Source organism: Medicago sativa, chromosome 4, assembly GCF_051527215.1.
Source record: "Medicago sativa cultivar Bolivia chromosome 4, Bolivia_mono, whole genome shotgun sequence".
Taxonomy (NCBI): domain Eukaryota; kingdom Viridiplantae; phylum Streptophyta; class Magnoliopsida; order Fabales; family Fabaceae; genus Medicago; species Medicago sativa.
In genome coordinates, this window is record NC_140752.1 from 52,405,809 (window position 1) to 52,477,897 (window position 72,089).

A 72,089-nucleotide genomic window follows, 5' to 3' on the forward strand; every position below is an offset into this window, starting at 1 on the left:
TGGAGGGAATTCCTGCAATATATCATTAGGAATAGCCCAGTGATCGTTCTGGACAAAATCACACAACTTTTGAGGATAATTTTGAATTTGAGAATTGGTCAGATGCAGAATTTGAATTATAGGCTCCCCACACCACTGATCCTTCCAAAAATTGATACTTTTACCATCACCAATGACCCAGCTGGTGTTCTCTTTCACAATATTAAATTCATTCTTGATTCCACTCCAAATAGAGGAGTAGATATGATGTTGAATGCAAGCATTACCTCTAATGACCCTGCTTCTTAAGACCTCAGCCCATTGTTCCTCTGAATTTAGAAGCTCCCAACACAACTTCAAGTTAGTTGCATGATTAAGGCAAATAAGTGACCTTATTCCCAATCCACCCTCCTCAGTATCCACACAAACTTTCTTCCAAGCTACAGTCACTAACTTCCTTTTGTTTATGTCCCCACTCCAAATAAAATTTTTGATCCATTTTTCAATTTCCCTGAGCAAACTTGTTGGCCAAGAAAACACAGACATAGTGTGAATAAACATACTTTGTATTACTGACTTTACCAATTGCACTCTACCAGCAATAGATAAGAGAGATGCCTTCTAAGAAGCAAGTTTTATCTTCACTCTATCAGCAATAGGCTGGAAATAAATTTTCTTTGGTCTTCCTTTGAAAATGGGAGCACCTAAATAAGTGAAGGGAAGAGATCCAAGAGAGAAACCAAGCAATTGCACCATATGATTAAGTCTAGAAGTAGACACACCACCAGCATGAATTGATGACTTGCTAATATTCACAATCTGGCCAAAACAATTAGCATATCTAGTGAAGATTTCTTTGAGGGATTCTAGACTTGAGAGCTTACCTTTACAATACACCATGAGATCATCAGCATAAATGCAATGAGAGGGAATCAACTTTGATCTAGAAGCAGCTATCTGTTCAATTTTCCCTTCTTCCACTAACTTCTTGATACTCCTACTTAGAACTTCTTCAGCTATGCAAAATAAAAGAGGAGATAGTGGATCTCCTTGTCTAACACCCCTACTGCAATTAAAATATCCATGTTGAGCTCCATTAATAGATATTGAAATTTTGGCTGAATGAAGAATTGTTGATATCTAGTTTGTGAATGTGGTGTGAAATCCAAACTGTTTCCGCTCTTTTTATTGCGCTAACATTTGAAAATTATTAACGGTGTTTTTCTTATGAAATTTTGATTAAAATTAAAAAAAAATATATAAATGTTTGTTGCTTTCAAGTTATAAAAAATCAAACTAGCCATGATTATATATATCAATGACACCGACAATAATACAATATAACAAAAAAATATAATCTAAATTCTTTTTTTAATGACACCAACAACAATTTTATTATAGAAAAAGTTGTTTAAGGGTATAATTGGAATGATGAAAAAGTAAGTATAAATATACTCATCTAGTTTGTTACACTTTTTAAATGATAAAGGAATATATATATATATATATATATATATATATATATATATTCATATCGTGTTTGTTACATTTGTTTTAATATTTAAATTTGTTCTTATCTATTTGTTACATGTGATTATTTGAATTGAAAATTGAGGGTATTATTGGAAAGAAAAATTCAACTCAAAAGTGTCGAAAGGGTGGTTTTCTTTATGTATATAGTATAGATATATTTACCCCCTCCGTCAAATTTTTCTGTTAGTCAACATGATGTTTTCCAAATACCCCCCTAAAGTTTTGCACTTATGTGCAAAATGCCCCCCGAACTTAAAAATTTATATTTTTTTTTCTTATCCTTAACTCAAAAGATATTAAAGACAAACAATTAACAATTAACTTTAATACTTTACATTGCTCTTTCATTCTTAAAGGGGTATGTTATTTTATTTTGTTTCTGTTATGCCATTTGATTGTTCAATTCTCCATAATTTATGACTTATTAAAACAGAGACACGCCAATTCACAACAAAGTAAGCTAGAAACACGCATTCCTCATGAATAATTAATTCTAGCAGTTTCTTAAGATAAGTTTGAATAAAATTATTCTATCTTAAAAATTGAACTAAACATGCATTTTGCTAAAGTAATATGAAGTTATTAATTTTGCATTATTTTTAGAGGATATATTATTATTGTAACCTTAAATATTAAAGATAATCGTTAATTGTTTGTCTTTAATATCTTTTAAGTCAAGGATAAGAAAAAAACAAAAAAATTTAAGTTTAGGGGGCATTTTGCACATAAGTGCAAAACTTCAGGGGGCTATTTGCAAAACGTCATGTTAGAAAAATTTGACGGAGGGGGTAAATTGATTAACGTTGTACAATTTCAGGGGGGGTAATTGTCGTTTTGTTAATTTCAGGGGGGTAATTGACGAAACTTACAATTTCAGAGGGGTAATTGCCTATTTACTCAACAAAAATCTATATCAACATTAACAGGCTTCGAAAATTTTGACCATTTGATAACAGAAATCACTTTCCAATAATTAATTATTGGGAAATGTTAACCAATGCCCCCGAGGCACTGGTTAAGGAATTATAAATGGAAATATTTTCTCGAAAATTGTGTATTTTACTTTTTGAAACTTGAAAAAGTGTTGTCTTTAATGTCGACTTTGTTTTTTCTTTCCACTTATAGCTGCTTAACTAGTGCCGCGGGGGTACTGGTTAACATGACCCTTAATTATTTTATTTTATAGTTATATGAAAATATTATGTGTCATCTCTGCTCTCAATGTTGAGTCTCGAACCGAGTTTCTCGAGGCTGATGAGCGATACTCTAAACCAAGTGACCTCTCGGGAGACATAAAAAAAAAAGATGATCATATATCATAAAACACTCCTAAATAAAGTTGAATTACACAATGAAAATTTAGAAATTTTATCAAAAATATTGTAATTAATACATTAATCATAGCATGTTTTTTTATGTTTGAATACTTCAAATATCTATACATATAATTTTAATCAATATTTCTCAGAAACTTCAAAAATGTGTTATAATTGAAGTCGTTTTCTTAAAATTTCCACAATATTTCATGATTAATCCAATCCAGTGCAAATACGAGAGAGAATACATTATCATTTTTAAAATAAATTCTACACAAAAATTATCGTATATATGAATGTATTTTTCTTTTTTTACCCATTCCATATTTTGTTGATAATTAAACTCAATCTTCGCTTCACTTATACTCCCTCCGGTCACATTTATAAGCAAATATTCATTTTCAAGTTCATTGAATAACTTATGTATCTGAAACTATAATATAGTTCAAATACATCAGTTATTTAATGAATCAGAAAAGGGAATAGTTGCTTATCAATATGACAAGAGGGAGTACGCTCACAAAGTCATTGAAGCAGTTTCTTGATGTTGATGTTCACCAGTTTCTTGATACTTTAACAAATGCCGCCAGCAATCGCCGGGGTTTACGTCGGCTTATCCAATTTGCCAACAATTTCAATGGCCACATATATTGCACAAAAACTGAAATCTACAAAGTAGATTCATACGCCTAAAAAATAAATGCTAGATAAGAGTCAAAAATTGCCTCCCTTAAAGGGATCTTATCCTATATCTATTGGAAAATTTATTCTGTGACATTTTACAACTTGAAAAGCGTACGGTGGCAATGACCTTGTAGTTTTTTCTATCAACGTCAGCTTCACTGCTTAATGAGGTTACGTATGACATATGGAAGAATTCCTCCATGGTTGAAGTATGCAAGTTCCACCTGAATATCAGGCACAAAACAGGTTATAGCAAAGCATGTTTAAGGTTAGATTGGATCATAACCTGCAAACGCTACAGTAACTCTAGTAAAAGTGAGCGGCAAAAGACACAAATTGGTAATAAGCTTAAATTACCTCGGTGTCAAAGCGTGCTATGCAGGTGAAAGATTTTCCACTATCAGTTGTGACTTTGACATCTTGGCCAGGCTTGATCTCACTGATTTTACTTGGAAGGTCTATTGTAAAACGTTCATGACCAGTCAATCCCAATGTGTCTGCATCCTCCCCAGGTTTGTAGCAAAGAGGGATAATACCCATTCCCACCAAGTTACTGCGATGAATTCTCTCGAAACTTTTAGCTATCACAGCTTTGACCCCCTATTGAAATGTAAATGTATCATCATCCACCAGAAAATTGACATTTAGATTTTAAGAAAATCAAATAGAAAACTCAACTCAATCACAACTCAAAATATATAAACTACTTATAAAGGAACTCACCAATAACATTGGACCCTTGGCAGCCCAATCCCTAGAACTTCCACTGCCATACTCAGCTCCAGCCAGCACAATGGTGTCTTGCCCAGAAGTCTTGTATCTCTGACAAAAGAGAACAAATCCAGGGGATTAGAAACTTAAGACATCTAAATTTAAATAATGATTACATACAACATTCTTTGCTGCAATGGCATCTACTAATTATTTTTTGGGGGAGAGTAAAAAGGAGTTAATTTTTATAAAAGGGAGTATCACGGTAAATTAACAACACATAATGTCCTTGTCACTTGTCAGACTATCGAGCTTCGCAGCACTTAAAGTATCTATTGTCAAATCTGAATAAGCAAAACTCGATGTTGATTCGTGTACAGAAGAAGCAAACGAATTCATTGAAGGAAGCGTTTACAAATTATCATTTAATCAAAAACACACTGCTGTTAGCTTGAAAATCATTATAGAAAAGACATCAGCACCATAAAATATGATATAGAATAAACTATGATTTGCCACTCTAAAAGTTCAAAACAGTGAACAAATAACATGACATACTTAGTAGGGCTTAACTTACCATTGCTGCATCGAACACACAAAGCTTCTCACCAGTTGGAATGTGAACTGTCTTAGGGCCAACTTCCCCGTTTAAGAGCTTGTTAACAAGGCGAATGTTGGCAAAAGTTCCCCTCGCCATCACCTCATCATTTCCCCGACGACTTCCATAAGAATTGAAGTCCTTGCGTTCAACCCCACGCTCTAGTAGGTATTTAGCAGCAGGACTGTCCTTGTTAATACTTCCAGCTGGAGAAATATGATCGGTGGTTATACTGTCACCAAAGTTTAGCAGGCAATAGGCATCTTTCACACCATGAGATCCAGGAGGATCCATGGTCATGTTCTTGAAGTATGGAGGTTCATGAATATATGTTGAGTTGGTGTCCCAAGAGTAGAGAGTATCAGCTGGAACTTGCAGTTTGTTCCACATAGGGTTACCCTTTGTGATAGACTCATATGTACTTCGGAACATGTCAGGTAACACGCTAGATTGAACAGTCTACAAGCAAAGCCACCCAAAGTTATTTTTGCCATATGGCATATGCATTGGCAAGTATTTAGACCAAAATTACATGTAATGGCCAATTTTGGTCTCACTCACCTCTGCAATTTCTTCAGTAGATGGCCAGATATCCCTGAGGTAGACATTCTTGCCATCCTTCCCCGTTCCAATTGGCTCCTTCTCAAAGTCAATGTCAACCTGGAAATTTTACCAAAAGGGACTTGATGAAATTACAAAATTGTAGATCTTGATATCTTTCAAAATTAAATTTCATAAACCTTGTCACCAAACAAATATAATATGCACCCTACCAACTAAAGAAGGTTCTAAATAAATCTAAACCTTGTCATCAAACAAATATAATATGCACCCTACCAACTAAAGAAGGTTCTAAATAAATCTTATACTCGATAGTCGGTAGAACATTCACAATAATTTTAGTCTATGAGAAGACATTCTCTGTCAGGAAAAAAATATTCAAAACTAAATTCATTATACAAAAAAAAGACCAAAATATTAGTGTTTATTGTTTCATATGCAAATGTGCGCAATTATGTTGCCCGAATCCAAAACCAGGCTCCCAAACGTCACTAGTATATACAAAGATTACTAGAATCGGATTAAGGAATTATTTGATATGTAAAAATTGAGAAGGGAAATGATCCATTTGGGTCCCCACTTTGAGTCCAAATAAACTAAAGTATGTACAGAGCTGGGTATTCAATTTAACCTAGTTTGCATAAATGATGCACCAGAATTAAACAAGTTTGATTGGGTTGGCCCACAAGTTGATTGGATTGAGTACGAAAATATTATACATGAAAAAAAAAAATTAACAAGTACACTAGAGTTATTATGATCAATCAAATAGCAAAATCTTAAAAGTAAAAACTCTACAGAACAACCAAACATAAAAAAAATGTCAAAGTCCTTTTTACTTGTCACATTTGTAGAAAAAGTTTATTTCTATTTACTTCTCATTTTCAAAATATTGTTTTATTAATAATACCATTATGTATTTATTGCAAAAAGAGAAATAAGTGGAATGAGATAATAAATAGTTAAGGGTAGCATAGGAAAATGACATATAATTCATCAAAAGTAATTGCTTTTTTTGGTAAATGTAGATAACCTTAAAACGACAACTAAAAAATAATGGAGGGAATAATCAAGTCAGTTTCATTCGCTGCTTAGGTGGACAAACCAGTATAGGTCTGCGTGTAAATGGATCACTTTATACAGCACAAACCCGTGTGAGTCGAATCTCATAACCCACAGCGAGCAGCACATATACCCAGCTCTCACTCATGGCTTTAAGGCTGCTGATTCATGCAAGTTGAAAACAAATGAAGATTACGTAACTAGACCAATAACAATGTCTTTTATTAGCCTACAATAATTTTATGATTTTCTGTTTACTTCCAACAAATGAGTGATACAACTATTGCCTTTTACAGACCCGGATGAAAGAGAGATAATATTGCGAAAGAAGCAAAAAAATGGAGAAACTCATCAGAAATATGAATTAGACACGCATACCGTGCCAGCAAGAGCATAAGCAACAACCAGAGGAGGTGAGGCAAGATAGTTAGCTCTTGTCAAGGGATGAACCCGGCCCTCAAAATTACGGTTCCCAGACAACACAGCAGCTGCTACAATGTCTGGATCCGAAAACAAACAAAAAATCAACAAGGTAAACACATAAAGTAGAATATGTCTAATAGGATATTGTAATGAGTCTTAGAGTTAGAAGGGGCATTATGGGAAATAGGAATATGGACCCTTATAAATATGAGAAAAGCCAAGGAAATAAGCATGGAATATGTGTGATGTCAACATTCTTCTCCTAACCTCTTCTCTCATTTTACTATCCTTATTTTCTTGCAATTTTATTTCCTACAATTGTACTCTGTCATTGTGTGTTCACAGTGAAACATTATCTATCAATTTTAGTACCATTACATTGGTGCTTTCATTGTCACCATGGCAAAGCATGATGAATGGGTTTCAGCAGGAGCAAATCGATGGATGCAAATGGAAGCTGAGCATAATGCTCGATGGGCACAACTTGCTTATTTGGACGGACCAGGTTATACTATCATGGATCGAATAGAAGCCAAAATGGATTTGCAACGCCAATACTTCTCCAGAAGGGCTTCCCATGGTGTTGAGAACTCAATTCCACAACCTCCGACACAACCATGTACATCTCACCCCATATCTTCCACCGCTGAATCGAACCAACAAAACGATTTGCGTATGGCTGACTGTGCACGAGAAATCCAAGAGTCATGTGAAAGAATTCTCAAGCTGTTGCAAGAGGCATGAAGCTCAAGTTGTTGACTGAAAGAGTTACTAATGTCATGGCTAGTAGAAGGGAAATAAGAGGCATGGTTCTTCCCTTCCAAACTATATTCCCAACTCTTGATGTGTTCATAAAATACTGTTTTTTCTCTGGTATAATTGGTCAACCTCTTGTGCAAATTGATCAATTGAAAGATTTTTATATCATTGAAGGTGCAGAAAGTGTGGAAAGGTTGGTCCTAATATTAATTATGCTTGGATATAATGCAATTCTTAACTACAAAGTAGAGCCATACTCTCATTTGACACTGAAAAGGTATGCTTCAGAAGGCATTCACATTAACCATCTTGAGCTTGATTACATTGTGGCAAATCCTCCACCGCCACCGGAACCACCTGACGAAGTTGTCATCCGGACATCACTACTTGTGCAGCATCTGCATGAACAAAGCTGTTTATCTTTGCTTCTCTTACTCACAGTGACAAGCAACCTCACCGCGGCACCACCACCTCCGGAGCCTCCCGACCTCTCTAATATGGCTACGCACTTTTCAATGGAATTGCTATCATATGGATGTGTTTCTAAATGTTATGTTGTTGTGGTTATGCAATTTATGTATGACGTTCTTGATCTCCTAAGATGGATTTGTGACTCTGGAATTGAAAATTATGTTTGGTATATGGTCATTATTGTGCAAAAAATGGTGCATTATGGCACTATGACAACTCAATGTTACAGGTTGTCCCATGCACATTGGATTGACCATAAAGAAAAGCAAAATGTGTTGGTTTCAAGGAGCATTGTAAAAGGAAACCAATGGGAGCCCGGTGAACAACAATTGGAGCCTCATATGACAGTTCAATACCCTCCGTTCAAACAATGGGATCCGGGTGGATGTTCTCTTATTCGTGGGCAAGGTTTATGTGACTTTAGAGGTTACTTGAAAGTCACTACTACAACTATCTACAACTACTATTCAACATTATTATTTTGGCTTCAACCTTGAGGACAAGGTTGATTTTAAAGGGGATGGTAATGTAATGAGTCTTAGAGTTAGAAGGGGCATTATGGGAAATAGGAATATGGACCCTTATAAATATGAGAAAAGCCAAGGAAATAAGCATGGAATATGTGTGATGTCAACATTCTTCTCCTAACCTCTTCTCTCATTTTACTATCCTTATTTTCTTGCAATTTTATTTCCTACAATTGTACTCTGTCATTGTGTTCACAGTGAAACATTATCTATCAATTTTAGTACCATTATATATATATATATATATATATATATGTTAAAAAAATAAGAAATCTGAGTGTTGCATAGAAATCAGCTTCAGTTCAAATAAATAGCATTTTGTTCTGAAATATTACCATTTTCTGAGATGGCAGAAGCAACAGATTCATTCAGATCCCCTGAATTGCCAATACATGTTGTACAGCCAAATCCAACAATATGAAAACCTTGTTCATTTAGATACTTTTGCAGTCCACTGGCATAAAGTAGAAACAAATACAAATTTAGATTGAATTTTCCTTAAATGTGCAGACTGGAAAGGATCATACAGTGATATAAATTACAGTTGTGGAATTCTTGTAAGAAGTACACAATACCTCTGGAGTAGATATTTAGTAACAACTCCAGAGCCTGGAGCAAGACTTGTTTTAACCCAAGGCTTGACCTGGCAAAATAGTGAAAAAAAAAACAACAATGATAAGAATTTTAAAAAGAAAAGGATCACATATAAGAGAAACAATGTGTCCCTTTTATTAGTGGAAGCAAAAACAAACACCAAAAAGGAGAGACACAGCATTGTTATACTAACCTGCAAACCAAGCTCATGAGCCTTTTTCGCTACAAGACCAGCCCCAAGCATAACACTTGGGTTTGATGTATTCGTACAGCTTGTGATTGCAGCAATCACTACACTGCCATGCTTGAGCTCTGCTGGTTGCCCATTAAAATCAAATTTCACAACTTTTTCCTGTGCCTCTTTTGGTATAGCAAATCCCTGTATTTAAATATAACATACATTACTATATTAGCATCGTATACTCATCTGCGGACTACGGCTGTGGTAAGGCAATAGTCCATGAAACAAGGATGACTCCACTTCTGCATACCCAAAATGAAAAAGAAAGCATAATAAAATTAAACAGAGCCTTTGACATCTTTGCTGCCATTAAGGTACCAAGACAGAGTCTTGAAAAAATATTAATGAGTAATGTCTAGAATAAAGGAAAGCCTTGAATTTCTCAAAGAACAGAAGATGTCGTGTCACACAAAAGTAATCAAAAGTAGCTTGACACTCATTGAAGATGAAAGTCACCAACAATTTGATAAATATAAGTTACAAGTGAATGACAGAAATAACGTTGATAACTATATCAGTAATATAGCAATGTCACTTCAGGCGTTGAGTAAGTTGATGAAACAAGCAGACAGAAGTAACATAATTATAAAAATGAACCTCATATGTTCTTAAGAATTTTGTGAATGACACTGAATCTGCAAGTCAAAGGTCTATACTTCAAGTAATTAAAATGAACAATTAAAAAATATATTGATGTCTGATGGTATGAAGCTGCAAAAACAAACTGATTCAAGCCGATGTGTCAGATGCAATAATTCCAACTATGAAAATCAGTAAACAGCCCAGTGAACAATTATTTGTTGGATTGCTACCTCAGACAAATACTGGAACTGAGACTATAACAAAAACAACCAAATGGGCAGTAAATACTTAGCAATTTTGTTTAAAACTGACAATCAACAGCTAATTCAAGTTACAGAGTACAAAATCATTTTTTCTTCATACAACACCAAAACATGAGAAAAGTTTTTTGAATGTCACAGTATTACTAACCTTAAACCCAACTTTGTTATCAAGACACGAATGCCAGTCAGCCTTCATTTCTTTCAAAGGCACACGGTCGTGGGGTCTGGAAATAATAGCATTCAGTATGCATTATTAGATTGATAACAAGATGGAAATCGATATAAGAAAACAACATTAACAGACAGAGCGGCATGTAAGAGAATAGGAACCTTACCTCTTTGGTCCTGAGATACATGGTTCTACGTCGGACAGGTTTAGTTCAAGATATGATGAATAAGCCCTATCTTGTTGCGGCTGATATGAAAAATAAATTAGCATTCTATAAACTTAACACATATACATATGTAATTTTTTAAAAGAGGGTGTCTAGGGAAACTGCAATATACCAACATTACCTCATTATAGTCAACAAACAGATTGTTTGCCCTGAGATAAGACTCTATCATCGCCACCTGTATTCAGACAGAATAAAGGTCAAATAGTTCTATTCTATAGGTATCCCATAGAAATTAATAAATGAGTTGATAGTACTTACAGTCTCATCACTTCTCCCAGTTAGCTTGAGATATTGTAATGTAACGTGATCCACAGGGAAGAAGCCCATGGTGGCACCATATTCAGGAGACATATTAGCAATAGTAGCTCTGTCAGCTAAAGATAATTTACTCATACCATCACCTATTGAATGAAACCATGAAAACTGTTAGTAAGGACAATCATCCGGTGTTGAAAAATGAAGAAAACAAATATTTAGCAGTAGGCCTTTGAGAGTCGAGGGTGTTTAATTACCATAAAATTCAACAAATTTCCCTACAACACCGTGCTTTCTAAGAATCTGTGTCACAGTTAGAACTAAGTCAGTTGCCGTAACACCATTCTGCAGATTTCCAGATAGCTTGAACCCAACAACTCCAGGCAAAACCATGCTCATAGGCTGCAAGCATAGCACACGGCATTAGAATCATCACACTGTATTTTAACTGCAGCACATGCTCATTCAAAGATAAAGAAAATAAATACTTAAAGAGTTAAATATGATTGACAATCATTAATCATCGGTGTTTTGGATAGAATCAACATTCTTTACATAACATGTATATATCAAAATAAGAACTAGGAAGGCAGTGTACCTGACCGAGCATTGCTGCCTCAGCTTCGATACCTCCAACACCCCAGCCAGCAACACCAAGCCCATCTATCATAGTTGTATGTGAATCAGTCCCAACCACACTGTCAGGATAGAGTAAGCCCTCATTGTTAAAAACTACCCGTCCAAGATATTCAAGATTGACCTGGAACACGAGGTATCACATCATAAGTCCCTAATATTTATGTTGGAATTATAAAATAAATACCTTATTAATATGTACAGTTATTGATGTAGCTAGAAGTTCAATAGTTAATTATCTGCCTAGTAAATCACATTCATGTACTTAGGAACTAGAAAGCTGATTAATATTCTTGTAACTCCCCTATTGTATTTACTCTCTAGAGTGTATATAAACCAGATCAGCTGAGTGGAATTTCACTCAAGCATTCCATAACTATTAGTCCTTTAACAATTTACAATAACAAAAGACATTTAAATACCGTACACTTATTTTGCATGTTTGTTTCCAAACTTACCTGATGTACTATACCAGAACCAGGAGGAACAACGAGCATGTTACGGAATGCAGTTGATCCCCATTTAAGAAAAGCAAATCTCTCCTTGTTTCTCTGGAATTCAAGTTCCATATTAGCCTGCACTGCATTTTCTGACCTTGCCACGTCAACTTGAACTGAATGGTCAACGACGAGATCAACAGGAACCTGCCAACAATCACTGTTCAAAAACCACTTCTAACAAACATAAAATACAAGGAAAATACATCTAAGATTACATTTTTCCAAATCCAAGAACCTTAAAACTCTGCAGAATAGAGTTGCTTATCAAACTAACTTTTTGTAATCATTCCAACTTTGACAGACCAATTTTAATTCAACAAGTCAAAAAAATTGCCAATATCCACCAAAAGCTAAACACATTAGCAAACAGTTTTCAGATAAAATACTATTTGCAGCTACCGAGTTAAATGGCAAAAATGGTTTACATCTCGATATGTCAAGTACAGGACAATAGCTAACCTCTCACTAAGTAATACATGAAATTCAAAAACATTTGTGTACTGCACATAACAAATGATGATGCCATAATACAAAAGTAAATCTGAAAATTTTGAAATCTCTTCGGTCAGTCATCAATGATTCATTCTTACAGAAAAGAAGGGCATGCAAGTGATAAGAAAGACATACCAGAGGATTGATTTTATTTGAATCACTTCCAAGCTTATTCATAGCATCTCGCATGCAAGCCAAGTCCACGACAGCTGGGACTCCAGTAAAATCCTGAGGAGATGAAAAAAGTTCAAAATTCAAATGAAGGTAACATATTACACTTAATTAATATAAATACTTCATTGTATCTAGATTTCAGGAGTTGACAATTTACCTGCAAGAGAACACGGGCCGGCTTGAAAGGAATCTCAACTTGCTTTGTAGAAGTGTTTTCCCAGTCAATAATCTTCTCAACATCTTCTTTAGTGACTTGGAAATTATCGCAGTTGCGAATGGCGGATTCAAGGAGAATTCTAATCGAGTATGGCAACTTGTCTGTTATGCATACATAAAGTTGATATCAGCGGTCATTTAATACATCAACGAAAGTAATCTTCAGTAATGGACAATATTAACATGAAATTACAAATTTCACATATTTTAACCAATACTCCTATTCCTTAACATTTAATAAAAAAAAAAAAAAAGGGAATCCCGGTTTTTGACACAATTTCAGGACTTTAACCCATGACCTTTCAGTCAAATTGCAACAACTTTACCGTTGCGCCAAGGCTCCCCCTTATTCCTTTACATTTAATAAATCAATACAAAATAACATGGTTTAAGCCATGAAATATAACATGCCAAGGTCAGTGGCGGAGCTTAATGAGGACTGGCGTGGGTCACAGCCCACCCAAGGAAAAAATTAATATATATAGTATACAAGATAACATATTTTAACAAATATCATTTCGCCACGGTGGCAAGCCATGTTTTAAACGATAATCGGGTATCGAGTTCGACTCTTAAAGTGATTTCTTTTTTAACTCCTTTACACTTTCTTGTGCAAGATTTAAATTAAAGTCTCAAAATGTAAAATCAAGGATTCCAACCGCGTTTTTCTTCCTACAAAATAAAAATGCTAACCACCTGACAATTTCAATTCCATTAAGCATTGTATGTAAGTAGTTTGTAATATTCATATTGAAATCAATGTGTGTTCGAAGTCTAACACGCGATTACATTCAATTTAAATTTCTCAAATTATTATCAGTGTCAATGCGTCAGTGGATTCACCGATGCTAAGGCAAGTACGGAAATTATTACCAATTCTTGGATCATTCAGAGAAGGAAGACTGTAAAATTTTCCAAATTCGCCACCACCTGGCTTAGGAAGACTTGTCAAGTTTCCCTTGAAAGGATTCTCACTCGCTGCAATGCAATAATAACAAATCATCACAATTCACAACACAAAATTCAAATCTAAATATCACAAACATAAAAAATCAGAACTACAAAAATAAACAAATTTCATTTCAAATAAAAAAACAATGACGATCATTGAAGTTAGTTACGTAGTAACGTACCCATGGTGGCAATTTTGCGGTGGAAGCGTTCGACGACGGGAGCAACGGCGGTGATCTGAGGACGGAGAGAGAGATGAGAGGAAGAATGGAAGCGGCGGTTGAAGCGAGGAAGGGAAGAAGAGAAGAAGGATCTAGAAGTGCGGGAAGATATAGGAGAAGAAAAGAAGGTTCTAGAAATGGGAGAAGAAAAGAGTTTGTTAGGTTTGGTTGTTCTGAGAAGAGAAGAAGGTGTATTTATATACATGGTGGTTGATTATGCATTCGTGAGAAAGATAAGGGGATAGTTATGATCGTTTTGTGGAATTTTGTGCAAGTAGAGAGTATGAAAATGAAGGAGGAGAGGGGAATGTATGGGGGGTGTGATATATCCTATGATGACAAGTGTGGAAATTGAATTTGAACTTGGGGCGTGTGCCTTATTCATGCCTTTTTATTTTGAAAGGTATTCATTCCTTTTTTTTGAAAAATGTTCTTTTTTTTATTCACCAGATATTTTCTTCGCAATGTGATAGATTAGTATTCTTTCGAATCTAGTTTTAAAGGTGAATTCTTACGCTACTTGACCCAACAAAAATTAACAATGTCAGATCTTGAATGAGAGTTTTGTCAATCGTAGAGTTTATATCGGATTCAAGAGATTAATCTTTGTAGTTGTGCATAGAGGATATCTAATTCATAGAAAAATACATTATCTGAGGTCAAGCTAAGGTGTGTTCTTGAGATTAATCTTTGTAATTGCATTGTTTAGAGAAGCATCAACAAGCTTGTCTCCAAGTTTCTTTAGCCCTCCAATGGGTTCCTCTCCTTTCTACCCTCGGTCTATCTCTATAATGTTTCAGAATTTACAATGGATTACTCTATTGAAATGAACTACATCTCTATTTAGAAGTTTTGAAATTTAAGTTCGCTAGATGCAGTCAAGTTCGCCTAGCGAGTCGAGGTTTCTTCAAAGGAGAGAAAAATCTGATGTCTTCAGATATTTTTCTTGAATCGCCTTAGTTTGCTTTGCATACCAAATCTCACCTAGGAAATCGTCTTTGGCTTTTCCTTCTTGAACTATTTGTTATGGCTCGTTTTCACCATGTCAAGCTTGCCTAGCGAATCGTGCTTTTCTCCAAATGCCTTTGTGATGCTCTGGCGCGTGTGCTTCCCTTCATTTACTCCGTATTGGTGTAGACATGTTCAAAATCTATAGAAATGTATGGAAAATAAACGTAATAGCTTTCTGGCACAGTTTACAAATACAAAAGTCCTCAAAAAGATAAATGTTGTGGAAAACAACAGTAATTTGGCACTTATTAACTCTCCCCGACTTAGAACTTTGTTTATCCTCAAACAAAAGTCCTCAAAAAGATATTTAATTGAATGCGAGAAATGATTCGCAAGGATTCCCAGTGAATCAATTAGTCTTAAAAGAATAGTGTATAATCTGTGAAACCCCGATACTTCAAAATGGATGACGTATCGTATCCCTTGCGCATCCTGCACCGATACCTGTCTGATACTTCTCGATACGTATCAGGAGAGTATCCGAAGATTAAATTTTATTTTTTTAAAAAAATAATTATCTGATACTTCCCTATACGTATCACGAAAGTATCTGATAATTATACTGCATCGATACCTGCCCCAATACTTCCCAATTAATGTTAACTAAAATAACTTAACTCTTGAGTATAATGCTTCTTTTTTGGATCGATATAGTATAACACTAACAATGTTCCTTTTGGATACAGTATAACACTTATGGTGCTCTTTTTGGGATATATCGTGTATGTAATTGACTAATCATCACTCTCTTAATCGTCAATATTATTTATATTTATGTTGATGTGCTACGAGCCTATGACTGGTTTCTTTTGTTTGTTAATATATTTGCATATTAAAAAAATGGTTATAATTATATTGTACATTTAATTATATAATTTTTTTATTAACGTATCTCAGCCGTATCGTATCTTGATTTTTGAAATTTTCCCGTATCGGCGTAACGTGCAGTATCGTATCTCGTATCCGGGCTTCAGAGTGTATAATGCATGATTCAAAAGTGAATTATGTGCGTCAGTCTCAAAGAAATTTGGGTTGCCTTCTAACAAGAGCTTGTTTAACGTTGTTAGCTCGACACCTTTACTTTATCAAGATGGCATAAAGGAGGACTTCCATTTGCGTCCTCTGAAGGTTTTGATCTTTAATGTGGGAGTGTTGTCGTTCACGTCCATTTTCATCCGAGCTTTTTTTTTTTTTTTTTTGGTTACAATTTCATCCGAGCTTTTTGAATAACTGTACTTTATTAATGTTTTTTTAATAATTGCACTTATCATTTAGTGAGAAAAATTGCATACTTAAATAGACTAAATACTTTTATCCCAATTTAAACTCGTAACCTAATATTTGTGAGCATATTTGTGATGGTATTTAACACTTCACTCGTAACCTAAAAAAAATACAAATGTTTAAAAAACAATTAATTTCATAAAAAAATAGTAGATTTATTAAGTTTCTGATATTCAAATAACTTAGAACAACAATTGAAAATAAACAAAGTATAACTTACTAAGATATGTCTAAAAAGAAACTGATTTGATTTTGACTGGAAATAACTTAGCAAGATTTTTTATTTTATTTTTGCAAACAAGTTACAAATATAAAAAATCAAAATAAGTATTTTAAAAAGAAAGAAATAATAATGGAAATATCTAATAGATTATTTTAAAAAAATCGATATTCAATTTAAAATCAACTAAAATGATATTTGATGATCAATCTCACCGTCTACTAATAGGATCCACAAAAATTAAAATTGAGTTCAAATCTAAAACTTTGAGATGAATATACTCTAAGATTTTTAAATCTACATATACATAAATCTATGTGGATTCAAACTTGCTTAACTTATTTATAAGTTTATTCTAAATAACTTATGCAAGTAAATAAATTTTTATTTATTATTCATAAACTTTTACAAAAAAGCAATTTACAAAAATACAATTTTCATCAATAAAAATATATAATTAACATAAAAACTTATTTATTTGTATAACGTATTTTTCATAAGCTTAAAAACAAGGGAATCTAAATCAAACATCTAATAGATTTTTGCAAATTTTAGCCCCAAAATCTTCCTAGACTCAAGTTTATATAAAGTGAGAGTAGTGAAGAAAAACCCAAAACCCCGCACACCAAAAACACACAGACACATAACGTGCGTGATTCTGAAGCGAAGCGAGAGCAAGTTCAGCAATGGCGGAACCGAAAGTTAAATACGATCGCCAACTCAGGTACTAATATTCATTCAATATTCGATTATCATTTCATTCAACTCCATAATTTTGCTGTTGCGGCGTAAGTTTCATTCAATGTTAGGGTTTTCATCAAGTTGATTTCATTCAAGAGTTCTTCAACTGGAACTGCTCTTATTTGAAAAATAGAATGGTGTTATTGGTCATAGTTGTTTTTTTAGTGAAATTTCCTAATTCATAGAAACTTAAGGGAAAGGGGCCAAAAATTCGGAGTTCGGCTGGGAGGTAAGTAAAGTCTAGCCAAAAATTGTGATTCCACCCGGGAGTTGAACTCAGGTTCTCCTAAACAATTTGTCTTTGGTGGAGCTAATTAACCACTTGAGCCCAATTGATTGGTTAGCTGTAAGTAGGGTCTTAGATAAAAAGGTTTGCGACTGCGATGGGGGGCGCGGCAAATGTTGTCAAGTTTGGATTGCTGAAAATTGTGATTTGTTAAAATTCCGTTATAATAAAGTGTTATAGATTCTTTATAGGCACTTGTTGACTATACATTGTACTAAATTGCGTTGCGGAGTAATAGTGGTTTGTTCAAATTCCGCTATGTTGTAGCCACTATTTGAAAACATTGGCCACGGGTCACGGCGTTAGGGTCTTTTATGTTCCTGAAAGTGCAACGTGACCACTGTTGAGGCTGAATTGGCTGCATTTGACCGCAGTTGAGATAGCTATTGGTCATGCTCTGCTTCGATTGCTTTGAAACTGAGTGTGTGCGTGTATGCGTGCGTGTTTGATTACATCTATTCTGATATATAAGACTAAATTGTTATCTGTTTATCGGTTTCTTACTGTTTTATTTGGGTAATTTTTATGACGTCTCTGATCTGATTTGTATGGCAAAATGTTTACTCTTGAAAATGCAGAATATGGGGTGACCAAGGACAGGCAGCCCTTGAGAAATCAAATATTTGCTTACTCAACTGTGGTCCTACTGGTTCCGAGACACTTAAGAATCTTGTTCTTGGTGGGATTGGAAGCATCACTGTTGTTGATGGATCTAAAGTTGAAGTTGGTGACCTTGGAAACAATTTTTTGGGTACATTATCTTCTCGTGTTCTGGTTTTGTTTCGTTTGGTTTGGCCTCTGTTTTGGTCTTCAATTTGTCTCTGTTTTTTGTAGTTGATGAAGCAAGCCTTGGTGAGTCAAAGGCAAAAACTGTGTGCTCATTTCTCCAGGAGCTGAATGATGCAGTTAAAGCAAAATATATAGAAGAGTATCCGGATAAATTGATTGAGACAAACCCATCATTCTTTTCTCAGTTTACTTTGGTTGTTGCAACACAGGTGTGCTACTATAATTCTTGCAACTTCTATTAGACGATTGTTTTTCATTTCGCTTAGAGAGAGACTTGTTGTAGAAGTAGCTATGCGCCTCCATTCAAAACTATACGTTTTTTTTTTTTTTTTAATCTATCTTCTCAAATGAAAGAAACCAATCAAGTGGTTGTATATCTTAGTTAAATTTTTGAAGTTTCATTTCGCTTAGAGAGAGACTTGTTGTAGAAGTAGCTATGCGCCTCCATTCAAAACTATACTTTTTTTTTTTATCTATCTTCTCAAATGAAAGAAACCAATCAATTGGTTGTATATCTTAGTTCAATTTTTGAAGTTAAAGTGTTAAACCTTATAAAGAGCACATTGCTTTATGTGTTCTTTTGAACAGCTATCTCATTTAACTTACTCTTTGATAAACTTTCAGCTTGTGGAAAGTTCAATGGTAAAGCTTGACAAGATCTGCAGGGAGGCAAATGTTATATTGATCTTTGCCCGCTCCTATGGCCTTGCCGGGTTTGTTCGAATCAGTTTGAAGGTACTTTGGTATATTACTGACGGTACATTAATATGATATTTGACCCATAAAAAAGAGAAAATAAAATAAACGAATGTGGTTATTTGTAAAATCATATTGAAAAGAGAAGGGAAATAAAGGTTGTAATTGCAATAGTATGGATTAGAAAGCTGAAAATATATTACTTGAAAGAACTTACAAGTTATTAAATATTGGATCATATGCTTTGGGTGATTAGTCCTTTTTTTGGGTCTGATAGGAACATACTGTGATTGAGTCAAAGCCTGAGCATTTTCTGGATGATCTTCGGTTAAACAATCCTTGGCCTGAACTGAAGAGGTATTAGACTAGTTTTGTATTTTATACGATCCTGTTCTGTTTCATTGATTTTACTTGTTAACCAATATAATTGTTTAAAAGCAAAGACCACAGACATGGTCCTTCCACTCTATGTTCTCATTGCATGCATACCCACAGGTTTGCAGAGGGGTTTGATTTGAATGTGCAAGACCCTGTTGCTCATAAGCATATACCCTATGTTGTCATTCTTGTCAAGATGGCTGATGAGTGGGCCAAAAGCCATGGTGGTAGGCTTCCATCGACTAGAGAAGAAAAAAAGGAGTTCAAGGTTTGTTGTTGTAAGCCTTTTCATCTGCTTCTGTTCTATTCAAGTTATGCAATTAGCTTTGGATGTGAACAATGTAGGACCTTCTTAAGGCTGGAATGGTTGCACCAGATGAAGATAATTATAAAGAAGCTATGGAATCCTCATTCAAAGTATTTGCCCCCCGAGGAATTAGTAAGTGTGTAATTGTAACAAATGCATCCACCAATTTTCATTTTAGAAGTCACTTTATCCTTTTACTTTATTAAATAATAACAAGGAGCATAAGAATGAATTGACTTTTGTGAACTTGTAGTTTTAAACTTTATTGGACCTTTGGAGATGGTTGGTAGGAGACAAATAAAATTAAAGAAAACTGTTGAATCTTTTAAATGTCAAGTATATAAAGGTTCTGAGAGTCTATTGTTGAGCTTTGCAACTAAATTACTTCAACGTTTTCATTGACAATTTTGTTAGTTTGTGTCTGATAATTGTCAAGGTTAAGGGTGAGATCGTTATGATTATTTACTTTACTGTGTATTAAAAATTGTTTGTTTTTTAATCTAGAACTTTTAGGCATTGTGTAAACTTTTACGGCCCTACCCCTATCAAAATTGAGGCTTTCTCTAATCTCTGATGTTGTTTACTTTCTTAGGTTCAGAGTTGCAACTGATACTAAATGATAGTTCTGTGGAAGTAGACTCTAGTTCGTCAGATTTTTGGGTGTTAGTGGCAGCTCTAAAGGTTGGTGCTTTTTGTGTTGTATGTTCGAACTTGATTCAAATACATTTTCATGCACTTTTGTGCTGAGAAAATTTCTCATTGTTGATTATATTCATAATTAGGATTATACTCTATTTATTATCATTGATGTAGTTTCCTATTTTTCCTTATTTTGAAAGATTCTCTCTTGTTATTCTGAACTATTTAACTTGGTATTAGAGCCTATCCAAGATCCATTTGGCCATCCCCAATCAGGCTACTCAGGTCACACTTAAGATGTTCAGTCCTAGGCGTAGGGGTGTTGAGAGTCTCAATTGGATGAGATATGGACTTAAAATGTGTTAGTAAGCTATAGCCACCCATCACCTTACATGCTAGTTTTGTAAGGATGAGTTAGACTTGATTCAAAAACCTAAGACTTATGTCATTTGATATATAATGTTTCCTTAATTGAAAAAACGTCGTCTTATTTGAAATACTAGAGGAGTGAATAGCAATAGAAAGTAGTTAAGAGTTTGTCGTTATTTGGTACTTTTGAACTACATTGTTCAGTTTTGGGCTGGAAAATTATATTAATATCAATGTTCTTGGTTGTTTACTTTAGTTATTTGTTGGTACATTTCACATCTACAGGATTTTGTTGCAAATGAAGGTGGTGGGGAGGCACCTCTTGAAGGGTCTATACCAGATATGACTTCTTCCACTGAGTTAGTAATTGAATCTATACATACTTGTTATAATAAGTTGTTCTACTTTGTAAAATAAATATTATCAATTTATTTATTCTAGGTTTATCTACCATCCTGCAGGCAATATGTGAATTTGCAGAATATCTATCAGGCTAAGGCTGAGGCTGACTTTCTTGCAATTGAACGAATGGCGAGAAACACTTTGAAGAAAATTGGTAGAGATCCAAATAGCATTCCAAGGGCAACAATTAAAAGCTTCTGTAAAAATGCAAGAAAACTCAAAGTAAGCATGTGAATGTTGAGTCAAATTCAATTTATATGCAAATAATCAATAATCAGCTCCTGTTTTGAGTAATGTTTTGCTTTTTTTTTTTTGTTATTTTTTGAACAAATCTTAATGTTTCATAAGGTCCTTGATTGTGTAAATACTACATTCAACCTGTATAAGCTTTCTATAAAGTGCAATTCAGATTAAGACAATGCTTCTGACAAATTCTCCAAAGGACTGCTTATTTAATTCCATCTATATGCTTGCAGTAATCTTATTTTGTTTGTTTAAAATTAAGATCTATGTTGAGCTGGTTAAAAAAATAATTGAAATCGTAAGGTTCTATGTAAAACACCAAGCTTTGCATTACAAAAATGGATATTGAACCTAACTGACAATGTTGAAAGTTAAAACACATGCTGTGGTATAATAATGCAATTAAATGCATGGCACTACAGTCTGTAGGGTGTGTGGAGCACAGTGAACGTTGTTCTTGAAACAAATGATTTTCTTAATATCAAATTTTCTTTTGAAAACAAGTTTTCTGAAATGCAAATTATATAGTGATGGAGGGAAGTTAGATGTAGAATTGTGGGGGAGGGGATCTGTTTATATTCAAAAAGATTACACAACTTCTGAATTTTGGAGACAAGAAAAACGGATTGGAAACTGCTGAGCTCTCTTTCATAGAAGTGAACTTCTGTTATTATGGTTGTTATCCTTATTGTTGTTGGATTTGGTGGAATTTTATTATTATCGTCATGGTTAATGGGCTTTATATATGTTTATAGATGTAGATTTATTTATATATAATGATCATTCAAAAGTATTACACCACTTTTGAATGTTGGTGATAAAAAAATTGATTGAAAACTACCGAGCTCTCTTTCATAGTAGTCAACTTAAGTTATTATCATTGTTGTTATCTTTCTTCTTGCTGTTGTTATTGTTTTTTTTGGTAGAATTTGATTATGGTTAATGGGTTTTATATCATGTACATCAAGTATATTTCAAGTAGACGATTGGAAGTGCCTATCCCCCACACTCCTAAACTACCCCTTGTCTAAAATTAGCTATTACAGTATTAGAGATTTTTGCCAAGTCTACTGGGCTGATACTAACCTTTATTTTGTAGGTTTGCAGATATCGTCCGATTGAAGACGAGTTTAACTCTCCAAACCTAGCTGAGTTACAAAAGTACCTAACTGATGAGGATCACAGGTTATGCCCGTTTATAGTTAACTCTCCAAACCTACCTGAGTTACAAAAGTACCTTACTCTCCATGCCTATTCTTTTGGTTTTTTCTAGTTATTTTATTTATTTTTTTGTTTTGAGATATAATCTACATCCATGGATTTATCTTTCTGAAATGCTGGTTTCCTATTTATATACATGACAGCATTGCTGTGGGAATTTATATTTTGCTTCGTGCTGTTGATCGGTTTGCTGCTAATTACAACCGTTTTCCTGGACAGTTTGACAGGTAAGGCCTCACTGTTGATGGTAGAATTTTTCCCTTGTTTATATTGGGACTTGGAGTAGTGCTAGCAATAGATTATTTATAACACACTCCTCCTATTGGTTGAAATTTGTGTTGATGGTTGAAATTTGTTTCATTATGTAAATAGTGACAACTAGGAATTAGTGATATAGTTAAACAAATCAAGGATTTGGCTTGATTGTATGTAATTACTAGTTGATTCATTTTGTGATTATAAATACGAATTAAATGTGGTCTCATAAGACACGACGTTTCAGCATATCAGTATTCAAAATTTAAATGGGACCCATTAAATTATGTGGGTTCTACATAAATTCGGTGGGACCCATATAAATTTCCACCATTAGGAGCGTGTTAAACAATGTGAGATAATGCGTTGCTAGCATTTTTCAGTGACTTCTTATTGAGGGTCATTTTTTATATATTTTGCAGTGCAATGGATGAGGATATAGCACGATTAAAGAGCACATCAATCAGCCTACTTAATGAATTGGGATGCAACAGTGCCACTTTGGCTGATGACCTTATCAATGAGATGTGTCGATTTGGTGCTTCAGAACTTCATGCTGTTGCTGCTTTGGTCGGAGGAATTGCATCACAAGAAGTGATCAAGGTTTGCAATTCTAGCCCATCTGGAATAGTTTTTTTGCTAGTTCTTATTCTCTTGGGTTTGCATACTTAAGATGAAAATTTTATTGGCTCCTTTGGTTTGGTTAAGTCACTTCTGAGCTTTTACAAGCTCAGGGCATGAATGAAATGTTAACATAAAAAAAAAAAAAATTAACAGCAAATAACACAAAAAGAAGTCATTAAGCGGTGAAATTTGTTGTTCTTTCTCGGCTTTAGCAATCATCCCTGTGTCTTGCTTGGCCTGGAGAGTGCTGCAGAGATTTCTAATAATTTCTATTTTGTTGCTTTATGAGTGAAACATAAACCATATCATATGAGAGCATTGGCCTTTTGTTGAGCATACAATTACAGACCTAGATCAAAACCTAAACATACTAGATTAAACCTTATTCTGACACCCCGCTCAAGGCCTAATTCCCTGGACCTTGACCCATTATTATAACATTACCAACTCGCATTTATATGTAAACCCAATTTGTGTTTCATAAGAGCGTTAAAACTGAGCTCAACAGTATCATTTGAGTAATGACATTGCAATATTCAGAAGAAGTAATTATTTTTATAGAAACTCCGCATAAAAATTGTGTGGTGTGTATACAGCCATAATTAATATTAGATTATCAGCAACAGAAATTCTTTTTGTGGAATTCAGGAGTATAAGTTTGTTAAATAATTCAAGGAGCAGCAATTTATTATTTATATAGATTAATGCGAGGGAGGGAGTCGTGCCATGAAACTATACTCGAACAAGTTTAATGCTCTCTAAATGGTATGGTGTATGTGAAGGTGAATATTCTATGGAATCATTTTAAAGAGAAAATGGAGTGTGGAAGAAGGTAGATATTAGATAATTAAGAAGGCTTTAAGCGGGATGCTATATTACACTGTAATTTATAGTTGAGGAAAGAGTATACAATAATAGCATGATTGTCGAACGTTTTCCTTAATAATTAAATTTCCATGAACATGCACTGAACAATAGATGATGGAGAATAACCCTAATGTAGTAACGTGGCCTAAGAAGGCTTTTGTATGATCATCGAGTTGTGCAATTTCAGCAAGCATTTAGCAGTAATACATTGCAGAATTGTCTCAAATGAATATGTATAATGGGTTTTCATCTTTGAGTTGGGGAATCACATTGTTTTTTATACTTGCAGCTCATAACCAGGCAATTTGTACCAATAACGGGGACCTACATATTCAACGGCATTGACCACAAGTCACAGCTATTGTTATTGTAACAGGTTTTAGTATGGTAGAATTTTTAACTGAATTGTTTGACTACGTAACATATTGGGTACAGATTTTATCCTTACATTGTAATTTGTAATGGTGCTGATGTAGAGTTTCTATTGGAAAATATTAGAGTGGACTAATGCCTATGCATCCATGCATTTTATAATGCACACTTCTGTGGCATTTTTGCTCGTTGACGTGTACGGAAATTTTGTAATTACCGTATGGATCTCGGACAAATACAAATAGAGAAAAGAGATGTTGAGTGCGTCCACCTTATTAAATGATATTGTTCATATTACTCCTTTCGTGTTCAATTATAAGACCCCTTTAAAAAATTGTTTGTCCCTCTTCTACAAATTGATACTCCCTCCGTCCCAAATTACAAGTTGTTTTAGGAAGAAAAAAAATTCTCTCAAATTATAAGTTGTTTTACAATATCAATGAAATATTAAGTGATATTTTTTCCTATTGTATCATCAACTGTTTATTACTCTCTTTCAATTTTTTAATCTATCTTTCTAATATCATTACTGAATGATAATTTTATAAAATGATTTATAATTTTTCGTTCTCATGCAATTTATATGAAAATGTCAAAATGTGTATAATTTGAGACGGAGGCAATATTTCTTAATAATACTAATTTTCCAAAAACGTGTATTATTTTTTATTTCTTATTAACATAATAGTTAGCATTTTCAATTTTTTATTAATACTACTTCATCCGTTTCAAAATAAGTAATATTTGATAAAATAATTTGTCCGAATGCGTTGTTTTTAGTTTTCAATACAATATTACTTTCTATTTTTAATTGTATTATTATCCAATTAATACTATGTACCCTACTTAATTCATTATTATGTCACGTTGCATTTTTGATAATTAGAATATATCAATGGATGAAAACTACTATTCTCTTTTCATTTATTATTAATTTAATTTACGTGAAATTATCAACTTATTATTTCAATAATTTTTCTCAAAACTTGTAATTTTGTTGGATGTTCCTGTAATAAAGGATTGAGGGAGTTTCTTGTACAAGTGAGACACTATAATTTGATTCATTAAAAATCGAAGCAACTAACATCAATGCCTTTGCAAATAACATGAGGGCTAATAATAGTGCTACTTCTTTTTTATTATTTTTTTAAATAAAATACAGAACCGAACTTGGGAACATATATAATATGTATGTATCTGCTTGGTTAAGTGTTTCAGCTCTCCAAACGCAAGTTGACGTAAGTTTCCAATTTCTTGTAATGTTTGGGCAAAACCAAACGTGAATATGAAATTGTACTTCTAAAGCCAAAACCCGAGTTCACTAGAAGCCACAACTTAACCAAGGATTTAAGGAATGAATTAACCATTATTTTCAGAAATGTGATATTATCTTGCATCAAATTCCATTCTAATTTGCTGGAATTCCTGCTCTAGAGAGCTGAGTTTTTCAAAACTATCCTTAAGATTCAAATTCCCGTCTCACTAAGTGTTCTAAAGCTGTGGTTGTCATGTTTGTAAAACGGCGGCATATGCATTTCTACTGTAATTTCACAAGAATGTAATCATTTTTATGGTTGAATAATTGAAGCATAGGCAGAAATGTTGTTACTAGCATTTTTTTTTTGTTTTTTTTATCAAGAACAAGATGTTGAAAAATATTAGAATAATAAAATTAACAAATTTTTTGATGGAATTATCAAAATAAAGGCGGGCAGAATAAAAGTAACTTTTTCTTTAAATAAAAAGTACAAGGTGCAGTATCACATAGAAAATTTGATAGCATTTAAGGACTAAAATATGCATGTTACTCGTTCAACCAGCAGAGTTACTCCATACTATCATATGCATGTTACTCCTTCAACCAGCAGAGTTACTCCATACTATCAGCAGTCTCTCTTTTTTGATGATTGTATACGCTGAACTCACCAAAGTCCCTTCTTCCGCTGGTAAAATAGCGTCCAAAATCAAATCCTCGAAGAAAGGAGTAATAATAATTCAGTTGATATGCATAGTACTAGTAGTATTATTAATTATTATTATTATTATTATTATTATTATTATTATTATTATTATTATTATTATTATTATTATTATTATTATTATTATTAATGCACTATACATAACAATCTAATTGCAGCTAGAAACCGGCCATCAATTACTTTAGAAACCGGCTAGTGAATGACGGATTTGACTCGTCTAAAGTATGAAGTTAGTAAAATGAGAAAATTATGGGTTGATGTTTTAATCGTCCATGATTAATTATACATGTGCATATAATATCAACAACTGATATGTTTATCGAATGTTAATATTTCTCACTTTACTCTCTGAAGTAAATTGATCACTTACGAGGAAGCCTTATCCCTGATAACTTACTGATATTTTTTATGAATAAATTTGTAGTTTGATGTCTTTTGCAATAACTTGAAAGTGACTTTAGTCTTTCAAGTCTCTTCATTCTTCAAAACATGTATTGCATATTATATTTGTTACCTACATAGCTGATTAAAATATGCCTTATAAAAAAGATAAATTGGTGATATTAAATAAAAGGGTCATGTTAGTGAGTGTCCTAAGGACATTCTTTACGGACTCTATAATAGGAAATTTTATCTTCAAAGTACAAGTCAACTATTGCCGAAGTAATGATTACATAATTTTTTAGTGTACAAAAGTTACCTCTTGACTCTCTAAATGCTCTAAGGGCATTTGTTAGCATTTTCCTTGAATGAATACTTATTAAGCAATGCTAGTGATGCAAGGATGACCATTTTTAGTTGAGAGAGAACGGTAAGCATTAAGCAAGTAGAAAATAAATAATTATAGCATACCTGTGTTTTACATCCCATCCCCCGGGAAGAAAACGCGGTTTTAAAGCATCCACAAATACTTGTCTCCATCTTTGACAAAACTCTCTAATGCCATCTTCACCATACTCCTTCAGTAAATGATCTACAACTTGTTTCCCATGTGGACCATGTCCCAAAAGTGATAGTTTCGAATGATGTTTTGCTTGTGTTGTATCTTCATCTTTGATGGATTCTTCGTCACTAACAACATTTGGTTGCATTCTGTTAAGACTCTCATCGGCATCTACAAAAGAATAACTTGTTTCATCATCAACATGATCTGTAGTTTTAACAAAGATGGTATTTCCATTTGAAGTAGCTTTATCAACTGCAAGATCAGAAGGCAGAGAGGGCTTTCCCGAATCATCTTGTCTGTCATTTCCACTTCTTGTTTCTTCATTTGCGTATGAACCGTCAAGAGTATTATCAACCTTCAATGTGTCCCCATTACTCATTCTAGGTGCATAATCAGTATCATTCCCCTCATATGGCACTTCAGAAGCACTTCCCGTCGAATGTTTAGATGATACTCCTCTCTTCTTCTCAAATTTTCTTCTCTCCTGAGGAGTCATGCCAACTTGCAAAGCTTTTTCTAGATCTTCCTTAGATATCTCCCTTCCTCCATAATATGTCTTTATAATCTAAAAAAAAAAGTGAACTTGATAAATAATAGATCCAGTAGCAGTAGATAACAATAAGCAACAAAAAACTGAATCAGAGGTCCTTTAACTTAAAGTTTCAAATAGGTGCTATATCTTTTTTTCGTGTCAAATTAGTCATTTATCTTTAAAAATGTTTACACTGTTGAATCAAGATTGGGTTTTAGTCCTTTTTTACGAATTAGTGTACACAATCAATGAACGATATGCTATAAAAGAATGTTTCACGACTCAGCACCACAACTAGACTCTTGTTGAGAATAACAAGGTCACAATCTTAGATAAAAACTAAAAAGTATCACATTAATTTTTATTGATTAATATTTATTCAAACTATTAAGTTGACTATCATCAGAAGGGACTCTACAATAACTGTGTCAGAGCAATCAATAACATACGAAAATATGATCAAACCTCAGTCAGTTCTTCACGCCGATCATGAGGCATTCTTGGCCCGTGACGTAGAAGAGCCACAGCAGCTGATCGTAATTGTAACGGAGATACACCTCCCTCATCATTCGGTTTTTCAGTCTCTTGCCCCGGATGAATTACCCTACGAACATAGAGAGGAATCCCAAATTCAGAAGCTACTTTTCTCTTATACTTCTCCGCAGCAGCATGGGCAGCTTCGTGACAATCCACACAAAGTAGGACAATATCATGAGAGCGGTGGCTTTTCAAATGCTCGGGGAAATGTATTCTGTAACATGATGGGATTATTCGATATCGTAAATAGTGATTTCCTTCACCACATCCAACACATATATTTTTTTTACTTTGGATATAAAAATCATTGCCCTCATCCTCTGGCCGGCCTTTGGGTTCAAAAAGAAGCATTATAGCTGGGGGTTCCTCATCGACAACTTTTGCAAGATCTCGGCTAAGGTACCTGGAGAAATGAACATTTATCATGTAAAAGCAGCCCCTTTTGATGTTTTTATAAATGGAATAAGAACAAGTGAAAATGAACCAACCATTCAAGCTTCTTCCGATCACAATAACAAAGCAGCCTCCCGTCATTAGCAAATATCCGGCAATTGTGATAAACAGGAGATTTGCAAGAGAATTTTTTAACAAACAAATTTCGAGAAGCCTTTTTAGAATGTTGTCTAGGATTTTTCAGGCTTGAGCGTTTATAAGATAAAACAGTAGGTCTCGGGTTACTGTTAACCAACAAAGCATAATTAAAAATGTTGAGTTTACAACTTCCATTTTGACCTAGACACTTTTGAAGAATCACAGAATAAATATCACCGTGGTTAACCAACTTGTTTGCAAGCAGATGACAGATATCAGCGAGGTGGCTGCAAACAACAGGAGATGGAGAAGGGATAGAAGAGCTCAGACCCGTTTCAGCATTGACATCAGTCTGAACTATGGTGTTGTATATTTCAGAGTTACTTGCTGGAAGTCGACTTGCCAAAGCAACAATTGCTTGGTCTGACAGCACATATTTTAAGCTCTCATCATGAATACGAGCCTGAAAGGATGAGCATGCAAAAGAATAATCAGCTCACGAATTAAAAAATATAATTTTCTTGACATCAAATAGAATATGATCAGCACCACATCAAAATTTGTACATCAGGCAACAAAAACTTGATTCATGACTTCAGTTCATTATCTAAATAGAGAGTAGAGACAGTTTGACTTAGTTTTGCATATTCTTTTGGTGATAAATTATGTAAGAACAAAATTTAAGCATAAATATTTCTATTGCTATAAACTTGATGGATTATCATCATTAGTTACTGAACAAATGTCAAGTACTTAAAAATTGGAATGAATCTAAATGTATCAAAGCAATCTTCAATATACTTGACTAATGTTATTAAAAAAATATATAATCACTATACTTAGTTAACTTTCTTCCTTTATTTAAGACCATAATTACTCTGAGGTTTTATTTCCCAAAGGTTTATTTTGTGTAAAACAAGCAAATATGTTACATTAATTTCAAGATACGTGTTAAGATCTCCCAATTGACTGTGAACATGTAGCATAAAAAATTCCTATTCCATATCATAATTTGCAAAATAACATGTTAAAGTGGTCTACAACTCAAGGACGTGGAAAACGACAGTTTCAGTAACAAAACTGTTCTTTAGTGGTTGCTAAACTTAAGAGTCTTCATAAATAACTTACCATCAAATCTCTCCATGTGCACAGCTGCCTCACGATAGACAGAAACTGTAATCATAGAATTGCGTTAGAAAAGTGTCCAATTAGATCACTCACTACTAGAACTCCAAATCGACATTGAAGCAACAAACCTGAGTTTCATTGGAAATTGAAGGAGAGGCTCGATTGCTCTGATGACGTGAATATAATGATAATGCAGCAGATTCTCCCGGCGAAGCTTCAATCTCCTTTGTGAAAAGTTGCAAACAAATCATGTTTGAACGCCGACTAGCCTCGAGAACAAAATGGAATTTGTCATCGGAACAAGAGTTTTCTGACACAATAATAAATTCAGAATTTTGACCCAGCATATTAACAAAGAATGATCTCAGTGAGATTGTTTAAAAAGCTCATTATTTCAGTTAGTTCAATAAAGTTATCCTGTCAAAATGACAAAATGCTTGGGATGCACATAAATTATAGTATGCAGATCTTGCACATTCAAGTATGAAACAGCTGCCGAGTTTTGGGCACGGGAAATATCAAATGAGGAGAAAGAGAGTTTGACAAGGTAGATATTAAAAGTGTTGGTCTACTAAAATGCTTAACATTTATTACAGAAATTTTTGTTTCTATTGGCCATCTTTAATCACAACATCAGTTAAGAAGGAATACCATTGTCCAGTTGTTTGAGTTCATTGAGCAGACAATTTGCAATATACAACAGATAGTGTGCATCTGTTCGTGCATAATGTACCATTTCTGCTGAGAGAGGACGCTGTCTCCAATCTTCACGCTACAATCAAGCATATAAACGACATAGTAAATCTATTTATTATTCGAAAAGAGATCATTCGTTAATTATGTAAAGAAAAACAATTGCATGTTCTATTATTAATGCACCACATATTTAAAAGAGTGCAATATTATTATTATTACTATTATTATTATTATAATTATAATTATTATTATTATTATTTAAACGTCTAGCATATTATCATTCCCTGTTTAGTTCAATAAACAGTGTAACTTGATCATTCAATTGTAATCTTTTTTTCTTCATACATCTATCGTCCCCCCTCATTAGTTCAATAAACTCAAGTCAACCTGCTTGGGACCGAAATCCTTTATTACAAGTTAAAATTGCAATCTCATGAACATAAGAGAAATATGATTATAGTTTATCGAACAAAACATATGAAACAATAATTAAAAGAAAACTTACAAAAAGTTTGTCAAAGAGAGTTAGTAAATTCTCACATTCTTACGAAAACGTGTGATGCTAGAGGTTAATATTTTATTTTTGAAGTACTAATTCAGTTTAGGTTGAACTTTGTTGTGTATTACATGAGTATGAAAAACATGGGCATTGCATTTTACTTAATATATCCATGATAAGTAGTAAATGAGTAAGATCTACTACTACAACATTGTTGATGACAACCAATGAATTCACTCAATGCAGGAAATCAAGTATAATTGGGCCAAACCTGTAACAATTTATTTGTATTCACACCACAATAAGTTTCTAGCAAATAAGCAAGTGATTTTTGTGGTTTTGATAGCACCTCACACGCCTGCAGAACATAAACACGCAGATAAATAAGAAGTTGCTAGTCAATGGTAAATGTAAAACTTCTACACTCATTATCATGCATGAGGAGAAATTTTGTATGGTACAATGTAAATGAGGTGACATGATAGCATACCTTTGAAGTATCAAATAGATTAACAACGTATATGTGGAAGTCCCTCTGTAGCCAGAGAACATCATTGTCGGCCCCATGGAACACCTATCAACAAATTTTTCATTAAAAAAACCTGAAGCATAAAGTTGGACAGCAAAAACAAATAGACAAAGTAAAATATATATGATAAATATGTTGTGCTTTAATTCAATTAATATGTGGTGCAGTCTAGATATCCAAAAACTCAAAAGAATCAGAATAATTATAACTCCATTAAAAGAAATTAGGTTTAAAAAAGACAATTTCGAAATCGGAACCATCACCCCCTCCCCATTCCCCTTGGAAAAAACATGACAATGATAAGTTACATACTTTACATATTGAAGGGTCAGCAAAAACTGGGCGAAGAATTTCCATAGAATCATGGAGAGCAACTGTATCGATCAAATAATCTTCTTGTTGTGTAGAAATCTGTTTGACAACATAAAAACACATGTATCATCAACAAAACTATCAAAAATAAGTTATTGGCATAATACAATCAAAGAAATATAAGAGATAACATGAAATTACCTGAACTAACCCTGTAAAGCCTAGAAAAGAACGCGAACTATGTTGTTCTGTGTCCACACCAAAGAATTTTTCCTTGCTCAATACATCGACCAGTTCCTTTAACTGCATCTCAGTATCAACCCAAACATACGAATCATTCATTTCTAATTTCTCAGCACCAAGTTCAATTTCAGGTTGATGGTTTTGTAACAACGCCGTAATCTCTGCTTGAAATGGATGCAAACTAGAGCCATTTCCTGTAGAAAAAAACAATTACTCAGCTTGATCTTCACAATTTAAAATCTTAACTGAAGACAATGCAGCAGATCACAAAGAATCCAAAAGAAACATAAACAACAAATTCATTAAGAAACGTAGCATCCATTGAAATAGGAGAGAGAAAAACTGAAAAGCTTATTGTATTGATGATGGTAGAAATGAGATACTAATGAAAAGATAGTACAAACGAGTTATAACTTTCCGTGTTCTGTACTAATTTTCAACTAAATCTCCTCACTGCAAATTTAAAAATCAATTGGTTTGGCTGAATCAAAATTTCAGAAAAACACCACAAAATCTACTATGTTCGTAGAGTTGTATATAGTTTTAACTGGATTAAATTAAACTACTTCAACAATATACTAACTAAATTCATATACCAACTAACAAACAAGTAATCATAACTAACTATATTCTCAACATCTAGTTCTAGTTTTAACTTTCCATGTTCTAATGTTAATTTTCAACTAAATCTCATCACTTCAAATTTAAAACTCAATTGGTTTATCTAAATCAAAATTCCAAACTAAAGCTCCGGCATACGCAGGTCCATGAAGGGGTCCCACCATTTGATGAATTGTACAACTAACATTAAAGAGTATTACCGTTACAAACCCGACAAAGGGTTGAACTAAGTTATAAAGAGTTCGAGGTCCTGAGTTCAAACAACAAATGAGTAAATATTAATTTTACAACTAACTACTAACATTTGTCGTTCAACAAAATGTATTACCGTTATTCTCGGAGGCGTTGGAGCTCAAATGCTTGAAAGGCGCGTAGGAGTTATCAGCTAAAACACGCTTGAACGCCGACTGCGGTTTGGGTTCGGAATGTGAGTAGCACGAACTCGAAAGGGACTCGCGCCGCTTCCTCCGCCGCATACGGCGTACAGTGAAGAAGATTATTGCAGCAGTAGTTAAAGTGGCGATCGTGAATGCCACGCGCGTTTTGTGTTTGTTGTTCATTTTGTTCTCTATGCTGTTTTCAGTGCGGAGTGAACGGTGGAGGCGGTGGTTGCTTGCGGCGGAGTTGTAATTAACAAGGTGATTGTTGGGATTGCGCGACAAATTCAATTGCAGACTTTGTTGAAAATAATTGGGCCTGTCCCAAATTCAAATCGTTAGGGAAATGGCTATTACTTTTCCAATTTTACCCATAGTTCGGATTTCGTTTTCCGGATTGCATTGTTAGAATTTTGCAGATGTTTGTGGATTTTATAATCCGGAATAATGTTTTACCAAAACTTTTGCAATTTTAAGCTTTACAATTCGTAAAATAAAATGCAAATAAAATAAAAAACAGAAATAAAAAGACACAAACATAAAAACAACTCATTTTATTAATATATGAACAATACATTACAATAATTTTCAATCTTTTTAAGCTTATTACATAAGATCCTAAATCTAATTCTAATCTCCTAACAGCCTAATTCTAATCTTCTAATCTCCTAACAGCCTAATTCTAATCTCCTAAGAGCTTAACCACTGCTATGTGATAGGACATAGTAGTAGTTTCCCTATTGGAGGAAAATCGGAGGAGGAGGGAAGAGGAGGGTGGGAAGAAGAAAACAATGCCCCTGAGGGAGGTAGGGGTGCTCCAACTTACGCCCAGACAGGCGAAGCTAAGAACCACACTGACCCACATGACCCTCAGATGAACCGCATTTAGTTGCAGTGCGGTTCCATTCTCATTGACCGTTCATACAAACCCTGAAAGTTTTCAACGAGGCCCTTATCTATAAAAGGTCAATGATGGAAAACCATGGTTGTAGAAGGAAGAAGAGGAGGAGAGGGTGGGAGAGGATGGTGTGATAAATGGTGGGGTTTGGAAGGCTATTTATAGGGAGGGGTGGGTCAAAAACGGTTGGGAGGCCATAAATGCAGTCAAACAACATGGTAAAACACGTTTTTTTTACTTGACCACCGACAAAGACGTGTGGTGCAGACCACCGGCCATGACACTGATGCATTCCGAAAAATACAATCCGAAATACACCTTTGGTTTTCGGAATATATATTCCGGAATAATACGATAATGGTGAACGAGGGAAAAGTTGGCACTTCTTGTAGGGTTAAGGAAGTTCCGGATTGTATAATCCGGAATGCTTCAACATTGGATTCTGTTGAAAGAGAGCCATTAATGTGTGTACTTGCAAAAGTACAGTAAGGAATTCTAGGGTTAAGAATCGTATGCGAGGGTTTAGACTGATGATTAGATGCCTTGAAAATGCTCTCAAGAGCAGTATTTATAGCCTGATATGGGTTTGGGTTTCGGTTGCTTGGTTTCCAAGCAACAGGGGTATTCTCGTATTTTAGGCGGCTTCTAGAGACTTCTAGAAGCTGAGAAGGGCGGTTCCCTAAGGCTTAGTGCGCCGAGGTTCCAGGAGCCTCTTTCGAGGGCGCCTGGGCCTTTTTGAGGCCTTAAGGCCCTTCTGGCGGTTTTGGAGCCTTTATGGAGGGCCTCTGAGCCTTTAGGAATATTATGACGGTCCACATCCCCCTAAGCACGAGTCTTGGGATAAGGCAAAGTGATGATAATGTGGGACTGGACTTTCTGGAAGTCATTTACGTCTCATAGAAAGTTTTTATGGTTCACAGCCCCCCAAGCACGAGTCTTGGGACAAGGCGAAGTGTTTGAAGTATGTGATGGCGTCTTTAGCACATATGGGCCAGGAGGAGCGTTTGCCCTACAGGGCTAGTGCTTCCTCGCCATACTTTCCGAGGGCGTGCGTGTAATTGGAGTGCGAAGTATTCTCCCAGGGTCGTGATGAGATATTCTAACACATCCTGAGGGTGGGTATATCATGCTTCACCCATCCGTGTAGCCCCCCAAGCACGAGTCTTGGGACAAAGGCGAAGTGGTTTGTACTGCGCTATCAATTTGTGGACGCTGGAGGCTGGATTCACAACGCCCGGGGGCGCAATATAATTTTACATGCGCGGCGCGTTTAATTCACCTGTGATCGTTTCGTAATCCTTGTTTCGCTGATGGCCGCCACGTGTCATGATCTTATGACGCGTTCCACTCAATCGTCCGCGACACGTTTCCCGAGGCGACCTTCTCTCCTCTTTATAAAAAGGTATGTTTGGCTTCCCGACATTTCCTAGTTTCTTTCCATTTCTCTTCACCTTCGTTTCGCTACTCCAACTGCTTGAAGCTTCGAAGATTCTCGTGCTAAGCTCTTTTACAGGTACTTTTCGTCTTTTCATCCCCTCTTCTCACATTGTATTCATTTTTATTTTAGCGCGGTCATAGGTTTTAAGGGGATGGTCTTGATTAGGAATTGTGACGAGGAAGGTAAATTGATTCATCCCACTGATCCAAACGAGAGGGATCAGCTGAGGAGGGAATGTTTGCGACATGCCACTGGGCCGGGTGGGATTATTGACTGGGATAAGTACTATTTAGGGTTACACGGAGAGGAGTTGTTTAGTGACTTGTCCAGTGATTCTAGCATTGATTCGGGTAGGGATAGTGATTGTGTGATTCTGTCTGCTGCTCCAGGAACCCAGTGTAAGCGGGACGATTTCCAGGATAGCCGTCCACCTAGAGAACTCTCATTGGGATCTGAAGAAGAGGGTTTCTCTGTTAGCCCAGTAGAAATGGATTCTTTTGCGGAAGAAGTGCGTATGGAGGATTCGTTATACGTTGATGTTTCAGCTCTAGATCTTTTTAGGAGTAAGTTCGATATTTCTGCTACTGAGAGTGAGGAAGATGTGGTGTTGTTGTCTTGTGATCCTGACGAGCGAGTCTGTGATCAGGAGATGGCAGGTGAGGGCGACGAGTCGTATTTCGTGTACACCACCGTGCTTGAAGAATTCGGCGTGAAAATTCCATTCACGCCGTTTGAAATGGATGTGTTGAAATATTTAAATGTGGCTCCGACCCAAATTTGTCCTAATAGCTGGGCGTTTATTAGAGGGTTTGAGATTCTGTGTAAGGCGTTAGGTTTGGAGCCTTCAGTTGGCGTGTTCTTTTGTTTTTATGGGACGAAAGACGTCAACAAAGGGACGTGGATCGCCATTTCTTCCCATTCAGGGAAACGACTCTTTCCTCAATATGCCTGCAATTTTAAGAAGGAGTGGCGCGACACTTTTGTTAGAATTCAGGGAGCGCCTGGATGCTCTACTTCATCAGTCCTTTTGGACGGGAAACCCAAGTTTCCTCTTCGGTGGACGAACAATCCTTTGGCAGTGGGAGGATATGACTTGGACACCATGTCCTCCTACGAACGAATCTTGGTTCAATTGTTTCAAAAGGTTCCTCTGACCAATATTCATGAACTGTTGAATAGGGAAGGTGAGGAGAACCGCTTGAAGGCTTATTTGCGTGAGTGTCTTCTTTTGGTTTTGTTTGTCGCATTCTTTTCCTGGTTTTCACTTTCCTTTTATTAACCTTTGTTTTTCCTTTGCAGAAGAGATGTTGTCTTTAACTGGAGCGGAGATGAAGAAGTACCTGGCAGAGTTGGAGGCGAGTAAGAACCCTGAAGGGTACGTGTCAAGTGATCCGACGGGGGTGTCTTTGAGGAAGCTGAAAAGGAAAGAGGCTGCTATGAAGGGTGACGTTGGGGTTACCGAAACTGATGAGCCGGAGGGGGTGGTTGATGGGAACACCATTGTTCGAATTGACTCGCCATCTTCGAAGAAGGCAAGGACTAGCAAGGGCGGCAGATCAGGAGGGAGTCGCCCATCGGCGCGCATTGAAGTTGGAGGTACTTCTTTGAACGATGAAGCCATGGAGTCATTCTGGCACTCAGAGTTTGATTTCCGACGGTATGCTCTCTTTCCTTATAGTTCTCTGGAGCATGACTTCTTTTATTATATTCTAACGAGTTTGTTTGTTTGTTTGTCTCGAAGGTACATGGCAGAGAAGGTGCCCTTTGCCAAGGTTGACGTCGAAGCGGCGGTGAAGGCAAAAGTCAGTGACTTAGTCGCTGACGCTGGTACAGCCGCCCTTCGTACTTTTCTATTGAGTCATGCGTTGGAATTGAAGTACGTGGCGGTGGAGAAGAAACATCATGATGCCGCGGAGGATGTGGAGAAGTGGAAACACAAGGCCGTTGGTCTGGAGGGGCGTTTATCAGAGGCACTACAAGATAAGAAGGTCGCAGAAAAAGCTCTGGAGGAAATGAAGAAAGCAAAGGAGGCTGCTGAGAATGAGAGGGATGAAAAAGATGCATCTCTGAAGAAATCCAACTTGGCTGTTGACGAGGGAAGGCGCTCCCTAGCTGTTTATTTTCAGAATGGGTTCAAGCTTGCTACGGATCAGGTTCTGCTCTTCAATCCTGAAGCCAAGTTGGAAGAACTTGATCCCTTTAAGATTATCGTGGATGGGAAATTAGTGGATGATGAATGACTCCTTTTCATGTTGTAACTAATTATGGCGACTCTGCGCAGCGCCTTTTTGAACAATGCTTCTGATGTTGTGATTTATGATCTGCTACTAAATTTATCTTTTTAAGTTCCTAAATTGCAGTGTTTATTTTATTTTAACTGTGCTACGTTTTTGTTGTTTGGAGCGGCGACTTCAGTTGTTTTTATTCTGTTTTGCGGCCTTATTTTGAACACACCCGAAACTCTTGATGTTATTTTTTTTTATGATTTGTGACGACTCTAACTGACGCCCCCTGATGGTGTCCCTAAAAGGGATTGGGTCGTTTGTTACTATTAGACATAATGTTGCGAGTTTAACAATCGCCCCTTGCCAGAGTTTCTATCAAGGTTGGCATCGCTGGGGGTTCGTAATTCGTTTAGCAAGGCCGCACATCTTTCGCGCCTGTTTTCGCCTTACTTTCGTTTATGGCGTACCTGAGATTCTTTATAATGCGGTCGTACATTTGTTTGAGTCTTTATAATGGCGTACCTGAGCCTATTAGGGTGGTCGTATTACGTTTATTTCTTCGGCGGCTTATTTAGTCGAACCCTTTTAGGGTGGCCGCATATTGTTGCTGGCGACTTATTTAGTCGAACCCTCTAAAGGGTGGTCGCATAATTTTTTATGTCTTCGGCGGCTTATTTAGTCGAACCCCTTTAGGGTGGCCGCATATTGTTGCTGGCGACTTATTTAGTCGAACCCTCTACAGGGTGGTCGCATAATTTTTCATGTCTTCGACGACTTATTTAGTCGAACCCTTTTAGGGTGGCCACATATTGTTGCTAGCGACTTATTTAGTCGAACCCTCTACAGGGTGGTCGCATAATTTTACATGTCTTCGGCGGCTTATTTAGTCGAACCCTTTTAGGGTGGCCGCATATTGTTGCTAGCGACTTATTTAGTCGAACCCTCTACAGGGTGGTCGCATAATTTCTTGCTTTTGGTTTGCGTCGTCCTCTTTCTATTGATTTTGGTCTGTTCAAAATGACAATAACAAGTAATATGTGCAAAGGTAATCATATTTGAAAAGGAGAAAGCGCCTCGTTAAAAACCCCTGCCCTTGCAGGGGAAAAGAGTGCTACCCCAACCTTATGTTTATTCAATAGTTCAAAAAGATAACAATATTCATAGTGGTGGCCTTACGCCATCCTTATTCAGAAACAAATTATAAATGAGACATCAACTATAATAATGGCGTAGATTAGCTATATTCCATGTGCAGGGGATAGCCTCTCCACTTAACTCTTCCAACTTGTAGGCACCATGTGAACACTTCTCTCGGACTCTGTAGGGCCCCTCCCAATTGGGAAATAGCTTGCCTATCCTTGTTGGGGCGATGACTTGTTTCAGGACCAGATCGCCCTCCTTCATTTCTCTAGACGCCACTTTAGAGTTGTAGCGGCGAGCTGCTCTTTGTTTGGCGACGAACTCTCGGATGTGGGCTTGTTCCCTGACCTCCTCGATGACATCCATGCTGACTGTCAGACCTATTTCATTTGCTTTTCAGAGAGACAATTTCGTAAATTTGAGGAATAATTTCGTGAATTCATGTGTCGTGAGTGCGTAAGAAGCAAAGTTTCGTTTTCCTGCATGCAAAATGTGTCAGATGAACTAGTAATGATATGATACCTTCTTCTGAGAACTTGTCTCGTCGCCACGTGGGGGTGTCTATTTCCACCGGAAGCATGGCGTCCGCGCCGTAGACCATTGTAAAGGGCGTTTCCCTGGTTGTGGAATGTTGAGTAGTGTGATACGACTATAGTACCTCATGTAGCTGTTCCGCCCAAAGACTCTTGGCCGCCTCTAGCTTTCTCTTGATCCCGTTGAGAATGACTTTGTTGGCTGACTCAGCTTGCCCATTGGCTTGCGGATGAATTACTGAAGCGAACTTTGTTTGGATCCCTAGATGTTTGCAGAAATCTACCACAGTGGAGCTTGCGAATTGAGTTCCATTGTCCGATACTATGCATCTGGGGAGCCCAAAATGGCAAATGATCTTTTTCCAGTAGAACTTTTTGACCCTGTCGGCCGTTATTTTGGCGACTGCTTCCGCCTCGATCCATTTAGTAAAGTAGTCGACGCCCACGATGAGAAACTTCAGCTGTCTTGGGGCGAGGGGAAAAGGTCCGACAATGTCAACCGCCCATTTATGAAAGGGCCATGGAGAGTATACAAAAGTTAACTCCTGAGCTGGGGCGTGCTTCTTGTCGGAGAATCTTTGGCACTTGTCGCATTTTTTCACGAAGTCTGAACTATCTTGTAGCATGGTGGGCCAGTAGTAGCCTGCACGGAGGAGCTTTGCCGCCAACGCCCGCCCTCCAATGTGGCTGCCACATACGCCTTCATGTACTTCAAGCAGCACCAACTGGGTCTCGTCTTCTCCTAGGCAGCGTAACAACGGGTTTGTCCGTCCTCGTTTGTAAAGTTTTCCCGATATGATGACGAATTTGGAAGCTCTCTTTCGCACTGTCTGTTCTTCTTCACCGCTTTTGAGCGTGAACGACCCAGTTAACTATCTGAGAAGTGGATCCATCCATCCCTCCTTTCCTTCGGCGATGTGATGCACAATTTCAGTATTGGTGTTGGGCGTCGTGATTACTTCTTGGATGACGGTTCTGTTGTTGGCTGGTCGTTTGGTGCTGGCGAGTTTGGCCAGTAAGTCTGCCCTGGAGTTTTGCTCTCGTGGCACGTAGACCGCTTCGAAGAAAACAAATCTTTTGGTGAGGTCTTGTACTTTCGCCAGATATTTGATGAGTTGGGGGTCTTTAGTCTGGTATTCGCCCGTAATCTGACTCGTCACTAGTTGAGAATCACTCTTTGCTCTCAGGTTTTCCGCTCCCATTTCTTGTGCTAAAGTTATGCCAGCAATTAGTGCTTCATATTCCGCCTGATTGTTGCTCGCCTTAAACTCGAATCTGAGAGATTGTTCTATGAGGATATCATCTGGTCCCTCCAGGATGATGCCAGCCCCGCTGCCTTTTAAATTGGAGGAGCCATCAACGGATAAAAGCCACACACAAGGGGGGTGTTCCTGTACTGGCGATGTGAGTTTTACGACGAAATCCGCTAAAACTTGAGACTTGATACTACCTCTTGGTACGAACTGAACATCGTACTCCGACAGTTCGATAGACCTGGCGACCATCCTTCCCGCTAGATCTGGCTTTCCAAGGACTTGCTTGATAGGATAATCTGACTTCACGACAATCATATGACTTTGGAAGTAGGGGCGGAGCTTCCTTGCTGTTGTTACTACTGCCAGGGCTAGGCGCTCTATCTTTTGGTACCGTAATTCTACACCTTTGAAAACTCTACTGACAAAGTAAATTGGATTTTCTCCTGTTTTCGAGTCTTCTACCAGAACTGTGCTCATGGCGTTTTCAGAGATCGTCAAATACAAGAATAGGATGGCGTGCGGGCTTGGTCGTTGAAGGATAGGTGGGCTAGATAAGAACTTTTTGATCTGTAGGAAGGCGTCTTCACATTCTGGCGTCCATTCGAATTTCTCTTTCTTCTTGATGGATGCGAAAAAGGAGAAGGCTTTGTCGCCGGTGCAAGATAGGAAACGGGACAGCGCCGCTAGTCGCCCTGTTAGCTGCTGGACCTCTTTGATGCTGGAGGGACTCCTCATGTCAATAACCGCCTGACATTTGTCGGGATTTGCTTCTATACCCCGTCTTGTTAAGAGGAATCCTAAAAACTTCCCCGCCTGTACTCCGAAGGAACACTTAGCTGGGTTCAACCGAATTCTGTACTTTCTTACTTGACCCAAAATTTCCTCCAGGTCGTCAGTATGGTTGTGTCCTTCCTTTGTCTTTGCCACCAGGTCGTCAATGTATACTTTCAGATTTCTTCCTATTTGTTGGGAGAAAGTCATGTCCATAGATCTTTGAAAAGTGGCACCGGAGTTCTTGAGGCCAAAAGACATGACTTCGTAGTGGTAGTTCTTTGTATTGGTCATAAACGCAGTCTTGGGAGCATCCAGGGGATCCATTCTTATTTGATTGTAACCGGAGTAGGCGTCCATGAAACTCAGAGTCTCGTAACCTGAGGCGTTGTCAATTAGATGGTCTATATTCGGGAGCGGGTAAGGATCTTTTGGACACGCCATGTTTAAGTCAGTATAATCCACGCACATTCTCCACTTGTCATTTGCCTTCTTCACGAGAACAGTATTAGCTAACCATGTGGGGTACTTGATTTCACTAATGAAGCGGGCGTCGACTAACTTCTTTACCTCTTCGTCTACAGCCTTTCTTCTTTCCTCGCCCATCTTCCGCTTTCGCTACACGACTGGTTTTACCCCAGGCTTGATGGATAGGTGGTGGCAAGCAATATCCGGATCCATCCCCGGCATTTCGGACGGGTGCCAAGCGAAGAGATCTAGATTCCTTCTGAGTAGGTTAATGAGGGCGGTATCTTCTTCTTGACTTAGAGACGTGCCAATCTTCGTTGTCTGGTGGGCTTCAGGACCGATGGAGATCTCTTTTAGATCCTCTGTGGGCTCTATTCGTTCCTGTTGGAAATCTTCTCTGGGGTCGAGGTCTATCATGTTGACTTCGTGTGTGACCTCGTTGGTGGATTTCTTCTGAGTCTTCTGTAGGCGCAAGCTATTGTGGTAGCATTCTCTAGCAAGTTTTTGATCGCCTCTGATAGTACCCACCTTTCCATTATCCAAAGGGTACTTCATGACCAAGAATTTTGTTGACAGGAAACCGCCTAAGAGGTTGAAAGCGGGACGCCCTATGATGATGTTGTAGGAACTTGGCGAGTTGACTACGAGATATCGTACGCGAACAGTTTTAACATGAGACCCATGACCAAATGTCGTCCTAAGAGTAATGTAACCCCTGACGTGGACCTGTTCGCCTGTGAATCCCGCCAGTGTTCCTCTAAAAGGTTGCAGTTGCTCTGGATCCAATCCCATCCGATCAAATGTGTCGTAGTAAAGGATATCAGCGGAGCTCCCCGGGTCTATTAACACTCTCTTCTCATCCCATTTGAAGATTTGTAACGTGACGACCATGGGATCGTCGTCGTGTGGTACGACGTCTTTGTAGTCTCTAGCAGTAAAGGATATCTCGGGCTCGTGCTCTGGAACTTGCTTTTCATACTCTTGGCATAACATGACCTGCCTTACATACTTCTTGCGAGATGAGCTCGACTCTCCTCCTCCCGAGAAACCGCCAGAAATTGTGTTCAGTGTGTGTCTCTTTTCTTCTGGCGCCCCCTCCTTTGTTTTCCGCCTTGTGTCTGTCTTCATCCCGCCGCTCTTGGGTGTATCCCCTCAGCTTGCCACTCTATATTAACCTTTCAATTTCCCGGCGCAAATGTATGCACGAGTCAGTGTCATGACCCTTTATCCTGTGGTACTTGCACCATTTGTCTTTGTTAGCTCCCATGGTGGCGAATCATGGTGGAGGCGGTTCTGGAATCAACTTGGTCTCATAGATTTCCTTCATGATGAGTTCCGGTCTTGTGTTCAGGGGAGTGAAGTTCTCCAGGCGTGATCTGTAGGTATAAGGCGCATAGTTTCGCCTGTCTGCTCTCTGGTAGGGAGCGCGGTCCCTGTTCGAAGGTGGTTGATAAGGTCGCCGCTCCGAATTATTAGACGCCCTCTCTTTGCCGTCCCTTGCCTTCTTTTCTGCATTGCTTTCCTCCCCTTTGATGTAACAATCTGCCCTGGCGATTATCTCTTCCATGGAATCAGCAGGTTTTTGGGCTAGTGACTCGTTGAATTGGCCCGCCCTAAGGCCATTCTGGAAGGCGCCTACAAATACTTCCTGGTTAGGATTAATTACCTTTATAGTCGTGTCGTTGAACCTTGCCAGTAGTCCCGAAGGGACTCATTGTGCCCCTGTCGAACGTTGAAAAGGCTGGTGGCAGGAACTTTGCGGTGGCGACTTGCAGAGAACTGTTGGATAAGCTTTTTTGTCATATCTGGATAACTGAGGATGGAGAAGCGTGGGAGATTCATGTACCAGCGTAGGCGGCGTCAGAGAAGGTACCGGCCAATAACTTGCACTTAAGGGAATCTGGGGCACCGACGACAGCCATGCGGGTGTCGAAGGCCGTGACATGCTCAATGGGATCGCTCTTCCCGTCGAAGACGTAGAGGTGAGGGGGCTTAAAGTTTTCGGGGACTGGTGCCCCCGAAATCTCGGCGGACAAAGGTTGGGGTTCCGGATCGTCCATCTCGCCATGGTTGGATTCATCTCTTTCTTCTTGTTGTTTCTGCTGCATGGTTTCCATTGAAGCCTGCAGAGCGTCGTTGTGTTCTTTTAGCTGAGCGAGTTGAGTTCGCATGGACTCTAATTCTTCGGTTGTTGCCATGATGAGGGGTTTTTCTCTAAACCGTATGTGAGGTGCGATTTAGGTTGGTTGAAAAGGGTTGGGGTTTCTAAATCGCAAGGGAGTTTTACGATTCAGAGGTTCAGTTTTAGGGTTCCCGAATCACGATTTGCGATCCAGAAACGTGGTCAAGGTTAGTTTTACCTTTTCCCACAGACGGCGCCAGCTGTACTTGCAAAAGTACGGTAAGGAATTCTAGGGTTAATAATCGTATGCTAGGGTTTAGACTGATGATTAGATGCCTTGAAATGCTCTCAAGAGCAGTATTTATAGCCTACTATGGGCTTGGGTTTTGGTTGCTTGGTTTCCAAGCAACAGGGGTATTCTCGTATTTTAGGCGGTTCCCTAAGGCTTAGCGCGCCGAGGTTCCAAGAGCCTCTTTCGAGGGCGCCTGGGCCTTTTAGAGGCCTTAAAGCCCTTCTGGCGGTTTTGGAGCCTTTATGGAGGGCCTCTGAGCCTTTAGGAATATTATGACGGTCCAATGTGGATTTGGACGGTTAGAACCACTAACACGTTTTCATTGACTGTAGTAATGACCTAGGACTTGTTTTAGGCTATAAATAGGCATCCATCTTCAACAAATACCTTCATTCTTCACTTCACCTCTTTTCTTACATTTTCTTCAAATGTTTTTAGTTTTTTAGGGGTGTCGGTGGTGTCATGGTCATTGTTGAACGTTCATATGAACCCTGCAATTGCATTGCAGCGTATGTGGGGTTCATATAACGGTCAACAGAGACCCTTGACATCAAAGAAAGACACAAAAAAGCAACAAACATCGGTTCCGGAATTCGTTTTTCGGATATCACTAACAATCTGGTCCGGATTATATAATCAGGACCAGGGGCATTTTTGGAAATTTTGCAAGGCGCGCGAGAAGGCAGCAGGGTGGGAAAAGTATGTTGGAGTAAGCCCTAATAGCCAATCTATGTTGATTGGGTTTGGCTTTGTATCATGATATTGATATAAGTATATATTGTGAATATATAATAATAAGGCATTTCTTTATTGATTTTGTTTTTGTTTCAAAATAATAAAGTCCCTAGAATAGTTAGCCTGTTTAATGGAACATTAAGTATAACTTAATTGTGAGACCCCGTTAAACATTAGGAAATTATTCTTAAAGTATCCGTAGTCAAGCTTTATTGAGAAGTGGGATATCATTAAAGCATAGAGACTATTATGTGAGTAGACTGATGATCACATCTCACAGATCATGGATAAAGAGTTATCAAGTCTTCACATAGATATAAATATTAGGAGTAATATTTATATTGGATTGACCCGCCATGAGAATACTACATAGTAAAAGTTATGAAAAGTGTCATAAGATATTCTCATAGTGATAGTGGTGTATTCCACCCTTCGACCTGAAACCACTATGTACCCTAGATGTTGGAGTCGAGTGCTTTGTCACCATTCAAACGTTGTCCGTAATAGGATGACTATAAAGTTGGTTGATGGGTACTCCATGAATCATGCTGAGGGACATGAGTGACCTAGATGGAATTTGCCCCTCCTACATAACAGGAGAAATGTCTACGAACCCAATATTGAACTAGACAAGGATGACACGATCTATGCTTTGTGTTCAATATAGACATAAGGGCAAAAGGGTAATATTACACATGATCATTATCACAGAAAGGTTTCGTCAGCTCACATGACATTCTCGTCACTTGGGTAGCAGTGATGTGTTGCTAGATACCGCTCACTGTTTATAGCATTAAATATGTGATTTAATATTATTGCCAACGTTACAGGAGGGTCACACACAAAGGACATATAGATGAGAGAAATAAATAAGTAAGACTTATTAGTAATTAAATAATTAAATATGACTTTATTATTTAATTTACAAAAATTAGGGAAACGCGGTCCACCGTAAGGTACGGTGTACTTAAGTGATTGTGTTGCTGACCACACGTGATTCTATAAATAGAACCCTTGTGTTGAAGCATCACTAACTTTTGGTTGAAACACTTAACCTAATTCTAAAAGTTAGAAACCCTAGTCGCCGCTCTCTAAACCTAGTCTCTCTGAATCTCCGTTGGAATTGGCTAGCACCGGTCATCGGAGAAGTTCTGTTCGTGTGGACTGAGTAGAGGCATCGCTGCTTTGCTTTGCTCGTGATCAGAAATATTTCTTCTACAAAGGTTCTGCTCTTCAAGAGGTAAACACATGAATCTTAAAGTGTTTAAGTTTCTGTTTGATTTGCGATCAATGATTTAATCAAGATCCGTTTTCAATGGGATTTCTTCCGCAAAGAGGATTAAAATTTTGAAAAACCCCTCTTAAAATCCCTTCAGTGGTATCAGAGCATTTGGTTTTAATTAAATCATTTAATTCAAATCTGTTTGATGCATAATAATGTTTATATCATGATATTCATATTTGTATGCATCTTTTTGGTCAAATATGTTTGACTGTGTTTTAAAAAAATAAACCACGTGTTGCGATTCTGCATTTTTGTTTTGATTTCCGTGTGTGAATCGACGGTTGATAATTCGATAACATAACGATGTGAATATGATTCTCATAGAAGTGTGTATTCGTTTTCATCTTCTTTTGCGATACAAGAACGTATATATGTGATATATATCTTGAATCTAGAACTAGAATAACAATCTATCTTATGTTATATCACTCATGACAAGTTTGTAAACCTTTGATAATTACTTTTAATCAAGATTTTAATGCTTTCGGATACTTAATCAGGTTGGACACGGTCGATTAAGTTATCCGATCGACTTTGTTATCGTTTAAGGAATTTGGACACGAATGTTTAAACGCTAACTTGGAAATAACGATGTCGCTTTGGACACGAAGGATATTGTAGAAATGATTGTAATAATATTGGTTATAAAGCTAGAATCTGTTAATCGATTGAGAGATTGCTGCTGTTATGCTTGCTCGTTATCTTATACCGCAAGCGAAATAGTTCGATACCCTCTCGTTTTTACTTTTGTAATCTATGGATATAGTGTTACAAACAAACAAACAAATTATATCCAAACCCTTAATGTGAACTATTGTGAAAATGCTTATAATAAACGTAACTCCCTGTGGAAACGATCCTATATATACTCACGTGTACATAGTTATATGACATGTAGGAAAAATCTTACATCAAAATGATCTGTGTATGTTGTCGTTTTCATAGACATGAATATATTTAATTTGATAACATAATGATCTTTGATTTATATATATGTGATATATGCATCCATGAGAACGTGTTTTGGAAATACTCTACTTTTTTTTGGTTAAAAAAAAAAGTTTAGGTGGGTTCGGCTCCGGTTACCACCAGGGTCAGGGCACGCCTCCGGACCCAAAGGACACTTATAGAGGTACTTACAGATCACCCACCAACACTGCCCTCACATCGGCAGAGGGAATCGAACACACAACCTTCTGCAAGGAAGTGGCCCGTTCCTTACCAACTGAGCCAAACCAACGTGTGTTGGTTGGAAATACTCTACTGATTACATTTTGTTTAGACTTAATTCAAAAGGGTTTTGTCAAAAGGCATTGTGTATTTGATTGTTTTATATTAATAATAAAGATTTAATTAAAAAAAATTTGATTGAACAAAATCATATATGTGATATATGATTCTGATACGACATCAGTATATGTGATATATCGATGGTGTCATTCTTTCAATAGGTTTTGTATAATTGATTGTGAATTTGTATTCAATTCGTGAGATTGAGCTTCGATATCCGAATATCCGATTCTGGTGAAGCATCAAAGATCCGGTTGTCCATACTGAACAAACAATTGTTAAAACTATTGATGTTTGATTGTCGTATTAGGGTACCTAACTATACAAGAGTTGTATTATTATGGTTGATCAATTGTTTTCAAGAAGATTATTGTGACTTTGAACAATTCGTGAGATTGAGCTTCGATATCCGAATCTGGTGAAGCATCAAAGATCCGGTTGTTCATGCTAAACAAACAATCCTTGAAACTATTTATGTTTAATTAATTTATTCAATTGTAGAAAGGTAGTAAATTTAAAATATGATGATTTTGAAAAAGTTTCAATATCATATACGATTTTGAATTTGGTAATAAAATATTTGCTTAATTTTAGCACCATAATTTGTTTTGGAAACAAATTGGTCACCCAAATAAAGCAGATTTAATTATAATAATTATTGAGTGTCGATATTACTATAATTAAGTAAATAAAAATTCTACCTTTTGGATTGTTTTTCAAAAGTTGTTTAAAAAGGTAATAAACGATCCAAATGTGATAGTGAATTTAGAAGATCATGATTTGAAATAGTTTCAATATTAGACATGATCTTTTGAATTTATTTAAAAGATTTGCATGATATTAATATAATTTGTTTCTAATTTAAAAGTATCATGATTTTGAAAAAGTTTCAAAATCAGATATGATCTTTTAGATTTGGTCCTAAAATTTGCATATTTTAATTTTATTTATGACCCGATTGATTTTGAAAATAGTTTCAAAAGGAATATATACATATATATGAATCAATTTTATATGACATATATCTCGGTCAAAATATTATTTCCATATCTTGATTGAGTCTAAAATCATTTAAAATAATAATAAATAGTTATTATTATTTAATATATGGTATATGGTTATGACCTTAGTTTATATTGGAGTTTGTTCATTTATTTAAATATGACATGCGTGTCATGATTTATTTTATTTAAATACGGCCTGCGTGTCGTGATTTATTTTATTTAAATACGACCTGTGTGTCGTGGTTTACTTTAATTTATTTAAGTGTTAAATATTGTAAATGCTCAAGTTGGAGAGAAGACGACGCCAAAAGATGATTCCGATGGAGAAACTTTTGAAGTTTGCTCGTGGGTCAAAGAATTGTAATAAAATAGTTTATTTAATTCTTACGCATTAGGAGGTCATAACCATACTACCTAATTTATTATTTTATGTATGTGAAGCATGAAATGTATGTTTAGTTAGCACATGTATGAGATGTATGCTTAACATGTTTTAGATGTATGTTAGCATGTATGTTTTAAATGTTTTATATACTTGCTTTCTATGAGCATGAATGTCATGGATCTTTAAAGACGCGTGTATGAGATACACATATCAATGAGATAAAATTAAATAAAAAATCCTTCAAATAGAATATGAAGTAATTTGTTTTCAAAAGTATAACACACTTCAAGACTAATATCGAAATGTGTAGGTTTCGCCTCCGCGAAGTGCACTTTCTATACTAGTAAGTTGTGGTGCGGTAATTCTATTTACCGATTGTTATTTTTGGATCTAACTTAACTAGATTATTTTAATAAGATTAAAATATATATATATTTACTTCAAATGAAATATTAAGTTTAATGCTTTCCAAAAGTTTAACACCCTTCAAGACTAATATCGAATATGTGGGTTTTGCCTCCGTGAAGCGCATGTTTTATACTAGTAAGTTGCGGTGCGGTAATCCAATTTACCCAAGTGTTATTCCTTTGGGTTTAACTTAACTAAATTAATTTTAATAAGATTAGAATAAATTTAGAAGCTATAATTGGGAAATGTCTATATGATAGACTTGAGTAAGAGTTATTCACCCAATTGATTTGAAAGTTGTATAGGATACAATTGGAAATGTTCCTACCTAAATAACTGAGTTTTGAGTACAGCCCCCGTTGACTTAAAGCAAGGTGAAATAAGGATTTCAATCCACTAGAAAATCTTCCAACGGGATTTTCCGAATCAAATGTTTGAAGGTCATTTGATTTGAGTAAAATAGCGGGAGCATATTTAATTAAAGACCTAATTAATTATGTTTTTAAATCATGATACATTTATTTTATTTATTTTCTGTATTTAGAATTTCTTCGGCATATACATTTTTATTATACTGTTAAATGTTCTTACGAAGAACAAAATCTTTAGAAAGGAGTTTCTGAATTGATACAAAATTAAGAATTGTTCTTAAGAATAAGAAAAACTGTATAATCTCGAGCAACCATTTCCTAGCAACTTTCTATATCTAAATTCGAAAAGAATGCTTGTCAGAAGCATCGGGTCGATTAAGTGGATATAAGATATCTCATAGTGGTAACGACAATGGATAATGATATGATCATTAACCTCAATGTTATAACTGCAAGATAAGATAGAGTTTCAGCCTATCAAGCAGATGGAAACAGATAAGAATAAAATTGAAACTTTGTTTCTCTACTTTGGAAGGTTAAACATGGTTGCTAAATAGGGAAGCGATTATTTCAAAAGTTGAAAAAGAAAATTGCTCAGAGTTTTGAAAGAGTCAAAATAAGAAAGAAGTAAGACTTCTTCTAAATAGGGAGTTGTTCTAATTTTTCTAGCACACGTTTAGTTTCTAAACTTCACTTGGAGACTAAACCACATCCTTAACCTTACAAACTTCAATGGCTTAGTGAAAGTGTTGAAATGTTTGTTGACAAACAAGTCGAGGTTTGTTTTTCAATTGGAAAATATGAGGATGTTGTTTTGTGTGGTGTAGTAGCAATGGAGGCTAGTCACTTGTTGTTAGGGAAACCTTGGCAATTTGATAAAAGGGCTAATCATGAAGGATATTCCAATAAATATTCTTTTGTTCATCATGACAAAAAGATTATTCTTGCATCATTGAATACTAGTGAGGTGAGAGAAGATCAAAAGAAAATGAGAGAAAAAGAGAGTTATTGGTATGGAGAGTTAATAACCGTAAAAAAATAATGTAAAAAGAGCTAGATGTTTCCATTTGAGACTTGCATATCCCTTGTATAGAAGCTTTGAGTAGAAAGAGTCGCACAATCAGTTAGCCAAATCAAAAACTTCAAGGTGTGTATATTATCCTTTCTCTATGTGCTATTCCTTTTATCCCTAATATCTCATTCCTTTCTATCTTAGATATAATGCTATGTACTTTTTGCTGTTTCCATTTCCCCGATCGGATTCTATTTTGGTCTAGTCCTTCTTATGTTTTCTTCCTATGCTTTCCTCTTTGAAACTCATTCATCACTATTTCGAATCCTAAAATTATTTCTCACATCTAGTAAATTTTGATGCTATAAGAGAGTCCGTACCTATTTTATTTTATTTCATTTTCTGTTGAGGATCTAATCTAGTATCATCACAATCACAAGAACTATTTGTGAAAAAGAGAACAAATATATTCTTGTTTAGTGAAATAAAATTGATTAGTACGGTTTTATGGTTTTAAAAATAAAGTAGTATTGAATATTAAACTTATCTCACCTTTGTTCTTTCAATTACTCCGTTCTTTTTTTTATTGTGGAGTTATTTCAGTTCCCCCTATACATACATATAGACATATTGAACTTTGATTTTTCAATCACTAACAAAGTATAATCACGTGATATGTAAAACAAAAATGTTAAGTTAATTTAGTAGTCTCTTAAGTTATAGTCATGGACTTTAAAAAGGATAATTAGACACTAAAAATACTATTATATTTAGAATAGAAAGTTTAGAATTTTTTTTTATCTACGGGCTGGATTTTTCTCATAACAACGTTTGTAGAAAAATAAATTGGTGTATTATGATACGAGTCCTTTAGAATAAAAATTTATACCGGCTAGATTTCTTTTCTCAAAGAAAAGAAAAATGAGAAAAGAAAGAAAAATATGAGCAAGAAAGATATGAGAGAAAAATATGAGCAAGAAAGAAAAGAGAGTGACGAGAGAAAAGAAGCGGAAAAATAAAAGAAAAATGAAAAGCAAGATAAAAATATTTTGAAGTCATGGCATACTACAACACTAGGACCTTCTTCTAAGTTGATTTATGTTTTGAAATGTTGGGATTCTTCTAGCATTGTTCAACTGTCTAACATTCTTTCATGCCATGAAGAGAACAAAGTCGGTGAAGAAATGTTTTATCAACAGGTGGAAGAAATTATGAGATTTGGAATGATGAATATGTCAATGAAATAAAAGTGGATGTAAAGCAAACAAATTCTTCCAATAAAAGTGAAGAGCTCCCTAAAGTTAAAGTTACATGTGATGGATTCTATATACTTGTTTTTGAACCAGGGGGTATTCAAGCAATAAATTCGAGGTCGAATTCTCTTGAAGAGGAGGAGTATGATGTGATCCTAAAATGCTCTACCTTGAAAGGAATAATGAAGTCATCGTTGAATAAAAGAACCAAATTACTTTTAGTCCAAAGTTTTTATTTTCGTATGTCAATATATATCTGTTTTGTTTTTGTCATATTTAGAGTTCTGGATGTCCGATTGAGGTGTTCTTTGAAGTGTTAGAAAGGGTAGAAAATTATCTACATTTCATATATTTACCTCAGGAGAAAAATCGGCTTGTATCATGGTCTAAAATGAGAAATTAAGAGAAATTATGCAACCTTTCAATGATGCAATCAATTTGCAACCTTTTTATAACAATTCAGCATCGTAGGCATTTATGTTAGCATTATTTTCTGAATTAATGATTTTCCTTTAAGTTTTCTTTTATAAAAATAGTGTGAACTTTGTGTATAAAAGACACATGAAAATTGAATAAAAAAAGTTGACTTTTGATAATAAAAAAATGCATTAATGTGTTGTGAGAGCTTTGTCTCTTTTTTGGTTCTGAAATGAGCCATGACTTAATCTTATCAAGAAACCATGTTTCTTGTGGCGATCCTCTAACAAGCTAAACATCTTCCTTGGATTGGGAATTTGTTTGGTCATTTTCTGCTTATTTCCATCATTCTTTAACCTTAATACCAAAATCTCCTCCATTATTCAAAAATATATTCAAATCAAAAGTATATCCCCTTTTGTCCTTCATCACTTTTCTTATAATTTGATTCCTATACCATCTCCCGATTTGGATTTGATTCTTATAGAGTAGTTCTGCTTAGATTCAAACCTTACTTTGTTCTGTGAAGGCAATATGTCAAATGTCCGTGATTTGGATCTGTTGTTTTGACCACCACAAACAAAGATGAAAATGTTGCTCAAGATTTTGGATCTTGTAAAATGTTTAGATTAAATATTATTGAATCAACCCCATAGATATCGAATTTAATCATGGAAGCATCATAAGCATGTGCCGCTTTGTTCAGCTGTATCATAAGCCACGAACCAGACATGATTTTTCTTCCATGGATGTCGAATTTCAACAACAAATCGACCCCATGGTCGCTTCCTCAAGATACAGTAATTGATTTCCTTCACTGTTTTAGTCACCATGCTTTTCATCGATTTTGAAGCTTCCGTTTTCTTCGCCGCTATTTTTCGCTGTCGTGGATCTAGCTACGTAAAGAAGAACCACTAGAAAATTCACGATTTTCTTTCTTGACATATAATTTCTGAATTTTTGTTTAGCTACCTTGGTTTCTCAGTGTTCTTGTTATCCATTGCTCATAAAAAATAATGAATATTTTATTATATTTATACTCCAAAATTTTACCGAACAATTGTTATACTTCTCTTTACTTATTATTAAATCAGCCACCTTTCCAATTAATTGTTCGGGAAAATTCTGGAGTATAAATATAATACAATATTCATTATTTTTTTTATGAGAAACGGATGACAATAACACTGAGAAACCAAGGTAGATAAAATTCAGAAATTATATGCCAAGGAAGAAAACCGTGAATTAGCCAGTGGTTCTTCTTTACACAACTAGATCTACGGTGGCGAAAAAAAAAAGCTACATAACAGATGAAAAGCATGGTGAAGACGGCGGTGAAGGAAATTTGTTACCGCGTCGTGAGGAAGCTACCAAGGGGTCAATTTGTTGCAGAAATTCGAGATCCATGGAAGAAAACTCGTGTCTGGTTAGTGGCTTATGATACCGCTGAACAAGCAGCACATGCTTATGATGCTTCCGCAGTTAAATTTGAGATCTATGGGGTCGATTCCATAAAATTTAATCCAAATTTGTACAAACAGATCTAAAATCTTGAGCAACATTTTCACCTTCGTTTGTGATGGCAGAGGTGACCACCGGAGCAGTTGAGTTTGTTGGTGGTGGTGAAATAGCAAAACTGTAGTAAAAATCAAGAAAATAAATGGGCCTAACTAGATCCGGTGGGCTTAGGAGATTTGATCTCAGCCACTGGATCTAGATCCAAAGACTAAGCAAATTAAGGAGTACAGTGAGGAACAAAGAGAGAGGCGCGTAGGAAATAGCACAGGAGCATCATTGGCCGTCAGATCTAGCCCTGAAGGTGCGTGATAACACCATAAGTCCAAACACACAAAATTAAAAGAAAATATCAGTATTATAAATACAAAAACTCATAAAAAAAAAAACATAACCCAATTCACTTCCTCTCACTAACATAGAAAATTGCTCTCACTTCTCTTTAAGACTATAACACCAGCGCCGCCCTGTTCCCCTTCTTCTCCGGCCAACAACAACTTTCCGGTGCGGCGGTGGTCAGCCCAACAGGGCGGCACAACCGCTCCGGAAAACTCAAAACCCTCGGTTTTCGAAAACAACTTCAGATCTAGACTTCCTTTTTTATGTTAAACTTGAATCCGAAGTTAGATCAAAAACTTGATAGTTTGTTCTAGATCTGAACTTCTTTTCTTCTTTTTTTTTTTAATAAAAAAAACAGGCATCAAAGAACAAGGAGGAGATGACTCTCTACCCCTTACATCTTCTCTGTTTCACGAAAAAGTTTTTATAAAGAAAGAATAAACACGGTTTGGATCTTGAAATCAAACAACAACAAAAAAGTTTGCACTACCTTTCCTTCACAGATTTGGTTCCGTTTAGCTCTTGGTGTTGAGTTTGATTTGAAATCAGCTTTGGATTTGGTGAAGGGATCCGAAAATTGTGTTATGGTGAAGAAGGGATCCGAATTTTTTTATTATTGATGATGTTCTTGAGAATTTTGTGTGTTTGATTTGAAAAAAGATGGAAAAAATGAGGAAATTGGTGTTTGTGAATAATATGCAGCCGCAGCTTTCTATGCCTAGGGATATGGGTATGTACAAAATCTGAGCCCAGTGATTGGGTCTATATATAGGGTATGAATTAGGGTTATGACTGAAAACTGGATTGGACCAAAATACCCCCAAGAGGGATCCTATGCAAAGGACAGTTGGACACTAAAGACTTGGTCTAAAAAATAAATAAGACAAAATATGATTAAATAATAATAAACGAAAATGACTTTTAAAAATAAAAGAAAAAGGATTAAAATAAAATAAAATAAAAGATGTAAAACTAAAATAAAAGGAATAGAATAATAACAATAAAATAAAACACTTAAAATTGTCCCTTCGGAACCAAAATGAGGTATTTCAAAATACCTCTCTGGCGAAAGTTCGTCTGAAATGACGAAACTTCTCAGGTTCAAAATACGAGTAAAAAAAATTGAAAAACTGTCAAAAAATGAGGTATGACACATACCCCTATTTAAGTTTCTCCGTCACGAGGATTTAGAAAGATGAAACTTTTAAATCAACGGATCGAAGAGACTTAAATATCAAGTACGCCATTTTTGACCAATTAAAAAAAACGGAGAATGTAAAGCTTATGAATATGATGATATGAATGTTTGCGACGTAAGTATGAATGCAAAGACGACGAAGATGACCCGAATGGAGATAGAACAAAAATAGAAGGATAACCAAGTTCATTAAAGAAAAGGGATCCGACACTGCTGGAGGGCTAACACAGGTTCACTGGGGGAACAAACTGATAGATATCACCTACTAATCAGTATTCAACATAGTTTAATGAAAGGTAAACAGATAGGAAATAAAAGAAAAAGGATTAAAATAAAATAAAATGCTAATAAAATAAAATAAAAGATGTAAAATTAAAATAAAATAATAACAATAAAATAAAACACTTAAAACTGTCCCTTCGGAACCAAAATGAGGTATTTTAAAAGACCTCTCTGGCGAAATTTCGTTTGAAACGACGAAACTTCTCAGGTTCAAATTACGAGTAAAATAAAAATTGAAAAACGGTTGAAAAATGGGGTATGACAGATGCCCCTATTTAAGTATCTCTGTCACGGGGATTTAGAAAGATGAAACTTTTTAAATCAACTGGTCGAAGAGACTTAAATATCAAGTACGCCATTTTTGACCAATTAAAAAAAACGGAGAATGTAAAGCTTATGAATATGATGATATGAATGTCTGCGATGCAAGTATGAATGCAAAGACGACGAAGATGACCCGACTGGGGATAGAACAAAAATAGAAGGATAACCGAGTTCATTAAAGAAAAGGGATCCGATTCTGCTGGGGGGACTAACACAAGTTCACTGGGGAACAAACTGATAGGTACCACCTACTAATCAGTATTCAAGATAGTTTAATGAAAGGTAAACAAATAGGAAATAAAATTGTCTGCTACCGGTACAAGGGTAGCGCTATCAAAGACGAATATGCAGGAAAATAAGACTGTCTACCACCGTTACATGGGTAGGGCTATCAAAGACGAATATGAAGGAAAATAAGACTGTCTGCTACCGTCACATGGGTAGGACTATCAAAGACGAATATGCAGGAAATAAATCTGTCTGCTATCGGTACAAGGGTAGGGCTATCAAAGACGAATATGCGAGAAATAAATCTGTCTGCTACCGGTACAAGGGTAGGGATATGAAAGACGAATATAAGGGAAATAAATCTGTCTGCTACCGGTACAAGGGTAGGGCTATCAAAGACGAATATGCAGAAAACAGAGACTATCTGTTGTCGTTACATGGGTAGGGCTATCAAAGACGAATATGCGGGAAAATAAGATTGACTGTTATCGATACATGGGTAGGGCTAACAACGATGAATAAGATAAAATTGAACGGTAATTGGAAATTGAAAAGTATTGGTGAAATGATTGGTGGGACCTACCACTTGGAATAAACTTGATTGGTGATATCTCTGGTTGAGACACATTGGGGATAACACTTTTGTGGTATACAATTGTAATAAGGCACGGGGTGGTCAATGCAAATCATGTATAAATGATATTTATATGCATGTTATATATGCATGAATGTTTATATGCATGAATGTATTACTTGTGCAACTGTACAACTGCATATGACAGGTGAACTCGATGAAACAAGATAGGACAAGTAAGATGAAAAAGACATTGTTTACTACCCGTAAGATAGCCGTATGAAGACAAAAGACATGTATTACCTACTACTCGTAAGATAGCCTTATGAAGGTAAGATGAAAAAAACATTGTCTGCTACCCGTAAAATAGCCGTATGAAGACAAAAGATATGTAATACCTACTACCCCTAAGATAGTCGTATGAAGGTAAGATGAAAAAGACATTGTCTACTACCCGTAAGATAGCCGTATGAAGACAAAAAACATGTATTACCTACTACCCATATGATAGTCGTATAAAGGTAAGATGAAAAAGACATTGTCTACTACCAGTAAGATAGCTGTATGAAGAAAAAAGACATGGGTTATCTACTGTCGTACAATGACAGTTGTATGAAGGTAAAATAAAAAATGACATTGTCTACTACCTGTATGGCTTATTGAAGACAAATGACCGAGATGTTGTCTACTATCTGTAAGATAGCTGTATGGAGACAAAAGACATGTTTAGCGACATATGCGACCCAACGCACTGGGGATGACGCTTGGGGAAATTGAATGTACTTGTAAGCTGTTTGTTTGTAGAAACTGACACTTGAAATGTTTTATTAGGAACGAACTGAAGAGATATAGTAAAACATGACTCCAGGTGACTAATGCAATTATGCATGACTGATGTTGTGTGCATGTTATATATGCATGAATGTGTGAAGTTATGAATGTATGAACGTATGACTTTGTATGAATGTAGGACTGTATGACCATATGACTGTATATAACAAGTGACCTTGACAAAACAAGACATGAATAAGTAAGACGGGAGGTGGACCGACATCACAATACAAACACTCGACAATCTTCATTGGGGATAATATCACTGGAGATGAATCAAATCACTATCGGCGTAAATCCCGTTGATCAAACCACTGATGGGGTAAAGCTCAATAATCAAATCTCTGACGGGGTATAATGTAACACCCCATTTTTCCAACATAAAAATTTCGTAAAATAAATCAGTTTCCCAATCATAAACGGAGTGTCACATTCTATTCTTAAAAATCATAAACTGAATAAGTAAATATTAATCCTTCAAAATCCAACAACATAATAATTAAAACTTCGCAGCGGAATTATTTCAACATCTTAAATAATCTTTGGCACAAGGGCCTCAACATAAAATCACATAATATCTTGGCTCAACAATAGCTCTTGAAAGATTCATAAAGTAATACGTAAGGAACAGAAAGCAACAACAAAATTTCTCATCCCGTTACGTATCAGAGCACCTAAGACACACACTTGTGAGGAGTCCACTCACGACCGCAACAAGTCTTGGTTACCTGCAAGTTACCCATACGAAGAGCAACATTTTTAAGCAGAAGGGGTGAGATTTCACAAACAACAATATCAAGCATATAATTCATCAATCACATTTAACAACATAAACATCATCAAAATATCATAATAATAATCATGTAACATCATAGCATCATCATAAACATCATCAACATATCATAGTAATAATCATGTAGCATTATAGCATCATCATAAACAACTTCATAATCATTCATCAACATCAACTTCATAAATCAACTTGACGACTTTGACTCGATTATGCAACTTCAATTCGACTATGCAACTCTTATCATCTTAAATCATCTCAATAATGCAAATGCATGTGGTACCAATTCTAGGGCATCAAGCCCTCAACTTAATTGAGCGTAAAAAGGCTCCAGGGCATCAAGCCCCCAACATAATTGAGCAAAAGCTCCAGGGCATCAAGCCCCCAACATATTTGAGCGTAAAAAGGCTCCAGGGCATCAAGCCCCCAACATATTTGAGCAATGGCTCCAGAGCATCAAGCCCTCAACTTTGAATGAGTATGCATGGACTCAACATCTTACATCTTAAACATCTTGAACATCATGAACATCTTATATGACTCCAATAATTTGGACGACATCTTAAAACTTTACAACTTAGACCGACATTTACAACTTTATGACATTAATGGTCAACAACAACAAAACAGCAACATATGCAGCAAATAACAGCTCTTATACATCATATAATCATTAAAGAATGAATCGCATCAACATGATCATCATAAGTAATACTTAAGGTGCATATTTAACAACATCACATTACTATTAATATTAATCATCTTAATTCAGGTCTTTTGGACAGCTTCTAACATCATAAATAACTTTCATTCCTACCCCAAGGTCGTCTCATGCCTACACGTGCGAAAGGTTCACAAGGCAACAATTCAAGGCAGCCTACCACTAGTTAGAATCATCACAACATATGTTAAATACTCTTAAACACCTTAATTGAACTCATAGTACACAAGCTTTGAAGTTTGGGGACAATCCATAAGTTTTGGTTTAACTTAGAAATAGTTATGCTGAATTTTCATAAAGTTTTACTAAGACCCACTTGGAGTATTTTCATCATAACTCAAAATCTAAAAATCATTTTTGAGCCAAACCAAGACCATTAGAAAGCTAGCACAATTATCTAAAACTTTCATGTTTACACCGAAGGCAAATTCAAAACGGAAAAGGGTGAAAAATATGAATGCTTTCTAGATTGGTCTGACAGAAAATCGGTGGTCGATTTGGACAAATCGGGGGCCGATTTTTGCAGAACTAGAACTGGGAATTCAGATCAGAAATTGGTGGCCGATTTTGACAATTCGGTGGCCGATTTTGGGCTTTTGAGCAGTTCAAAAATCAGTTTAACAATGCGTTTTTCACTTAAGAATCACTCTTAAATCCCAATTTTCATCAACCCAAATTCCAAAATTGATAGAAAAATCTACATATGATTATTCTATGAACTAAACACCAACTGGACATGAATTTGATAGACTCCTATTCAACTAACAACCTATAACGACTTCACACCCTAATTCTCAAATTCTCACAAACTCAACCTACAACATGTTAAATCTAATTATCAGAATTACAGACTTAATAATACTGAATGTTAGTCTCACCCTTACCTTAGAATGATAAAATCGCAGCCCCTCTTGTCTTCTCCTCTTCCCTTGACTTTTTCTCCCTTTTCACCAAAAGCTGATCGTACGTACAAATGTCTTTCTAAACCCAACTTCTCTTATTTATAACCCCTCATCTAATTTATCTTATTCCTCTTCTACCACTAAACTTCCTAATTTCACAAAGTAACCCCACATCTCAATATTTATTTTATTTTCGAATCTTATTTTATTAAATAATAAAATAAGTCATAACATCTCACATAAATCATATAAATCACATAAAGCTCATATAAATCACGCCAATCATATAAATATGATCTAAAACTCATTAAAATAATTAAATAACAAGGAGGGCGTTAAATATAAGCTCATTAATCAAACCGCTGATGAGGTAAAGTTCAATAATCAAAACACTGAAGGGCCCATGAATCAAACCACTAAAGGGGTAAAAACCCATTAATCAAACCGCTGAAGGGGTAAAACCCCAATATAATGTCTCAGTTGATGGTGAAGTAATCATTCCTTGGGGATAAAGCCCATCAATTAGAAGTCTGGCATAATTCACTATTTCTTGGGGATAAAACACATCATTCAGAAGTCTGGCAGAAGTCGCCATTTCTTGGGGATAAAACCCATCAATCAGAAGTCTAGCAGAAATCGCCATTTCTTGGGGATTAATCCCATCAATCAGGAGTCTGGCATAAGTCGCCATTTGTGAACCAGCATAAGGTGTATTTCCATTTGGCCTACTTGAATTGTGATACCTCTCTCTGTTTTTTTTTGAAAATTTCTAACTTTTGCCTGGACCGCCCTTTCGGGTTTTCAATCCACCGGGAATGTATTCTTTTTGTATGGCCCTAATTTTTGCCTGGACCGCCCTTTCGGCTTTTCAGTCCACCGGGACGCTCATTTTTGCCTAAGCCACCCTTTCGGGTTTTCGACTTAGCGAGATTTTTTTTTTCTTCTTTTTTTTACAGAGGTCTTCTCACAACCTTTGGTCATACTTATCTTGCAGAGTTTAACCGTTCTTGAGACGGATGTTGATATATGCTTCTCCTACTCACGAATTCAAAGAAGATGTACTTGTTGCTTATGCTTTTAAAAAGACATGAAAAAGTTTTAAAAGAATTTTTTTTTGAAAGTTTTTGCTTTAAGTATTGTACTTGCAAAAAGTACAATAATTGTATTAGGGTTTGTATTGTATTCGTCATGCCTTGAGAAGGCTCTCAAGGATAGTATTTATAGCCCTCTATGGGCCTGATTTGTGGTTACTTGGCAAACAAGTAATGAGGTTATTTAGGTAATTAGGCGACTTCTAGAAGCAGCCTAAGGCGGTGTCCTGAAGAGGACGCGCTCTGGGCCTAAAGCCCATCTGAAGAGTGTTTTAGGCTTTAATAAGGGCGCTGAGGCCTTCTGGAGGGTCTAAGAGTCATTCTGAGGGTCTCTTAGACTCTTAGGAATATTATGACGGTCCACAGCCCCCAAAGCACGAGTCTTGGGTCAAGGCGAAGTGATTTAACTTAAAAAATTGGTTTATGCTTGACATTTGCTCTGTGTTGAGAGGATTCCCTTAGGATGATCTCACAATGTCTTGGGGAGCCTTTAAGGGTATGCATGCGATGAATATTAAGAGCGTTATCCTGAGATGATTTAGCCTATCTTAAGAGCCCCCAAGGGTGTGCGTATAACCATTATAGGTAGCATTACCCTGGGGCGAAATGTGTATGATCCGTATTACTGGCGTTACTCTGGGGCGAAGTAAGATGTCCTAAGAGCCCCCAAGGGTGCGTGTATGATCTGTATAGATGATGGTGGTCCATCTAGCCCCCCAAGCATGAGTCTTGGTACAAGGCGAGATGGTTTATCGTGGCGTGAATAACAATTAAGGCGACCTCTTGTTGTATACTTTGACAATGGTTTCTAGCGCGCCACAGAGCAAGTTTTATTTTTCAATCCTGATGCGAAGGTAGACGAGCTTGACTCTTTTAAGATTATCGTTGACGGGCAATTAGTGGATGAAGAGTGATAACCTTCTTGTACTTTATTTATTTGTTTTTGTTTATTTAGTCTGACAATATGTTTGCCGTTCCTGGTGATTGTAACGAAAACTTATTCTGACTATCTTTATATATATGTCGTTTTTAGCTTTCTTCTCGATTATGGTGTTTTTATCTTTTCCTTTTGGCGAAACAAACTTGCCCTGGCCATTATTTGTTATGGCGAAAATCTTTATTCTTCTTTTTATTTCTCTTATGTTACTTGGCGTCGTTTTAAGGTTTTAAACCTTAACTTTGTTTTTGATGAAGTGATGGGATCGTTTAACGCTTCTTTATGACAATTTTTGGTGTTTTGTTATCTTAAGCTTCAATCGCTGAGATTTGATTTGGACGTTCAGAGCCGCAGGGGTTGACATATTTATTTTCAGAGCCTCAGGGGGTTGAAAGGAAGTTCAGTGCCACGGGGGGATGAACGGGCATTCAGTGCCACGGGGGGATGAACGGGCGCTCAGTGCCACTGGGGGATGAACATACTTAATTTCAGTGCCACGGGGGGTTGAAATAATTGTCAGTGCCACGGGGGGTTGACAAGGCGTTCAGTGCCACGGGGGGATGAACGAGCGCTCAGTGCCACGGGGGGATGAGCGTACTTAATTTCAGTGCCACAGGGGGGTTGAAATAATTGTCAGTGCCGCCGGGGGTTGACAAGGCGTTCAATGTCACGAGGGGATGAACGGGCGCTCAGTGCCATGAGGGGATGAGTGTACTTAATTTTAGTGCCACGGGGGGTTGAAATGATTGTCAGAGCCACAGGGGGGTTGACAGGTTATGTTTTCATGGCCCAGTTGGGTCTTACGGCTTCTATCTTCGATCCCTCTCGGGGTTGAGTTTTCACTGCCCAGTTGGGTCCAATCTCAGAGCCCTCTTGGGGTTGAGTTTTCACTGCCCACTTGGGTCTTACGGCTTCATCTCAGATCCCTCTTGGGGTTGAGTTTTCACTGCCCAGTTGGGTCTTACGGCTTCATCGTTGCTCCTGCTCTTGTCTATGTAAAAACCTGCAAAACAAATCTTGAAGTTCCGAAAGGTCGGGATAACTTTGCATTTCATGTTTTCATTGGGGAAGATTGTTGCTTCCATGTGGATTGTTTATCCATACTCTCATTTTGAGCAAATTGTTGGATGAATTTTATTTTCATCTCGCCCTTGGCTAGCTTGTTTGCATATACACTTGATTTATCGGAAGAACAACAATACTTGCTAATTTCCAAAGTCATCACTATAATAAAAAAAAAGGGTCCCAATCATATTCAGTCACATTCGATGGGAACTAACTACTCCTGATTCATCTCCTAGTAACTCGCCCTCATTTCCTACCTTATTGGAAATAAACTTCTAACTTAATTATCTTGTGCTTTTACTTACATTTTCTTTCTTCTATTAGATTGGAACTAAGTCTTCCTACTATTTTTCTTAAATCAAAATGCGCTACTTCCTTATTAGATTTAAACTAACTCGTCAACTTCGCTCTTTTTATTTTATACTCCTTCTACTAACTTTAATTTTTAACTTGCTTGGTTTTTTATTTTCTATGTCTTTACTTCCTCCTATGAAGTTAGGACTAAGTCTTCTGTTTAATTTTATTCTTCTATGTGGGTATGGCGCTATTAATCCATTGTTTATGTTTTTACTAAACAATTAGTTCAGTTCGCAAAGTAAATGGTACATGAAAGGGTTCTAATGAAAGAGAGGTGGGTCATTTGGACCTCTTAAATACGAAGACTTTCCTCGCCAGAATCTCTCATATGTGACCTTTTAACAATACTACACTTCACTTGTGCCACGGGGTACGAAGTGTAGTTTTTCTGGTATTAAGTTGGTACTACCTCTTTAAATATTTCTGCCCGTCTTTCTTTTTCCACTAAATTGTAACTAATCTGCCTATTATCTTATTTTTACTCCTCCTCTACTCACTCGCCCATCAGAATAAATACAAAATATTGTTGCTCAAACGATAGGTTACCGAAGAATAATAGCAAGTCAACTGACATTCCACATATTATGTGTATGCACCCAAAAATATTCCCAAAATAAATGAAGAAGTCAACTCGTAAAACTATATATATATATATATATATATATATATATATATATATATATATATATATATATATATATATGTTTTTAAAGATATAAGGCATTTCAGATATACAATCGTCCTACGCGTAAAGATAAGAAAGATAAACCTGAATGTTAATTTTCTTTCGAAGAATGACGTCGTTCTGGCAGCTCTGTCCTTGTTTTGAGTGTTTAGTCGAGAAGGTATTCAGACTTGGCGAAGAATTATAACGGCCAAACTACCAATACAATATGCTTTAGCGTCTTGATTTCTCCCTTATTGTCTAAGCAAGCCAATTTAGATAGCAATATAGGTGGCGGTAAAACTAGTCACGATTGTATGGAGAACTAGTCACAATTAAATCACAAGAATTACAGCATGGTAGAATATGCACCTCATAAAACTAATCAACCGAAATTGGGTATATTAGAATCACATTGACAAATTAATGGACTTCAATTGATAATAACAATAACTGTTAGTAGGTTCATTTGATTATTCCTCGGCAGAAAGTGATCAAAGCGACGACTGTTCACAATAGCCACTTATATTCTAATAATAGCTTAACACAATACGCTGTTCGACTAAATTCGACACAACAGATAAGAAACGTCAAACCTTGAAATTCCGGCAGGCTAACTTTCATATGTTTTAAACGATGTTTCAACATCATATACGAACAGAATGTTGAGAAAGATGTTTTAATATCGAGCTAGCAGAAAACAGACAGATCAAGGCAAATATAACAGATGTTGAATTTTTAGGACGTTAGTTAGAAGTTGTTCTATGTGATGTTTCAATTCCAGATGCACAGAAAGCAGATGTTCCGTTTAATGTGCCAACATCGTGCTAGCAGTAAACAAAACAGCAAAATAAAAGACAAGAAAGTAAAAGGCACAGAGAGTTTGTTAACCCAGTTCAGCACAACTCACCTACATCTGGGGGCTATCAAGCCAGGAAGGAAATCCACTAGTGTAGTCCTTATTATATAGCTCTCAGCAAACTCCTCGTTCACACTAAAGACCTAGGACCTACCCGTCTAGATTTCAACCTAGGAACTCCTTGATCTGAGATCTCATCTCACTATCCTACAACCAATCACAGCCACTGTGATTCTCAGGTTCAAAACAAACAAACAGTGAACGGTACAAGAGAAGAACCCACATGGAAGACGACTCAAAACCCTAAGAATCTATTCTTTTATCAATCGATGATTTTGATCCATTACAACTCAACTAAAGGTCCAACTCAATGCATCAAGGTGATGCAAAGAGAGGCTCACAAATAAAGTACAAGTCGAAACCCTAAAGACTCAATTCAAAACTATTGAATTGGTAAGTAAAACTAGGGTACAAGTCTTTCTTATATAGCCATTCAAAGCATGTTCTTTTTCGTCATAGGCTAAACATATATTTGTATCGAATATTCTCTTCAGAAATATATTGAAACAAATATTCTTCAGAAAATATATTTTCCAAAATCTCTTTTGAAAATATATTTTACAAATAAAAATATCCATTGGAAAAATATTTTTCTTATGGAAACACATATATTTGAATCAAATATTCTTTTTAGAAATATATTGAAACAATTATTCTTCAGAAAATATATTTTCCAAAATCTCTTTTAAAAATATATTTTACAAATATGGTAACTCCTAATGTAACGCCCCGGATTTTAATCCAAGACATTACTTAAAAAGAAATTATTCTTTATAAAATATGAGTATATTTTTATTTTCTTTTAAAAAAAATTCACTTCTTTAATTACATTAAATAAATTTCACTAAAAATAATAAACTTCAAGAAATATTCTAAATTACAATTAAACAAAAACCCAAATTTATTTCCCCGCGCGCGTACAAGCTAAACATCATTTTTGCTTCAAATCTTCAAACTCATCAATACCTAAAATGTTGGTTGCAAGGGGTCAGTATTCCTAAACCACAAAAATACAATCATATAGACATAAAGGCACAAGAGAAGAAGAACAATAAAACACTCATCACAAATAACATAAATCAAAACAAAACTTTATGCAAATGATGCATGAGATGCAACTAGACCATGATCCGGATATCGCTCCAATTGGCATAATATTATAATCGCCCCATTTGACACCTAAACACAAATCGCCCCATTTGGCAGAATAAGAAATCGCCCCAATTGGCACACTGATAAATCGCCTCAATTGACACAGTGATAATCGCCTCATTTGGCACCTATGACACAACTATATGCCATGCTATGTATGATGTATAATATTTTATAATCATCATCACTTTCACAACTTCAATCAAAATTCAAACTTTCTTTCAAAACCTTCATCAACTCACCTTTTCTTTAACACAAGGATTTCAAACATAATGCCATGCTATGCCACAAAAGATGATACTATTCCACCTCATATGAAATGCAATAAAAACATATATTTCATTCTTTTATTTATATTCAAGTTTTATCCTCTTATTAGGATAAGGGTTCTACGTTCAACTTAGCTTATGAGATTATGAATATATAATTGTAGGGAATACCGCCCTTACCTCAAACTTCTTTCCTTCGACACAAGATGTCCCTAGGGTTTATTCCGCACCAAACGCACGAGCAAGTCTTTGGGGTTCATTAGACCAACTAACAAGTAGAGTGGATGGAGGCTTAGAATTTTGATGAGCAAGGTGATGATGAGAAGGATTATGGGCGTGAGTTTTCTAAAGGTAGGGATATTTAGAAGGCTATATGACGTTTGTTTTATGATTTTGTACATATGCCATCTTGGTACAAAGAGGTTTTACATATATAATAGAAGTGTGGTAGAAGAATCGAAAACGTTTGACATGATTTAAGAGGGAATGAATTGGAATTAAAAGGGAATTAAAATGAAGGTTAATATAGTATTACGGTTGACTTCATCTAAAAATCAAGAAAGTATTCAATGGCTTCTATTTAGTCAAAATCTTAAGAATGGAAAAAAGGCATGTGCTTGTAATGAGGGGGAGAGATTAAATGGCATCAATTGTCTATCTATCTACTAACTATTTATTAAAATTGATGCCATATGAATTTCCAATTTTGCCCTTAGGAGGGGCAATTTGGTAATTCCATATTTCCTTAACCTTGGAGAGTGCCACCTCATCCAAATTATTTTCTTTTTTTATTATTTTATAATTATATTCTTTTTTATTTTATTTTTTATTTAATATTTTTTTTTATAAGAATATAAATAATTCTAAATTCAGTTGCTTCTATATTGCCGTTGTGGGAGATTAAGGTATCGTTTGACCAGGTTTTTTTTTCAACTTCTCTACATTTTTAAGGAGAAGTTAGACCAAACACAATATCAATTAAGTACTTACTAAAAAAAATGCTTTTTTTAATGCCTAAAATTGAATGGAATAAATTGAATGGAATGAGCTTTGGTCAAAAGTTGGTTGTTGAATGTTACTTTAAAAAACTACTTCTCGATAATTTATTTCACAAACACCGCTTTTCAACTCACGCTGGGAATCTTTTCTTTTATTTTTTAATATTATATTTCAATATGTTTTTTTTATTCCATTTAACTTTATTTTATTTTATTTTTGAACCGTTCCATTTAATTTTTTAAGGAGGTTCCATTTAATTTTATTATCTTTTTATCACTTATATATTTAATTTCAATATCGTTTAATCATCACAACCTCATAAATATTTTTATTTCTTTGCTTCAACCTCGCGAATATATACACACACATTAACGTTTAGAGTAATATTTTATGTTCGTCTGTCTATTTTTTTGTTACGCTAATGCATATAATTTTTTTTAGTGTTGCTTGGTTGAGTGCTACCTCACCTATTTTTTTTTAACTATTTTCCAATTTTTATATTTTTAAAAACTTTTAACTACTTTCCAATTTTTTTATTTTTAACTATTTTCCAATTTTTTCTCTCAAATTCAGTTGCTTCTACACTGCCGTTGTGGGAGATTAAGATACCGTTTGACCCGGTTTTTTTCCAACTTCTCTACATTTTTAAGGAAAAATTAAGCCAAATGCAATATCAATTAAATACTTACTAAAAAAGGTACTTTTTTTAATGCATAAAATTGAATGGAATGAGCTTTGGCCAAAAGTTGTTGAATGCTACTTCAAAAAACTACTTCTCGACAATTCACGTTGGGAACCTATTCTTTAATTTTTTAATATTATATTTCAATTATTTTTTTTCTTCCATTTAATTTTTTTTTGAACCGTTAAATTTAATTTTATTACCTTTTTTTTCAAAGGAATTTTATTATCTTTTTATCACTTATATATTTAATTTCAATATCGTTTAATCATCACAACCTCACAAATATTTTTATCCACGCTGTCATTTAATCATCACAACCTCGCTAATACACACACACACACATTAGCGTTTAGAGTAATACTTTATGTGTGTCTGTTTTTTTGTTACGCTAATGCGTATCATTTTTTTTTTGGCGTTGCATAATGTGTTTGATTATTTTTATGAAATTTTGATTTTAATTAAAAGTAAAATTATGGATGTCTTTTCTTCAAAAAAAGGCATAGATGCTTAAAAAAATTATACTTATATATATATATATATATATATATATATATATATATATATATATTGCACCTTTATATTGTAACAAACTATGCATATCTTTTTCTTATTCCAAAAAACTAAACATATTTGTTTCCATGACACCAACAATGTAACAAATATAATATCATATAATATAAATTCTTATATTTTTTAAAGACACCAGCAATATGGTATTCTTATAACGAAATTTGTTATAGAGTATAATTGAAATAGAAAAAACCAACTATTTTGATATTATTTATGTTATTATTTTAGGCTCCTTAAATTGTTTCTCCTATTCAAATATTTAACAAGTCATTTATATGATGATACAAATTTGTATTCATGTTACACAAAATAAACGTTATTGAGAAAATGTAGTATTTGTAAAAAAAAAAAAATATCTTTTATTTCTTAACATCTTTAGCCTTCAGAAAATATTTTAAACATTTTTTTATTTATTATGTTAATTCATAATAAATTCAAAGTTTTGTCCTCGTGAGCTTAGCTCAGTTGATAGGAACAATGCATAAATATATGCCAAGTTCGGGGTTCGAAACCCGGACACCGTAAAAAAAAATTGGCTTAATTGCATGTTTGGTCCCTTATGTTTATTTTAGTTTTCAAGTTGGTCCCTTACGTTTTGAAAGTTTCAAGTTGGTCCCTTACGTTTTAAAAGTTTTCAAGTTGGTCCCTTACGTTTTGAAAGTTTCAAGTTGGTCCCTTAAGTTTATTTTAGTTTTCAAGTTAGTCCCTTATGTTTATTTTAGTTTTCAAGTCGGTCCAAAACATAAGGGACCAACTTGAAAACTAAAATAAACATAAGGGACCAACTTGAAAACTAAAATAAACATAAGGGACTAACTTGAAACTTTCAAAACGTAAGGGACCAACTTGAAAACTAAAATAAACGTATGGGACCAACTTGAAACTTTCAAAACATAAGGGACCAACTTGAAAACTAAAATAAACATAAGGGACCAAACATGCAATTAAGCCAAAAAAATTCAAAGTTTGTACAATATTTTGCCAAACAACATTTAACTTAACAATAGCTTTAAAATTAAAAAAACTAAGAAACCAAACAACTTTAGCTTCTTTCTTAAAGGCCTTTATTTTAACTTTGTTTTGAATTAACTTTTAGACCGTAAAAAACCTTTGGCCAAACGGTATCTAAGTTTAACTGGGAACACTGTTACACTTTCTTCTTCGTAAGAGATCATTTTCTTCCATTTTTCATGGTTCTGAGACCATGTATGACTTGAGTTGACTGATTTTTATGGCTTGAGGTGTTCATTTTTCGACACTGTTTTAGTTTTTGCTTCATCATGGGTGGTTTTCTTCCTCTTTTTCACGATTCTGCATTTTAAGGGTTTTATTTTTTGTTTTTTTTAATTGTTAATGGATTATGTACCGGAAATTGTTATGTTGCATGGTTGTAGAAAAATCTTCCTTTGTTATGTGGAGTATAGTAGAGGTCATGATGATTGAATTTTAGCTCACGGTAAGGTTTTGACACAATTCTATTTTAGCTTCTGGTACTGTAGTTGAAAAAAATTTGATGCATGTGAGTTATTTTAGTTTTTGTGAGTAATCCTAAAGTTGTAACAGTTTTCATATTTGGTTTATTCTTTCCTATATCATTGAGTCGTACGAAAGTTGATTGGTCTAAATTTGTTTTAGTCACATCATTGAGGTCCAGAAAGTTGATGATACAGAAATTTGTGCATTTAAGATTAGGTTGATTTGATGATACAAAAATTGATCACATAGAAATATGTTAGCTTCTTTCGATATCAGAATGAACAAAGTGAATAAAATTAAATGATGTATTATTGTATTTCCATATAGGACTTTCAATGTCAAGGGTCTATGACTACATTAAGGATCTCAAAAATGATTTGGACATTTGGAAAATAGGATTTGGACTGTTGGATTCTAGGATTGTGACTGGTAGTAATGAGAATCAACATATGAAGATCATTATTTTTTATGCAAAGGTTAGATGAATTAATTAAGATTTGTTGTAATTTCCTTTATGATTTATCAATGTTACTTATTAGTGTACATTTTGATTTATTTATATTTTTTGGTTTCTTTCTTGGATTTAGGGCGATCGAGTTCATGTAATAACTCGATATAGAGAATTGGAGCATTGGAAGGCTTTGATCGAGGAAAACAGGATTTATAATTTGTATAATTGTCATGTGTTTAATAATACCATTGCATTTAATCCCTTTAAGGTTGTTTTTGGTTATGGTACAAAGGTGCAGAAGTATGACAAGTTAACTAATGTTCTTACTCATGAATTTCACTTTAAGTCATTTAAGGAAATTCAAGATGGAAAATTTAAAACTGACGTTTCATATGGTATAGTTATGTGCTTTCATTTATTTTTTTTGTTTTCTTCGATTATAATGTTCTTATAGATGTAATTTTTTTTTTTAAGAAATCATCGGGTTTCTTCATGAGATTGTCAAGACAACGCCAATTGGGATTGGAAAGAAACTACGAACATTGTGTTGAAAGATAAAACGTATTATTTTCTAATTTGTCAGCATCAGATGATAGGATTTTGTATAAGTTTGATAATGACCTGAAAGATGTATTTTCTTATGCAGTGGGAATATGATTGATGTTA

At 35.6% G+C, this 72,089-nt stretch overlaps 3 protein-coding genes and 1 long non-coding RNA gene across 10 annotated transcripts; 1 reads left to right on the plus strand and 3 right to left on the minus strand.

The window, feature by feature from the left end:
- Positions 1-3,365: 3,365 nt before the first annotated feature.
- Positions 3,366-14,512, minus strand: LOC146929754 (aconitate hydratase, cytoplasmic). The gene is made up of 20 exons (XM_085701507.1): positions 14,109-14,512; positions 13,849-13,953; positions 12,917-13,077; positions 12,721-12,813; positions 12,052-12,237; positions 11,556-11,717; positions 11,215-11,359; positions 10,961-11,103; positions 10,821-10,877; positions 10,640-10,719; positions 10,453-10,528; positions 9,412-9,597; positions 9,200-9,267; positions 8,960-9,078; positions 6,823-6,944; positions 5,383-5,481; positions 4,801-5,280; positions 4,236-4,334; positions 3,870-4,112; positions 3,366-3,736 (listed from the first exon to the last, which is right to left on the minus strand). Exons 1-20 carry the CDS (start codon positions 14,350-14,352, stop codon positions 3,668-3,670), a joined length of 2,937 nt encoding a protein of 978 aa, XP_085557633.1. The 5' UTR covers positions 14,353-14,512; the 3' UTR covers positions 3,366-3,667.
- A 2,762-nt stretch (positions 14,513-17,274) lies between these two features.
- On the plus strand, positions 17,275-25,114 carry LOC146929755 (NEDD8-activating enzyme E1 regulatory subunit AXR1-like). 4 transcript variants are annotated; one of them, XM_085701508.1, is made up of 14 exons: positions 17,275-17,386; positions 18,268-18,440; positions 18,524-18,687; positions 19,103-19,213; positions 19,452-19,531; positions 19,670-19,820; positions 19,898-19,991; positions 20,452-20,540; positions 21,153-21,226; positions 21,329-21,491; positions 22,612-22,745; positions 22,877-22,960; positions 23,411-23,591; positions 24,769-25,114. In XM_085701508.1, exons 1-14 carry the CDS (start codon positions 17,349-17,351, stop codon positions 24,850-24,852), a joined length of 1,620 nt encoding a protein of 539 aa, XP_085557634.1. In that variant the 5' UTR covers positions 17,275-17,348; the 3' UTR covers positions 24,853-25,114. The 4 variants fall into 4 exon arrangements, with proteins under 4 accessions (XP_085557634.1, XP_085557636.1, XP_085557635.1 ...); XM_085701510.1 differs by having other exon boundaries at positions 22,612-22,697; XM_085701509.1 differs by having other exon boundaries at positions 19,910-19,991.
- Positions 25,115-26,572: 1,458 nt separating this feature from the next.
- On the minus strand, positions 26,573-34,051 carry LOC146929756 (Polynucleotidyl transferase, ribonuclease H fold protein with HRDC domain-containing protein). 4 transcript variants are annotated; one of them, XR_015006144.1, is made up of 13 exons: positions 33,733-34,051; positions 32,742-32,977; positions 32,541-32,639; positions 32,190-32,273; positions 31,971-32,057; positions 31,156-31,276; positions 30,633-30,814; positions 30,505-30,549; positions 29,334-29,839; positions 28,774-29,248; positions 27,683-28,341; positions 26,708-26,822; positions 26,573-26,662 (listed from the first exon to the last, which is right to left on the minus strand). XR_015006144.1 is itself a non-coding variant. In XM_085701514.1 (13 exons), the coding sequence occupies exons 1-12, from the start codon at positions 33,962-33,964 to the stop codon at positions 26,722-26,724; spliced, it is 2,799 nt and encodes a 932-aa protein (XP_085557640.1). In that variant the 5' UTR covers positions 33,965-34,051; the 3' UTR covers positions 26,573-26,662; positions 26,708-26,721. The 4 variants fall into 4 exon arrangements, 3 of the variants coding, with proteins under 3 accessions (XP_085557640.1, XP_085557639.1, XP_085557641.1); XM_085701514.1 differs by having other exon boundaries at positions 26,708-26,794; XM_085701513.1 differs by having other exon boundaries at positions 26,573-26,794.
- Positions 34,052-53,456: 19,405 nt separating this feature from the next.
- LOC146929757 (uncharacterized) lies at positions 53,457-55,785 on the minus strand. The gene is made up of 2 exons (XR_015006145.1): positions 55,429-55,785; positions 53,457-54,897 (listed from the first exon to the last, which is right to left on the minus strand). It is a non-coding gene; the product is annotated as an uncharacterized LOC146929757 (long non-coding RNA).
- Between the last annotated feature and the right edge of the window lie 16,304 nt (positions 55,786-72,089).

Excerpts from the sequence above, each read along its gene's own strand:
- LOC146929755 (XM_085701508.1), top strand. The coding sequence starts at position 17,349 with ATGGCGGAACCGAAAGTTAAATACGATCGCCAACTCAG. Across the intron at positions 19,532-19,669 it reads CCTTGGCCTGAACTGAAGAG|GTTTGCAGAGGGGTTTGATT; the intron begins GTATTAGACTAG and ends GCATACCCACAG. Across the intron at positions 23,592-24,768 it reads CATCACAAGAAGTGATCAAG|CTCATAACCAGGCAATTTGT; the intron begins GTTTGCAATTCT and ends TTATACTTGCAG.
- LOC146929756 (XM_085701514.1), bottom strand. The coding sequence starts at position 33,964 with ATGAACAACAAACACAAAACGCGCGTGGCATTCACGATCGCCACTTTA. Across the intron at positions 32,274-32,540 it reads CTGACCCTTCAATATGTAAA|GTGTTCCATGGGGCCGACAA; the intron begins GTATGTAACTTA and ends ATTTGTTGATAG. Across the intron at positions 29,840-30,504 it reads GCACATGGAGAGATTTGATG|GCTCGTATTCATGATGAGAG; the intron begins GTAAGTTATTTA and ends TCATCCTTTCAG.
- LOC146929754 (XM_085701507.1), bottom strand. The coding sequence starts at position 14,352 with ATGTATATAAATACACCTTCTTCTCTTCTCAGAACAACCAAACCTAAC. Across the intron at positions 10,720-10,820 it reads TGTTTGTTGACTATAATGAG|CCGCAACAAGATAGGGCTTA; the intron begins GTAATGTTGGTA and ends TTTTCATATCAG. Across the intron at positions 6,945-8,959 it reads TTCTGCCATCTCAGAAAATG|ACATTGTAGCAGCTGCTGTG; the intron begins GTAATATTTCAG and ends TTTCGGATCCAG.